The sequence below is a fragment of the Aplidium turbinatum genome, chromosome 8 (assembly GCF_918807975.1).
Source record: "Aplidium turbinatum chromosome 8, kaAplTurb1.1, whole genome shotgun sequence".
Classification (NCBI taxonomy): Eukaryota; Metazoa; Chordata; class Ascidiacea; order Aplousobranchia; family Polyclinidae; genus Aplidium; species Aplidium turbinatum.
In genome coordinates, this window is record NC_137479.1 from 19623736 (window position 1) to 19692949 (window position 69214).

Here is a 69214-nt window from a genome sequence, read left to right on the forward strand (position 1 = left end):
GGAATCGTCAATTTTACGTCAAAATGCAAAGACAATGGACAAACTTACTGAGTTGTTTTTCTCGACTGAAGCTAATTTTCCTGGCATCACGTGCTGACACGTTGCTCTCTTGTTTACAATCTGTTCTTGAGTTACGCGATTCTCCGGGCGATGTTTTGACATCATGAAACATCGAACCAACACAAGCGTACGCGCGATATTAGCCATCCTGTTTAACAATCGATAGCACGACCTATTGTTTTCTTTGGCTGCTGTATTTAAGCTGACGGAGGGTAAATAAGTTACTAAGGATAAGTCAATGCAATGCATCAAAGTGCTGGATCGTTTAACTTTTGTATTCATAACGTAAAATCAACGCAAGTTACGCAACTTACATCTGGCCATATTCCTTGTGACCACATCTTACCAGCAAACCTTATAAATTGCTGCAATGTCCCCAAACGTTTGAGCGATAACTGGTGTCTGCTAACTTATGCAGTGACCCATTTACCGCGATTGCGGCTGTTTTCCGATTCGTTCGGGAAAATCTTTTTAGAAATCTGCCTCAAAAGAAGTTTATTGAACACCACAGCTACAGCACTTATGACGCCATACCAATTATAACTTCAAACGAGCACAAGTTGCGGTTGAAATAGTAAACATTTTAACGCACGAGATAATATCAAACATATTGATTGAACAGCACACACAGCACATGCCATACAATGCTACAGTAACACCAATGGCCAGATATCAAATTTCATCGTTTATAAAAGTTTAGCGTATATCGACAAGTGTTGGGACATACCCAGTCTTCACATTGTTTCAGTCGCTGGCGTAGGGCGACGCGAAAACCATGCAGAAACGGAAACTTCTGTCAGAATGTGGAATATGGTTCATGAAAGCGACTTCCGAGTGAATCATGGCGAAAAAATGAGCCCCTTTCTACATTAATGTCGATTCAAAGCACCACAACATCACAAAAACAATGCAACACTAGCACTTTCAGAAAATAAAGCTCCTTCGTCAAACATGGTGGAGAGCAATTAAATCAAAAAAATTGTAAGTCATCGTGAAATCTATTCAACAAGATATAATTGTCATTCGTTCATACTAGTAGCAATATCTCATGACAGGCCTTTCATACAGACAAAGGTAAATGCTTACATTCGGGGAAACACACAAGAAATCTTTCTGAAAAGTCTGCCACAACTCGAAGTTCTTTCACATACATGTTCTCTATTTTACTTGTGACATACCATCACAGGTATTTTGGAATGATGGAGAACATAATCGCTCACAGATCCGAGCACGGTGCGTCTCAAGACGCCGTGACCGCAGGTGCCCATCACTATCATGTCCACACCAAGATTTTCAGCTTGCTTGACGATGCCATGACCTGGCTTGTGTTCAGTAGCTTCAACTATCACCTTGAAGTTCAACTGCAATGAATGATAATATCAAATAAATGCTGTGGAGACTACATGAATCAATATATAATAATTGCATTAAATTTTATGACTTGTATATTATCTTAATGTCTGCAGACGTTGAATCATTGTAAAAAATGGTTGATTTGCTGTCTGAGTTCTGAATACTTCTGCAGTAATAAGTTTGTGAACCAAACATGAATATGTTCTTTGGTACATTTTTCTGTTCATTTATGATGAGCAAGCAGCCCAACAACTGTAAAATTGTGATACGCTACTATGCCACATGACACAATGGCTGATCAACAAACGGGGTATTGGGATAATGGGATTTATGGTAAAATGGGCTTTTCTAATGTTTGGGTAACTGAGGATAATTTCTCCGAATTCCAAATTTCCTAAAATTTCCATATCCAAATCCCTGTCATTGTAAAAAACTTTGAGAAACAGTACTAGACCTACAACTTTAAACCTAAAGATGGGTAGGCATTACCAATACAATGGCCATTGTTCAACTAGTCAATAGTCATATTCAAGACCACATTCAAAGGTTAAACTAATTTTTGTGGGCAGTTTAAGAAAAACAAGGTTAAATGTTTTTCTTTTAGGAATATTTCTGAAAAGCTGGCAATAATTTTTTAAGGAAAGCCCTTTCAATTTCCATTGTTTATGACTAGTGTTGCTGTTGCAACTAAAATTCAACAGATGAACATACATCTTTCAGTCCAGAGCATTTGTCAGTGAACTTGTGCTTGAGTTCATGACACTTCTTATGGTGCTCTGCCATGATTGCTTTTATTTCTTCAGCAGGAAAAAAAGAACCACCTAAAATTCCAAAAAAAGTGTATTCAGTTTAAGCAATAAACAAAAACTTTGTAATACCGTACTTGCATTAAAATGACATTAATACAAATCTAGATACAAACTGTTCAATCTTTGTGAAGACTATAAAGTTAAAAATTCCTGCTAATATAGAACATAAGATGGTTGATTAAGCAGACACAATGAAAGTTTACCAAAACAAAAATGTAAAAGAAAAAAGTTCAACTAACTATACTAACAAACCAGTGCTAGTGTTATTGTATCAGCTTCAACCTTACACCAAAAAATTATGACACTTTTAGTACAGTTTCATTTTCAAATGTTAGGTTTGTGAAGATGTTCGAACAAAAACTGCAGATGCTCTAAACAAGAAATATATACTGTATGGTACCAATAGGTATAAATCTGTCAACTCCTTCAAGCATAACATTATAATAGAATTGGTAAAATTTACTGTATATATATATATACATACAAAGCAAAGGCACCACCACCAAAACTTAATTTCAAATAAAATAGTCATGGGGATAATTTTTAGTTTTTAAACACAACTACTTTTGTTTTTTCTATCTTTATCCTGCATTGCGGGAAAGCGGACTTGAGCGCTATGCATAGGCGCCGGGTTTTGAAAATTGCCGGGGGGGCCAAACTTTCTAGCCGACCATTGCTTACATTCAAAATCCTGATGTTTGTTTGTCAGCATTGATGTTTGTTAGCGTCTATCTGCCATTGTATATCGCCAAGCTTTATAATGTAGGCTCAGGCCTCGAAATTCACGGCGGACATGTCCGCCGTCCCAGCATGTGATGTCCGCGGGAAGTAACATCTAGATCGGTCATATTTGTCCGCCGAGAAATAGCACAGGAACTAGCGATACAAATCGTCATTGCATAGCACGAACAATTGTTGCGATAATATATTTTCCAGCGCATTCTAGCGCGCATCTAGAAAATGTGAATACTGTATCCCTTAGCTTCCATTCAAGGAGGAAAACTTTGGATTCTTACGTTGCTTCAACGATTGATGACATTGAATCAGCGTAACAAAGGTAAATTCTTCGCTAAGAATCGATAGGAGTACAGGTACTTCTACACTAATCACGCGCAATTTAGTTCACGTTTTACGTCACAATGTCTGGCTTTGATCTCCAAGTAATAATGATACGGCAAGGTTGGTTGCTAAATTAGACTATACGAGTAGGCTATTACAGCAAGATGCAACAAAACTTATTAAGTTTTGGTATTACAGTAAAAAAGAAAAGACCCAAGGAAAATTCACTTTCGCTCACATGACACGCAAAAATAAACTTAAAGAAAAAAGCCTGTAAAACTTTGCACAGCAGAAAATAGTAGCGTTGGTGTAGTAGCGTAGAAATTTTCCGACTCCTGCCCAGAGCATTGTGACGCAATAAGCAACACGACCTCGTTCGGTGGAAGTTAATCAGTTACGTGACGTATTGACCAGCTACACGGCGCTTTGACTCTTCAAGCGCAAGTCGTTGGTTTGATGAAAGCCTTTCAGAGTGACTTTACTGATTTTTTAAAAAGCCTTCTAAAACCGTAGTTAGAGTTCTGAAATGGCGAAAAATTATTATCAAGATAAAGTGATTAAGCATGACGATCGACGGCTAAAACTGGTGTGTCCGCCATGAGACTGAATTTGTCCGCTGAGATAACTGCTCAGACCGGACACGTTTGTCCGCCGTCAACAAAAACGAATTTCGAGGCCTGTAGGCTACTTGTGTGGTGTGGAAACAGAGATCAATTGGTAAAAACACAAAATTAAGATTGCTGCGAACTCTCGTTTTCCCAATTGCCACATATGGATGTGAAATTTGGACATGCAAAAAACGTGACATTAAAAAGTTAAAAAGTTTTGAAATGTGGTGTCACAGGAGGCTATTACGTATCAGCTGGATGGAAAGAAAAACAAATGAATTTGTTTCCCAACAAATAAACGATAAATGGAGTCTGATAAACAACATTAACCTTAGAAAATTGAGATATTTCGGACACATTGCAAGAAGCAACTCGTTGGAAAATTCAATGTTAACTGGGATGGTGCAAGGCAAACGAACAAAAGGACGACAAAAAATGAAATATTTTGACAATATCAAGCAAATTACAGGAATAAAAAGCATGCCGGAAGCACTAATAAAAACAAAAGACAGAACAAAATGGAGGCAGTTCATAAGGGAGATCACAGCTGATCAAACATGATCAATCTGTTGAAGAAGAAGAGGCTACTTCGAATTATATGCTGGTCACTTTGAACTTTAGCTCTTAATACGGGTTGATACTAAACTGAGCAAACTGCACCTCGTTATTGACACTCCAAGACAAAAAAAAGCGGAAGAAATCAAGAAAAACGTTTTTCAATCATTGTTTGCTTCAACGGCACCATGCTGGCGTTTATCAGCTACCGTACTTCTGTTTCTTTTGTTATCTGAGGAGCAGCGCTCTTGTTGCAACAAGTAGATCTTTTAATTGAGATCGATCCGCAATGAAGGTCAAACTAACGCAAATCTGAACTTAGAAACATTTGATTTAGGATTATTTTTTAATAATTTACGGGGGGGCAGCCACCCCGAGCTAAATTCACGGAGGGGCGCCGCCCCTCCGCCTCCCCGGAGTCGGCGCCTATGGCGCTATGCATCGGTGTACGCCTTCCGACGTACACCTGACCGGATGCAACCTAGTTCGTACCCTGAACAGTTCGGACCCTCAGTTCGTACCCTGAAAAGATCGAGAAAAAAATAAAAAAAAGCGGAAGTCGCTGACCGCAGTTTCCGCAAACATTTTAAAATTTTCCCCCTGAAAAGATCGAGAGAAAGATAGCATAAAGCCGAAGCTGCGGATTGCAGTTTCCGTTAACCCTAACTCTAACCATAGACTAATCTATAGACTATGCTCTAACCCTAACCTTCGCTGATCGCAGATTCTGCACACATTCTTCCGCAGTTTCCGCTAACCTTTACCCTAACTCTAGTCTCTAACCATAGACTAATCTATGCTCTAACCCTAACTGATCGCAGTTTCCTTAAACATTCTTCCGCAGTTTCCGCTAACCTTTACCCTAACCATAGAGTAATCGATGCTCTAACCCTCGCTGATCGCAGTTTCCTTTTAAAACATTTTTCCGCAGTTTCCGCTAACCTTTATCCTAACCCTAACTATAGAACAATCTATGCTCTAACCCTAACCCTCGCTGATTGCAGTTTACGCAAACATTTTTCCGCAGTTTTTGCTAATCGCAGTTCCGGCTTACCCTAACTCTAACCATCGAGTAATCTATGCTCTCTAACCCTAACCTGCGCTGATCGCAGTTTCCGCAAATATTTTTTCGCAGTTTCCGCTAACCCTAACCCTCGAGTTTGTTTGCAGAAACTCCGATCAGCGACTTCGGCTTTGTGCTATTAAACTGCGATCAGCGACTTCGGCTTTTTTTAATTTTTTCTCTCGATCTTTTCAGGGTATGAACTGAGAGTCCGAACTGTTCAAGGTACGAACTAGGTTGCATCCCACCTGACCCACGTTGCAGTCGATGACAATGTCTGTTTCCAGTTGTCTACTTTACTTATGACTTAAATTTGGTACTACCTATTACTTGAAATCGACCACTGGGTAGAGGCAATTATCGTAAAGTTTCTTGGCCAGAGAAACAACAGCAAGTGCCGGTGGCTGGAGTCGAACATGCAGGCTCTCGACTGCGAGCCCAACGCATTAACCACTCAGCCACTGCTGCCGATAACCACTACTGGTAGTGGTATGCCGCTACTGGTAGTGGTATGCCGCTACTGGTAGTGGTATGCCGCTACTGGTAGTGGTATGCTAAAAAACACTTTAAAATGATATTTTTTTGCCTGGCAGAATAGATAAACTTTTATTAAACTATCACAGAAATCTGTTTTATAGTAGTACCTACCCATTGTGTAGCTAGATGTTGGCATTTTTGGTTGCTCCACTTCATGAACAACAAAAACCTCATTGTCACTTTTATGGCAATTAGAGAAATACCCTGAAATTAAGTTGCTAAATTATTATGTGATGGCAAATTATAGGCAAAATGCTCTCCCACCTAGCCTAATGTTCTGTAGGTTTTTAAGAATATTTCAATAAGTTCTTGTGGGCTTAAAAACATTGAGTTAATAACACTATTACACTCAAATTAAGAAATCACTTTCATCACATGAAAGACAAAACATCACAGTCTTAAGTTAAGATACTTTACAAGATAAAATCTAAATATTGCAGACAGTAGGCTTAGTTTTTAAGCTTTGCTTTAAGAAATAGCAGTATGCTTCAATGCAACTTGTTGACATTGTCACTCACTTTTGTCAGTTCAGTTTAAAGTGTCAAGCATGCATAATTGGTAATGCATATGATATAGCCTAGACTCTTCTAGAAAGAAAAGCATTTTCTTCAGGATTACATGTTGGTATATTAAACTACAATTGCTGTAATATTAGTCTAATTTAGTTGACTTATTGTTGCTTTAGGCTACTGTTGTTGATAACTATTTTTTTTTTCCTTTTTTGTTGTTGTAGTTTTTCTTTGTGTTTGTTTGTTTTTTCTGTACTATTAATCCAATTATATATTGTATCCAGTAAAACATACCATGTGGGGGCACCTTGACTTAGATAACCGCATGGTTTTTTCGGTGCCTCCATGGTGTAGTTTCCATATAAAAAAAGCTATTTGTTATATCTCCTGATGTGTACATTGAAAATGAATGTGGAGCTATGCCGAAATAAACTTGATTGATTGATTGAATAATTGGCACAGCATACGGTAACACTCAAACTTACAGTTAAACGCTTTTTCGGCACACTCGCTTGTATCGACGGCAATCAAAACCTTCATCGTAACGGCTTTCAAGCAAAAAAATAAGAATTCAACTGTTAAAAAGTAACTGCGGATCCACACAAAATAAGCTTGTACTAATAATGCAATGCAGCACTTAACACGTTGCACGTATTTATACTGGAGCAGGTCCAATCAGTTGAAGATATCCGCCAAGCGATGAAGTGGAACGATAAAATCAAAGTTGCCAAGTTGTTCATATTTTTGAAAGCACAATTTCCCCATCGGAACAAGCCAAATATGTCAACAATCAACCAAGCGTGGTTGGTTCATATCTAAATAATGCTGAAAATCCCAAGCTTAAAAATTAATCATTCAGATGATGTACAGGCCTACCGGTAATCATCTATGAATTATGATCATCAGTAGGGCACAAAGAAAAAAAATTACGCATAGCCTACTGAGAAAATGCTGTTGAAACTACCTTATCATCAGGTTGGGAGGCTCTAGCAAGCAGTATAAACATGTGAGCACGATTTTTGTATGAAAATTATAATTTTCAAAAGTTTTGGATTTTAGAATTTTTTAGATGTCGACTGAATTTTTTCTTACTAGCCAGCCTAAGAAAGGTTATTATTTAGTGAGTGCAGCACTAGGGTAGTGATTAAGGCTCACTTTGAAGGTGAAACCGTTGTTAGAAGCTCGATAGTTTGACATAAATTTCAGTTTTAAAATATGGTTGCTATGCAGGGAGATTGGCCCATTTCGTAGGTGGGTACGTTGGTCACCATGGCCAACTTGCCTTCATGGGGTATTATGATAATAATTGACTAATTAATACGATGATTTATTTTTGCAAGATTGAAGTATCATCAAGTATCCAAAGTACGGTAAGTAAATCGCGGCTTTACATCAGCAGCGATCAATAACAATAAATCAATAATACACTTCTTAACAATGTTTTTATGCCACAGATTGCGATAACTTTGGTAAGTATTTATAGGCTACCAAGAAAACCAATCGCTTAATTGTGTCTCAGCAGGAGAATGAAGGGGGTTAATGATGTTGAGGAATGGTGTGAGTCAAAGAAAAATATGCAACCACTTCTCAAGCGACTGTCTAAAACGTACCTCGTTTAGGAGATACATCAAAAAATGTTCCGATATTGGTAGGCTACCCATGCAAAAATGGGGTTTGTAGGCCTACTGCAAACAAGGTCCTATACCTATCAGCAGGGGCTCCGAGAAGGGGGGAGTAGGGAAAATTTTCCTCCTAGTATAGCATTGTAAGGAAAAACGAGTCGTTTTTCGTTTTTTCACGTTTGAGGGAGCCCATTTTTTGCTACTAAAATAATAGTGTTCTACCAACTTCACAAATAAACAATTTTTTGAACGAAATAGGCAGTTTGAAGCATTTTTTGATCATGGTAGATGCTATAACTTACCGTACCGTACTTCAAATGTTTCTCATCAAGAACAAATCATTCTCGTATTAAGGTAGGCGATGTTAAACTGTTTCAAGACGTAAAATTTGATGCTGTTAAGCCTACTGATTTCTGCATCATTAAAGGGTTTCTATTTGTTAAACTTGAAAACTGGTGCTGCTGCGTTTGGCTAAGCGTGTAGCTACTATTTTTGCTTGACCAACTGAACCTTGACTTCAAGAACTTGGCCAGGCATATTGATCCAACATTTCTGGAAAGATTAAAAATGTTCAAGCAAGATTCACTTTAAGGGAAGTAGGCTAGGCCTAGGCCTAAACCCTTTTTGCCTATTGTCTGCTTATGGATATGGATATCATTGCTTAGGCTAAATCTGTTTGGGGTTCGTAGTGTTGTCCAGATGTAGCCTAATAAGTTAGCATTTCTGGAGATTGATCGACTGTAGGCTAAGCTGCTTGTGGCATTTTCAATTGTAACCCGGCCAGATAGGAAATTCTAAAGAAAGCTGTATCATTCAAACAGCCTATACTTGCACAGTTTCAAATCTTTGCTTCTTTGCATTTTGTGGATTATTGTTTTAAACAATATTCACTCGACTAACCTATTCATACAGCGATAAAGAACTGTTTAATGGATAGCAAGATATTCAGTGGATAGATGTCCGCCCTGATAGCTCAGTTGGTTAGCGCATGTGACTTCGTGAACGAAGAAGTTTTAAGATCAAGCGGCGCTAGTCCGACTCTCTTGAATGTGCGCTTGAGCAACGCATTTTGAGGACTGCTCTCAATTCAGTGGCACCCAATGGATGGAATAATTCCCCTGTAGGCCTAACAGCATTTCAATAAATGGGAAACTTCACTCTGTCAACATCTAAAATCGGCTCTGCGTCAAATGCCTCTACAAGTGTTTTGAAACTACAAGGAATAACCTATTCAAGGCTTTGTCAGCCCAAGGATAAAGATTTAAAACCTAATTTTAGGGCACAGAAATTTGTAAAGAATTGTTTACGATTCACCATATAAACCGTGGCCACGCTCAAAACCGATTGAACGGCATATGCCTGATGTGCAGTTAAATCAGATGTTGCAAAATCTTTATTAGCTTACTTGACGCTGTGACCCGCAATTTTGCATTGCAAAAGGTCCGGAATGGATTGAATGCTTTGTTGAGCTATTTTCATTGCCTGTATTGTGTGCTTATAAATTTTTCTCCACTTATAGGCCTACTAAAATTACCAGCTACAATATAAGTTCGATTTGCATCATGATTGGAATAAAAGGCTACTGGTACGCAGACTTGTCAAGAAGAGGAGACGTCATCACCGACCCAACAACGGCTCTTCCAAGATTCCACTCAACAAACAGACAAAAGTGGATAACAGGATCGTCAGCAAACACGCCTGCACTGCCTAAAGACAACATAGCCTATAAGAAGGGTACATTCAGCAGTCTTGGATGCCCACACTGCGAATTCATCATTCAGGACGTCGATCACCTGGTCAAGGATTGGCCAGTCACCAAAATCAGTGACGGCTATGGAGCAGTAGCCTATGCGTAGATGTTAATGCATGACAGTATATGTGACGACCAGGGTATGAAATGCGTATGAAAGCTGCAAACTACAATATTTTCTAGACAAAATAGTGAACAACCTTAGCAATTTTGCTGCAAGTGTAGTCGAGTGATTTTTGTTGATTTTCATATTAAAAGATTTTTTTTTTGTATTAATATATTGTTAAAATCTAAACTTCAAAGACATTCAATTTCACGCTGAGGAAAGTAGACCAAGTTCAGCTTACCATGCCACGCATGATAGCCTACAAATTGGTTGCTTTTATTTTTGCTAAAAAAAATTGGGCTCATTTTAGGTAGGTAGGCTATTGATAGGCAAAGCTGTAAAACGCTGTAAAACTCTAAACTTCAAAAAAAAATCAGGTTCACACTGAAGAAAGTAGGCCAAGTTCAGCAGAAAAAATATGATGCAACGCATATGATGCAAATTTGTTGCTTTTATCTTTGTTGGAAATTGTTTTTTAGGGGCCCATTTTTCGTATTGTTTTTCGACCAATTCTGATTTCACTCTGTGGCCTTGCTTGCCCCCCAGAAAATTTTGACAAATCTAATCTTCTTTTGGTCACTTTTTATTCATTTTTTAGAAGCAATATTTTTTTTTTATCATGATGCACACTTTGTAGCCTATGTAACCAAATTCATCAACATTAAAACTGAATTGGGGTAGAAGTCAGGGATATCTATAACTACGGGATTGGAAACTCTATGGAACTGAAAACCATTTTATACACCAGTAGGGTCACTTTTCTATGTGCGCTGCTGTGATAAATAATCACATAAATTGACCTCAAAGGGCAGCAAGTAATAGGCTAAACGAACAATCAAAAGTGTAACAATCAATTCACCTGCTGTAAATTGTAAGGTCTACGCTTGCCTGGTTTGTTTATTTGTTTGTATTCCATTAGTGTAGTCATGTTGTATTTTGTTTGCTGCTTAAAAAATTTCCAGAATGACTATTGGTTTGAGTTCTGATGACATCATAAACGGGTTGGTTTCGTACTGGGTTGGTCTGTGAACAAGTTGATGATATAACAGCATATTTCACTGATTGCTGAACACTCCTCATTTACTTCTGATCCTATTTGCAGTACGCAAAATGCTAAAGAACAACAGTAGGCGGTTTTTGGACTCGTTGCATTCATTCATTTTTTGGATTCATTGTTTTTTTTCTAGCAGCGTAAATGTACTTTTATAATCAATTAAGTTTTAATATGAGTGTACATTTTGTATTATTATTGTAAAATCGAATTTTGTATATCTCTTAGTCTGCATTTTATTTTGTTAATCTTTTTGTAGTCGTAGTAATGTGATGACCCTACTGATGTATAGCACTGAATAGAGTTTCCAATCCCGTAGTTATAGATATCCCTGGTAGAAGTTTTGTTTAAAATTTAAGTTAGCCTACCATTTCAAATTTTGATCTTCACAACCACAGAAAGATTTCAATTATTTATTTCTTGTAAGTTTGTATAGCTTAATGTGTTGTAGCCTTTCGACAAGTTAGAACTTCGACAATTTTACCTGAGGTGTGCCCACCTTTACATACAACATTTACACTTTATAACCTGACCTTGTAGCCCTGAACATTTATACTTCATAACCTGACCTTGTAGACCTGAACATGGACTCTGCTAACCCAATAAATCGCGAGGTGTGGAGGGAAAGACTTTGTTTTCGACAGAGAGACAGGCCACACCCTCGACATGAGGATTAATTCGTGGCCTGTATAATGAAAATTGGTTGATGATGATGATGAACTTATCTCGATTCAAATTGACATTTATCAATTTAATTATTATTAATTAACTAGGCTATTTGAGTGAGCAGTGTTTACTTCGAAATATTGCATCATTTTGTTAGTTTTTTAACACAAACATAGTTTCACTCCTTTAACTCCCAGCTACGCTTGCCCAAAGCCGTCGAGATGAACGAAATGTGGTTTGAGCGAGCGAAACAAACGAAAAATATTTGCAAAAGTGAAAAAAAAGCGTAAAATTACAAGCCGAAAAACGCTGCACAAACTAAATATGAGTGGGTCGAACCCTACTTCAATGTAGGCCTCAGTCGGGGGTTGGAAAGCAGTATAGGCTAAATACGGTCTTGCATGATTTAATTAGCTATTGATTATGGATCTTCTGTAGTATTTTTTAATGTTTTAAACAGCCAAAGAAACACTAAACATACTAAAATCAATGGGGCCCCTAACAGGCGTGGGCCCCTCTCCGGCCGGGGGTACGGGGGGCAGTTAACACGGCCCTGTTGATGACGACCAATGGGAAGGCTATTTTGGGCAATTGTACTAAATCAAAAATTAACGCTTCCGTCGAGTTTGTTGTTTGTTGTCGTTCTGTGTCAGAGACACACGTCACCCGAACTACAATATGACATCACTCTGAATAAAATATTTTTAAAAAGAATTAATAAATATTAGTTTTAATGAAAGCATGCGTTTTCTAACTGGAATATAGTCACACAGAAACATCAGAGCGCCTTATCGCATGATCAACATGCTGAAGCTGGTATTCTAATCTGCAGCCAAGCTCTCTTAATCATAAGCAGCATTCTCCAGTTGCTGTAGACTGAGACAAGTTGCTTTGTTAATGCCAGGTTGACTGTTATAGCTTAATTAAACCACATTGAAGTTTACAGTCAATTTCAGTGGAAAAGAAAGCTCCTGCAGTTGGTGCATGTAGACAAATTGAAGATCTGTCTGCAGAAAAGTGTGTGGTTAATATGGTTTTTATATACACAATATTAACTGCCGTAGTTTACAAAACTGCTGTTACTACCCATAGTTTTTACTTGTTTTAACCCCTTTGGACCGTTGTGCTGACTGACGTAATGCCAAAACTAAAGCTGGTTATCGCTTTTGACATCTTGTGGTATCTTAGCCTGCGGTCACCAGAAGAACGCAAGAAAATATTTTATAATTAAATGCTTGGTAAACAGTCTCATTCTGTATGAAGTCTACAATGTTAATAGTGCAAACGACTGAGGGTGAAAGATAGCCTACTATTGTGTGAGCAATAAATATCCCAGAAGCAAACAATTGGTGCGTGAATGTCAAAACTATTTTGGATGGTTGCTGATCCTTTTTGTTAGTAGGCTATTGCTAAGAACTTTTCTTCCAACTGGAGATGTGCTGTTGCTTCTATGTTAAGCATAATCATTAAACCTTTCGGTATAAGAGCATCTAATTTGAAGAAAGTTCTGTCATCAGATATATCATGAAGAAGATGAGACTACTTTATTTTCATAACTCTGACAAGCATAAAACTTGAAAGTTGTAGCTTGATTATGGTGCGATTTTGCCAAACAACAAAGGCGAATCGTTTACAGGAACACAAAATAGAAAATCAGTTACCAGTGAAGCAAGCTGGTGAAGAAAGATGAACAAAATAAGTAGTTACGTAGCTTACGCTACAGACTTGATTTAGAGTACCGTATAATGAAAAAAATGAATCAGTACAGATAGATCAGTCTTAAAAACGCTATAACAGCAACGTAAAAGTAAAGCAACCGGATTTGACGTCATCGAATTCATTCAATCGTATTCGTACATCATATTCGTCAAGGGCAACACATTTACAGCAAGCGTGTAACAACTAAAAGTGATTTTTAAAGTCTACAAAGTGGTACGAGAAAGTCAAATTGAATAGGCAACTACAATTCTACTCATGATGTGATGTGAACCGGTGTAAGAAAGTAAGTCCGTCGACTAGGTAGTTTTAAATGGGAAAATTTACAGAAATTGATAGGTCTACACTCTATCTACAGGTTCGGAGTTACCGGGGTTTCTTGGCTGTTGACTTTCACGCCTTTAATTTCTTTTGAATTAAATGTTTTTAGTTTTTCATTCTTCCATGTTGAAGTTAAGTAGACGACGGTAGGACTTTTATGTGGCTCTTCTCTTTCCAGCTAACATTTGTATGTGTAGCCTATACGGTATGGTATGTTCGTGATGATGTTGATGTACTGTATGCATTCAGCTGCAATGATTTTCTAGTAAAAGTGTAAACTAGTGTTTGTTTGAAGGAGCCCCCTCAGTAAGCGTTATATTTTCCGAACTGGTCTTTGTGTTTAATAGGTTGTCTACCCCTGTTCTAGACATTTGTGATATTGTAGATAGAAAATTTAAGCAAAATGAGCTTACTTACAAAATAGGGATGAACGTGGTCTATGTGTTGACAGTGAGCTGTTTTTGTGTCTCTCAGGATTTGACTTACAAAGTACTTAAAGCTATACCTTTTCAATCATCACTTTGCTGGTCAGAGTGGACTTGTTTCTGTAAATAGGTAATCAGGAGGTAAACCTACAGTAGTCGTTCTACACATGTTCTACACGATCCCAATTGTGACATATTATCCATGTGACATACTCACAGTAGTCTATAACAATTTCCGTTGAAAACCTACAACAATTTTGTATTAGGCTACACACATAGAAAGCTATAAGACCATTCTCAAAACAAACAACCTTAGAAGTACTTAAATTTTCAGAGTCGCAAAGACAATTGATTGCTGTCGTTGACATCCTTTATCACGTTTGATTACAATTAGCCAAATACATTTTCCGGAGCTCACACACAAAGAGACGTTTATCTTTCTCTAGGACTATATAAGGTGTTGCAACGGTGCCAAATCTTTGAATATTGTAAGCAAATTATTTTGGTCTCGAACACGCTTTAACTTTCGAATTTTCTCGCATCTATCTTATTCCACGCACCTTCACTATGTTCTATCAAATGGCCTGATATATAGATATATTTTTAATTGATTGGTCTGAAATAAAACCTGAAACTGATATTTCTGGAGATCATCTCCCAAAAAAAAACAAAAAAACCACAGTTTACACTGTAGGTTACAGCACTTCTGCCAGTACCGTACTGAATCTAGAATAAAAATTGGGGATATTACACTAAGAGAGCACTGCAGCATTCAGTAGAGGATACGTGGGGCACGTGCACCCCCAAATTTGAGAAAAACATTTAACAACACGATATCATGTAGCCTAAATTGTAAACCTTCACAAAGTAAGTTGTTGAAATATTTCTGTGGTCCTGAAAAGCAAAAACATCAAAACATAGCTTAAATTCTAAACAAAAACTTTACCAAAACTTCTAGAGAAATTCATTTTTGATTTAAAAAATTTGAACAAATACAAGTATGGCGAGTTTAACTTGAAAGTTCGCAAACGACGTTTAGGCTATGAGGTTTGTGAAGGATCAATGGAAACATTAAAATCTTGTTCTATACCCATTACCCGTAGGCCTATCCTCAAAAAAGGAAAGATTTTTTCCATAAACAGATTAAATTAAAACAGTTATCTTTCTATATTAAGACATAGCATCTTTTCACATATAAACTAGGTAGGCAATTGCCCACCTAGTCCCTTTGCTTGCCCCCTAGCCATTTCTTTGCCCCCCTAGTTTGAAACTAGTTGTACTTTTCCGGATGATATCTTTCCGTAAACTTTCAAGCCATAAAAAATGGCAATGCAGTTCGACCGTGTTTGCAGCAATGGACAACACAGTTCACATTGACACAACTCTGATTGACACTGATACTGATCCAAAGCAACCTGTCATTGTATCGGAGCGCGATATTCTGTGTTTATAACCAAACTACCGTAGTTTCAGAGTTTGAATTTCATTTGTTGGCATTCAAATAGCTTGAAATAAGTGGGCAGGCAAAAGAATATAAATATTAATCATAGTCTATAGCCGGTAGCTAAATGTTGTGTAACGTTGAGATATTCAGAAAAACAATGAATAGTGTTCTACAAAAGGCTGAATCATCCAATTAGGTTTCACTTTAGTACATTCAAATACAATACAATTTAGTAGATGGTCGCATAACAAAATACACAAATTAGTCTGCAGACTCCCAAATTTTAGTTTCTTTTGGCAAACCTTTTCCCAGTACAATAGATTAGAATGATAAAAGCGAATATTTTCTTGCAACAATGGCCTAAGTTTTTATGACGTAGCTCACGTATCCACAAAGCCAGAAAAACAGTTTTGACCAGCATGCCCGTCGCTATACCACCTGGTCACAGCGCACAGAATCAAGGTGACAGAAAAGGATTGAAAAAAAAAGCTTAATATCATAAAGTGAAGAAACCAGTGGAAGTGAAGTTAAGGAAGTTTGCAGTAACAGTGAAGGTTTTCTTTTTCATTCCACTAGCAGGGCTGTAGCCAGCTAAACATATCGGGGAGATGGGCCCAATGAGTAGGCTATAATAGCACGTGTTACCCATTGGTACAAAAATAATATTTTTCGTGCATTGATATAATTAATTGAAAAGGCTACATTGATGGCTACATTACGGCTCTGACGATGCGGCTTACTTCAATTGTGAACAAGTGGGCATACTAGCCCGGATGCTAGCTTACAAATTTGATCTGCGTTTCTTACAGAAAGCAATTACGTTTCCCAATCTTTAAATACACTGGATTAAAATGAATCAAGCAACTGAAGTATTTGATATTGGAACATTGCCAACAGTGTCAACGTCAACGAGTTTAAATTCTCTCTCCACAACACAATTTGGAAGCAATGACACCAATCTGTGTGAATTTTATAAAGTGAGTTCGATGAGATTTATGTGTATTGTGTAGTGTAGGCTAATATTCCAACATTAGCTTTTTAAAACAAATTTTAATCTTTTCAGTATGCTGTTTTTAACAAGAATACATGAAAACATCACATTTTTGGGTCACAAATAGATTCTCTGGTAAATCTGTCCAAAACAAAATTTTTGAAACATTTAATTTAGTGTCCACGCAAAATTCTTTGTCTCAGTTTTATTTGGTTTGCTTTAGCAATTTCGTTACCATTCGTTATAGCACATGACTAGGAAACTGGGTTCCGAAAGCTAGTGCAAACTGTTGCTACGACAGCGAATTCGCAGCATCATGCGAAAACATGTCGTTTGTATCTTCATTTGTGATTGCAGTTCTTGTTCTTCAAGAAATTTCAGATTTGATACACTGCTTTCATTGATAAGGCTTTTTGTTAGTAGCATTTTTGCTGATTTTGTCGATTTTTTTATTTGATTTTACGTTTTTACAGAAAATGTTGACGTTTGATGCGATCCAACTTGTTCGAGTTGTTTTTATGTGGTGCCTCTTTGTTGTCAGCACATGCGGCAATGGCTTCATTTTGTATTGCCTGTGGAAAATGCAAAGACGATCACACATTCACTTTATCACCTTACATCTCACTTTGGCTGATCTCGCTTTTACGTTTTTCTCTATCCCGACCGGCAAGTGACCTTTTTCATTATATCCTTGTTTCGTTGGATAACTTTAGTTTAAGAGATTTTCTTTAGTATTTTAGTACTGTACAAGTTTAAACAATACCTTTTAACATGATCCCCATTGAACTTTCTATTCTATAAAACGCTGACAGATGGTCAACATATTTTTGTGACTTATTTATTTATTTGCATCAGACTCATGATGGTCCATATTACAATCAAACATAAAACGTAGAAACAAAGCAGATACTGAACTCCGAAGAGCTGAGTCGAATTGTGCCAAATACAAAGCTTGATAGTAACAGTCTGTTCGCATTACAGTAGTTCATTAATCCATTGATTGGAAGACAAGTTACATTAGATTACAAACTGATATAACTGTTTACGATTGAGAGCTTGAAAAGTTGTGATAGTGTTATAAACGAATGCAGAGGTGATGCTGCATCGTCTCTGCAGATTAAACAACAGTCTGTAACTTATTGCTACGAATTTATTCTTGTGGTTTGAAAAAGAAAGTCTGTTTTGAAAACATTTGTGTTTCATTAACGTTATTGTGATCTATTGATTTGTTTTATATATTGCTATGCAAATCTTTGTTAAATTTTATTGATTTTCAGATGCTACTTGGAACGTGACAATGGCCTGGCTCGGTGGGAGCGAGTTATGCAAGATATCACAAATGCTTAAGCAGTTTGGAATGTATATCAGTTCTTTTATGGTTGTGGTATGAAGCTTTCGATTGTGTAGATTCAGTAATTCTCAACGTGGTCCAGGTGGACCACTGGTGGTCCACCTGGAATTTCCATTGGTCCACAGAGAGTTCTACAAATCCTTGATAAAACGTTCTTCAAAATTGTATCATTTACTACAGTAAATTATGTAAGGACTGCATAGTAGGGTGGAGTGAATTTCACTTAATGTTTTGGATTTTGATTTAAGGTGTTCTAATGTTGTCTTTGGACCTAAAAAATAACCCCGAACATAATTTTGGTTCTTCTACTCCTAAATTGACCCTCCTACCTGAGGTCAAAGGTCACGCGAGGTCAAAATTGCTCTATCTCCACTTCTACTGGTACTAGAAATCTGTTTAATGGCTTAAAAGATTCAGAAGACCCATATTTCTATCTGTTCTAAGAGAACTTTTTCTTCTATTGCTAGTAGAATTTGACTAAACAGCAAAAATATAGTTTTTGTGGTATTTTTGCTTATAGGCCTACAACATTTCAGCAATTAGTTGGATTGTTATTTGAGAATCACAAAGCTATCCACAAATCACTGGAAAATACCGACCTGCAGAACAATTTGCCAATTATAGGTTCAGATGGAACCGCAATTATGACACTATGACTGGTAAACACCATTGCAGCATTGCCACATCAGAAGAGTTGCTGCAAAGATCTTCACAATAGGTCATCTATCTCCTGCATACCAACGAACTACCTCTCAGGCATGTCTTTGAGCACTTGGATGGAGTCTCTTTAAACTCCGGCTCGTTTTCAGGCCTAATTGACAAAGAGCTAAATGGCTTAGTGTCTGATTGGCATGTGGTTTAGTTTAAGCCATTATCTTCTATTGAATTTCCTCAATTGCCAAAAGAAGTTATGGAAAGTTTGAGTTCCGATCAATTTTATGTATACCAAATTTGTTTAGTTGTCATTTCTGGAGAACTTGAGAATGACTTAGCACAGTTTGAAGTAGGTGGCTTGTCACAAGCAAGATGGTTGACACTTGGATGTTGCATTTTGAAATAGTCTACTACACTTCCCAAACAAATCCGAGCGAAAATTTGAGAATTTTGGTAGAATTTTGTTTAAAAGTCTACTTCCTAAGTTGGTTTGATGTCAAGCTTAACTCTAAAATAAGTAAAGTAGCTGTCAACTATTTTCGCATGCTCAAACGAATCAACCAATTTCTCTAGAAGCAAGCAAGAGACATTGCATCAAAAACTTTGATGCGTAGGCCTAATGGCTTCTCAGCTCACCCGAAAACATTCTTCTTTCGATAATGCGGCTGACGATGATGATACAATTCGATCGCAAGCTGTCAATATTGTGCTATCGCTACGCAGAAGCAAAGATGTTGAAATGACCCCAGATGATGAAAGTACAAAGGCGAAATCTGTTGCAGAGAGGAGAGCAACTGTTCGAAAATTTATCATACCAGAGATCAATATCAACGAGTTCTCCGACCACAAGATGGTCAATTTTGATGAAATTCATGTCACAGAACCTCCCGCAACCAAAGACATGAATGATGATGCAATACAAAATTTCAAAACAAACAAGCTTGAACTTGATCACCCATGCCACAATCAACGTGTAGAAGCTCGTAATAGAAGCTTCCATGCGTGTGGCTAGGTTCGAAAGATGGGATGGTGTGATCCGGAAAAAGATCAAATGGCGGAAGTTGATGCCCTCTTTCAACACCAAAAAGCAATTTTACTGCTGAATACGATTGCATAAAAAACACTTGTTTTTTCGTTATAGTTACAAGGGGCATAACCGGGACCTAAATATGAGGGAGGCAATACGTTTTGTGACATTTTTGAGTGTTTAAAAGTGCAGTTGGATTTTCATTTTCAAGCAATGGGATTTTCATTAGGTGCTGCTTGACTTGAAGACCTGTCGGTGGTCTCTTCGCAGCCTTCTCGTTGTTGCTGGTTAGTTCATGCTCAATTTAAACTTTGATTGTTTGTGTAATAATATTATTGTGCGTAGTATGACTTGTTGGCAAAAACTGTATCATATTGTATCTCTCTCTCAATAATTTCATGCCTTTCAACCATTGAAATGTCATCTTACATGCATCAAAACATTAATTTCATACTTGTTCAAACTTCAGTTCCTCATCAATGCTACAGATAAGAATATTTCGATGTTCAATACACTTATTCTCGAACAACAATCCAACCAATTGCTGAAATTTACCATTTTGGCTGTTGAAGTTCGTTAACTGTAATGTTGTATAAGCAAAAATACCACAAAAACTATATTTCTGCTGTTTAGTCAAATTCTACTAGCAATATAAGAAAAAGTTCTCTTAGAACAGATAGAAATATGGGTCTTCTGAATCTTTTAAGCCATTAAACAAATTTCTAGCACCAGTAGAAGTGGAGATAGAGCAATTTTGACCTCGCGTGACCTTTGACCTCAGGTAGGAGGGTCAATTTAGGGGTAGAAGAACCAAAATTATGTTCGGGGTTATTTTTTAGGTCCAAAGACAACATTAGAACACCTTAAATCAAAATCTAAAACATTAAGTGAAATTCACTCCACCCTACTGCATAGTGCATACAGGTGTAAGAAAATTATATAGCATGTATGATTGGATGTCAGCGTGACCTAATAATCATGTTTACTTCGTGATTTTTAATCGATTTTTCTGAAAGTGCTAGGTAAGCATAAGCTCAGCAGTTTTTGAACTTATTTGACTAGTTGACAAGTAGGCTATTGTACTGTTCAAGGCATAAGTGAAGTGCTGGCAGGCCTAATCAATAAATCATATGTTGCTGTTTATTGCTGTGGTGTTGTGGGTGTACGAAGATTGAGCTTCTTCATGGTACATAGTTTCTTTAAGGAGAGCAGAGCTATTCGCTGTTTCACTGAATGTTAATTAAGCTATTTTATGAATGTCTCATGTTATATTTTTTCAGACGCTAAATTAAGTAGGCTACTGTATTCTGCAGTGCTTTCAAATTAGCAGAATGTTAGAAGCTCTTGTTGCTAAGAAGGCAAAACTGAGACATATCATACATTACCATTCTATTGAAACAATATGTGCGTGATGTTTTGTTGGAATAAAACTTGAAATTAAAATTATGTGTATTCAAGTAGTTAAGGTTGAGTGTGCAAATTAAGAGGGTTTTCTTAATTAGTTAATTACGTATTATTTTATTAAGGACTAAGATTGAACACGCTCTTGAGTTTTCTGACCTAGGCTATGTGCAATACAGTTTCGACTAGTGGCGTTCATGAGGCGTCAACATAGCAAAGTGGTCCATCGGATTGTTTTTTAAAATATGGTCCATGGACCAAAAAAGATTGAGGATCATTGGTAAAGATTAATTTATATTTTTTTAAATAAACGAACCCAGCATAACCTATCTTAATTTGTGTTTTTGTTATATTGTAAATTGTCGTAAACGAAAGATTTAACTTCTTGCAAATAAGCGCTGCTTTCACAACCACAGGTAGGCCTACGTTTTTTATAACCACCCATACCGGCTCTAGTGACTTCTTATGTTTGCTCACAAGAAATGGTACTACGACAGTTTATCGAACGACAGTTTATCAAACGACTATTGATCGAACGACAGTTAATCGAAACGACTGTTTATCGAAACGACTGTTCATCGAACCAAAATTAATCGAACGACTAATCCTAACCCTACATAAAATTTGTTTCGGGAGATTCGTCGTCCGATAAACTGTCGTTTCGATAAAAGTAGGTCGATGAACTGTCGTTTCGATAAACAGTCGGTTCGATTAACTGTCGTTTTGATGAACTGTCGTTAGATAAACTTTCTTCGATAAATTGTCTTTCGATGAATTGTCGCGTCACATAAGAAATAATAATCGTTCAAGGGCATTGTCAAATAAATTTCACAAATAGGCTATACGCTCACAATTTTTTTGTTTGTTTTTAAGATTATTAACGACAAGAAAAAAAAATCATTGTTTTACAAAACGAAAATATACGAAAGACTTTTTTGGTTTACTTTAAACTGCTTTCATTAAAATTAATTTATATGAATGAAAATGATGATAATTTCATAGTTTTTGATATGAATGATTATGACAATAAAAGTAGGCATGTGCTGTAATAATATTCCTCCTTAGAGTAAGGTGAATTATTGATGTTTTTTCTGCAATCTCACTCGCTTCAAATGTACTGTAGATTATTAGATGTGGTCTGCTGCAGAAAGTTGTAATCTATTATTTGGCTTCTCATGAATCTTTACCAAAATTGTATCATGAAATATACTTTAATACACTTCTTCTGTTAACATGTAATTGTACGTTTTGTTCTTTTTAAGTATAGATTTTCACATTGATTTCTTATTAAAAGGAAGTTAAAGTTTTTTCTGCATATCCTACCGATAATGGAAATTTGATGTAAATTAAGTTAAGGCAATCTATCAAAAAGTAAATAGCTTTCTCGACCTTTTTAATGTGATGGATTTGTCAAAAGATAATAAATTAGCACGGTACTAACAACTTTCTGCGATTTAATTTTGACATAAAACACAAGAGCTTCCTTTTGATACATTAAATTAAAAAGCTTGGAGAGTGTAGTTTGTCGCTTTGCTTAATATTTTGTACATAGAGATTACAGATCTAGAGGAGAAAAATGTAGTTAGGTGCCCCTCAAAACCGAGAACAAAATGCATTTTTTTTATTTTTGCAAAATTTTGTCGCTTGCTCAAACGACCTTACTTTAATAATAAACCTGACCAACGACCAAAAAGGAGCACGTGTTATAATTCAATAGCAGATTTAAATAGAGGGAAAGAACGTTTGTTCACAATCCCTCAAAAGGCTGATGTAAAACTATCCTCAACTAGCTGCACAAAGTTAGTGCGAGCTGGGAAAATTGTCCGAAATCTTTCCTCCAGATTATTTCCATTTTCTTCTTCCTTTGAGTTTCTGTGGCTGAAGTTTATCCTTTTAATACCCATCACCTCAGGTTCACGGTGTCTCTCTTCTAATAACAATGAGTGCTCAAAAAATTGTTAAAAGGAAATCATTGAAATATACTTAGCAATAACTTACTTCAATTGTCAAGAAATGGGTTTGAGCTGAGAATTTATTTCCAATGCTTAAATCAAATGTCTACAAAACACCTAGTTTTGATTAAAGACATTTGTTGATTAAAAATCCCTGTCTTTAACCTGAAGCATTTTTGGAGCCAAAAATACTCAAACAGCGACTAAAAAAGCAAACGTTTTGAAAATTTTCTGGGGGCAAACCCCCTGATCTTGACACATTTTTCACTTTTATTTATGCTATACAAAGTGCAATATATTATATTGTCTACTGTACGTCAAACCTTTTTGCTTTCATTCAACTTTGGTGCCCACCAACATTTTTTTCTTTCTGGATTCGCAACTGTGTACACGCACACAAGCCACACATGCACATTACTGTATAATGTAAAATATATTATATACGTTTCAGGTAATTGGTGTAAATCGTGCGTGTGGTATTGTGTTTCCAATGTCAACGATCTCCCAGCAGAAAAAAACGAACCAAGATATTGTTGTCTGTCGCTTGGACAATCAGCCTTGTCAGCTCTATTCCACCGGTACAACGTAATGTCGATGTATTATCGGCATAAATAATATTTATTAAATTATGTGTATTAAAGTTCTTACAGCATTGATTGTAACACGATCCTTCGCTTATTAGTGTTGATCGAATCAAGGAATTGGTGAAGTATTTTTACTTGTTTTCCTTTTACAGTTAATAGTGTTGCCAAATGAGAGCTGACGGCGAAATAGAGCCTGTAGCATAGGGTTACCATATCTGAAAAAGCAAAATTCCGGACAGTGCATTACTATTTTCATGAGACCATATATATTCGCTACCGAAATGCTAAAGCTGCAAACGTTGTACGATACTCATGCTAAAGCGCCAGCTACCGAAGTGAAAAGTATTGTCTTCTGTCACGAGCAGAATTTCAAACCAGGCAGGGTAAGCACTCTCTAAATATAGCTACGGACCGTCACTGAAAAAATCTCAACTTCAGAGTGAAAAATAATAATGAGAATTAGGTTGTGCCGAAAATAGAAGAAAAGCAATTGCATGCTTAAAACAAATTAAAGACACGCTTGTAAGTCAAGTCACTACAAATTTATTCTTCTGACCATGCATATTTTTCTGAAGATCTAATTCTCTTCAATAGGGCCTTGTGTGATTTCAAAAATGAGAAAAATTCACTACAGCACATATCTTTGAAATTATATTGAAGAGTCAATATGCCTTTCATAATCGCGACGCTCAACTTGATGACGCTTAGATGAAGCTAAAAAAAAGACCAGAATAAACCAAATTGAAGCAGAAATACACTAAAAAAATAGACCGCAACATACAATACTGATAAATCGCATTACGACACATGAAGCTAAACAAAAAAGACCAGAATAAGCCAAATTGAAGCAGAAATAAACTAAAAAATTTGTTGGAGTGAAATAATCACTGCAACGAACCGATAAAGTATGTTAAAAAAACAAATTATAAACCAAAAAAAAAAATAAATAAATAAACCAAATCGAAAAATAATAAACCAAACGGTTGCAAAATAAACCAGATTTGGTTTTAAAAAGACTAAAATGGTAACACTGACTTCTAAGTGGTAAACATCATTGATAAGGAAAACGCTCTGTTACATCATAATTCCGTACAACCTCGTAGTAAAAAAAATGCACAAGGTACGAAATAACAATGTTCTGGATTGGCAGTGTGCACAGTACGATTGCAGATGCAGTAAAATGAGCTGGCTGAGCGAATTTTCTAGGACACCCTTAATTTACAGGATTATTCCCGCAATTTTAATTCCCCCAAAACACCCATCATAAAATTCCGGACATTTCAGCATTTTTTAAAATTCCTCCCGGACGCAAAATTTCACCCTAAATTCCGGACATGTCCGGAATTTTCCGGACGGTATGGCAACCCTACTGTAGCATTGTAGGTAAGGTAACATCTTCAATCTACCATCAACAACCAAGCAGTCAAAATGTTGCCAGCAGGATTAATGAAACAACCTACGAAATCAGAGATTCTGTAGGCGATTTTAACAAGGCGTTGCATGAACCAATCAACAAGCTGGTCCAAATAAAAATAGAAATACACATCAGTAGCTTGCTTTACGAAAATAATTGCAACTGGTTTTAATATCATCAATCAGCAGATCTTGAGTTATGTAACATTGTTATTTAGGCCATTCTTTTTTCGTTGAGCTCAAGGGTGTTTTGCAACAACAAATTGCCTTTCATCCAGTGTGTTGACTTCAAAGTGTACGGAAAAGAAATATTGCATCCTTATTATTTCTTTACCATGTTCATGAGTTTCATCCTTCCACTCGTAATATCCATTGTCTCATATTCTTTGGTGCTGTGCGAGATTAAGAACATGCAGCAACGAGATAGAGGTAACCCACGAGGCTTCATGGTATAGCTGTCTTGTTTTTTATTGTCTGTTTCTGTAGCATATATCAACTTGTTTTGTTGCCAGGGCCGGATTTATCTGATGGGGACCCGGGGCACTTTTAAATCGGGGGCCCCCGTGCAAAAAAAAATACCTCTACATCTACAGTAGCATTATTCCAGCACTGCACTGCACAGCATTTTGCAGAAACTTCAAAAGCTGAAAGAAAAAAAACAAACAAAATCAACACTTTGTTTTACATCGAGGGCCCTTCAAAAAGGGTGCCCGGGCGCGAAATTTTTTTTCCCACGAGATTTCTGTCTCATTGATTCTAGTCACTCTAAAAGTAAGATTTTCTGAAAGTGTTTTGAGGGATTGGTTGATTCAGATTGCGAAATAACTACTTGCCAATGAAATTTTGCAATGACAATAAAATATAAGCTTTCCCTAACCCTACTTTTTTTGAAAAGCTCTTGTGCACCGCAAAAATTAATTTAAAGAAAAAAAAAATTTGACTTCGACGGGCGTCGAACCCGCGTTTTCACGATCACTAGGCAGAGGATGAAACCACTGAAACAACCGTGCCAACGAGAAAATGCTGCATTCACATGGTTTTAATACAACTTTTACCAAAATATGTAAATGCGACAGAAACCTCGCGGGAAAAAAAATTTCGCGCTCCGGGCACCTGCACCCTTTGCCCTTCTAAATCCGGGCATGTGTGTTGCAGCTTAGGTAGAGAGGTTAATTTTTTTAATCAAAAGCAAACGAAAACAACCAATAATACGGCATTTAGTATGATAAAAATATTTTGAATTTTTAAACTATTTTTATTTCAAGTAGCTTTAAAATCATCTGCATTGTTAAAGTGTGAGATTAAAAGTTCAATTGATTAAGCCTAATCGTCATAGGAGCTACGTATATGTTTCGATAAAATCCTAAAATGCTTGATGGCATATTTTAAAAATTTTTACTAACTGTTTAATAAGATATTGATTTCTATATTTCAGCTATTTTGGGCCGGCAACATGCGCACAACAGTTCAGGCATGTCAAAAGCTCGAAAGAAGACGTTTATTTTAACTTCAATGGTAACAGCGTCTTTCATCTTGCTGTGGGGTCCGTACTACGCTATTGGAATATACACTTGGTTTGAGGAAGAAAAGGCCACAAGTATACCAATACAGGTAGAAAATTTTCTAATTTAATGTTTCCCCATGTTTTGGTTCAAAATTCATCGCTTTCGTTGTAGATCAAGATCAAACAGGGGTAAAATATACGCACCGCTTCTGTAGAGAGAATTGTAGGCACAATGTACAACTAATAAAGAATACTAAATAAAAATATGTGCAAGATGTTAGTCTTAACGGTATGCACATTATCTTTTTAATTTTTTTAACTTTATTAGATTTCTGCATGGCTCTTCTCCCTGATGTACGTGAATCCGGCGGTTCATCCTTTAATTTTTGGAGTTTTTATGAAAGATGCCAGAAACAAAGTTAAAACTACCTTGAAGGAAATATGTTCATACTTTTTTTGTTGCAAGACATCTGTGTAAGTGCTGATTGTAGATACCAAGAAGGACTAAGTTGTTATGATCAATTTTCAACTATTTGCACTTCTCAGCACTTTTAAGAAAACAACTATCAAATAGCCACATACAACTTACGTCATTCATGAAAAGATTTTTTGTAACAGTTAGAGTCTAGACCAGTGGTTCTCAACCTTTTTGTCTTTGCCGATCTCTTTTAATGTCCTCGAAGCGGCTGCGGTCCTTTCAATTTTTTTTTTATCTGAAATAAGAAACCCACCAAGGCATCGCGACGCAGAGTTTTGGAATTACTGTAAAGCTGCAAATAAACTGGAAAGCACAATCAATTTTTAAATGCCGTAATTCATGCTGCAAATTTGTAATCATGCTGCAAATTCGGAGACTTCCATGGATTTTTTGAAAACGCTTCGTGGACTTTTTGGGAGTCCGCAGATCTCCAGTTTAGAACCACTTATCCAGACTCAGTTTATTTATGCAAAATTTCCAAAAATGTTGCTTTCAAAATCTTTGTTTCAAGTTCAAGAAAAAACATTTCCTTGTAACAATGGCATGAGCAAGAAGAACCATTGAGCCATTCCTTACTCTTTTAATATTTTTCTTTAGCAATTGGTGTGATTTTAGAATCTTCATCCTCGAACTAAGGTAACCTCTTTGGAAGATAATTCGTGAAAGTTTTGTACACTTATGCATAAGTGTTCAATCACTGACGCAAGCCCAGTCACAGAGATTGAAAGAATGACGTTTTTCTGCTTGTTTAAGTACCGTTTATGTGGATTATTTTATTCACTGGGTGCCGCTGAATGAAGAGTTGAAATTGCGTTTCTCAAATGCATTCACAAAGCTGAATCAGCATTGCAGATGTTGCAGTTTTTCGTTTTTCGCTTACAAAATAATTGATGTTTATCGAACTGAGCTATCGAACTGAGCTATCGAAGCGGACAAAATACATTTATGATTTTATACAAACGATTTACATGGTTTTCGATAGCAGCAATCGAAAAAATTCAACTGATTCAAGACAGACGTAACAAACGCTGAAACCATGACCCAGTGCTGCTAACGTCACTATACATGGCATACGTTGGTGTACAAGTTTTCTTAGTTATGGTCTAATTAAAGACGTAACCTACGTTAAACGCTGTCTTTGCTATGTTAATTGGTATTATCATATTTTGACGTTTAAACATAAATTTGCTTTTGTTTATAGGTGTGCCAGAGAATTTCAACCACAATTTCGTGTCAAACAGACTAAGAAAACAACTTCCAGTAATAATCCCGGCATACGTGCAAAACAGAACCAGGCCGCTTCCCAAAAGATACCAACCGCTCCCCTGTTGCAAACGAACACTGCTCTCAATAATCATACGAGAACAAATGATACTTGGATTGAATTGAATGTTAAGTCATAAGATGAGCTTGGTCGGAATTAGACATTATGGTTTGAAATTATCAACATGCAAAATGAAACTTGAGAATGTAAGGTGGGCTAGAATATTTGACATCAAGCTAAAGCTACAAGCTCATAATTTATCAGGATAGCAACCTATTCAGAGTTTTGTATGTAAACTATAGCACTATAGCAGTGCTTTGTCAGTTTTATGACACGTCTCAACGTGGATGTTGTGAACCGTACCGAAGAAAACTACCTGTACCGAAAAGAGCCTTGCTTGCAATTTAAACCATGTAATAGCAAAAGCTTATCGTTCTGCAAACTACGTCTTCCAAATGATGGTTTCGTCATAAACATTCATCGAAACAAATTTGGAGCGAAGTTTTTCTCTCCACACCTTGTGATTTATTCGTTTATTGCTTTAAAATACATTTGAGAACTAAAGGGTTGACTATCCTGTGCCAACCATCATTTTGTGATGAACTGTTTGACTACGCCGCTTACCCACACAAATATTTTGCAGCATATTACATACGAAATTTGGAAGGTTGTTGTAATTTCTTTGAAAAGTGTGTACAGAGTAGCTTACATCACAATATTCTACTTTTTCAAGTTATAACAGAATCTTGGCTGTTAGCTCTTGGTTTCAACATAATTTATGAACGTGTGTTAATCGGCGTACTACAATGGACGTCCATTTGTTCTTCATAGCGAATCCCGGCCCGATAGCATCTTGCTTCAATTTTCAACATTCACGTCATCCCTTTCAACACTGAATAAGTTCAACTCACTAGTGACCAGTTGATTCAAAATGTTTTTGTTACTATTTGAAATCAATCTTTGTTTTTTGCAGCTTAAGCATGTATGCTGATCACAATCATTACAATAAGCCTACTGCTTTGCTTTGCAAGTTACCCCACTGTTGCTAAAAGTTGCATATTCGTCTAGCGATTTTTGCCATTAAAGCATTGAGCAAAAAGTGACATTTTATGTCTACTGTATGGTAATTCTTTTTAGTGACCGGTGATTTTATGTAGTAGGCCTACTCAGCTTTTTCTGTTTTTTTTTTGTAGCTGCAAATTATGTATAAACTGTCCCAAGACCGTTAAGAGGATATTTTGCAATGAGGTCCTTGGGTCCCAAATAAAGACAATTATGAGAAAAACGCAATGCATCCAAAGAATACGCTGTGGTTTCTTCATGTTTCTAGGCCCCTTGAAAAGGTTTCAAGCTTTTAAAACTATCTCGGCCCCGGGTCTAAAAGTACCCTCTGTCTACGCTACTGACTTTTCCACCTCCACTAAAAATCCACTGGACTTATGAGTCATTTATGACCAACATTTCCTCCTTTCAATGTTTTTAACATCCCACACGTTTATCAACAGAAAGAAAATGTAACCACGGTCACTCGTAACGCCGATTGTACGTAAACTACTAACTGTACATACGCAATTAGGATGGTCCATATTTGGCAAGCAATATGTAAAAATTGGACTTTAAATTTTAACTTCGTTTTGCGTCAACAAACCTTTGTCACTGTCTCCCAAATTTGGCTAGTGAATCCTTAAAAACAAAGATAACCTACATAACTATTCTTCCAACAATAATCAGCTTCAGGTACTACTCAATATTCTTTTAAAAATTTTGTGCTTAAATTGCATAGGCTAGGCAGCACAATGTAGGCTATTTGAATGGCTGCGTTTATTTGTATACAAACTGACATAGAAAAAATAAACGAGAAAGAAATGAAACAAAAATGATCTGAATAAACATTTTTATGAAAATCTGCGACAAAATTAACTACTGTATACTGTTCGATTTTATTTTTGTGTTGGAAAATGTGGCGACTGAACTGAAGAACAAGCATGGAAACAACAAAGGTACTCAAGCAAGGGCTATTTAAGTACCATACGACGCCCTTACGAAAAAAAAAAGATCATCAGAACTGTAATATCGCATCCTATAATTTAATTGATTGATTAAATCTTTACCCTCGGACTGAGAAGCTTCTTTGGGAGCCTAATCCTTTCGTACATTTGCAGTTTCGTACATTTGTAGCGGCTTTGAACTGCTGACACAGGCCCGGTCACTGAGTTTTGACAAAGTGAAGTTTCCGATTGTTGAAGTCTTGTTGTCTATGAATTATTCCATTCACCAGGTGTCGCTGAATGGACAGCTGTTCTTGAAATGCGTTGCTCAAACGCATATACCGAGAGTCGAACAAGCGTCGTTTGCCGAGAAGCATCCCATTTAACTTTATATATGGAAGGAAAATAACGTGATGCGACAATTGGACTAACCCTTAATGTTTTCAAAAAGTTTCTTTTTGGATTTGGATGGATACTCAGGAATTTGATTAAACCACAAAAAACATACGATAAACATGTTGGAATGTAAATGACACATAGGCCTATCTCATAAAACACCTTTTCTGCTTTTGACAAGAAATGCTTAAAGAGGCAGACAATATAAACTTTAGTCGCAAAGTACAGTATAGAAACGTGTAAAGGAGGAAAAGCAAACACAATAAAATGAATGATTGAAATAGAAAAATGGCGATCCTCAGATTGTACCTCTATAATAGACGAAATGTTGAAGGAAAAAAAACAGCCTATTCAAGTGTTGAAATATTACAAAAGCGATGCGTTCTCCAGAATTGCTATCATCATCAATGATTTGAAGTAGCGGAAAGCGATTTTTCAATAAAATTATTTTTTCTTCAGAAAGGATGTATCAAAGGATAGTAGCCTAACCTGATCAGTAAAAAATAGATTAGGCTAAGTTTCTAGCAAATCTTCACGATAAAATTGTTCTGTGATAAAATCCTCCCACAGCACCTTCAGGTAAATGAACGATCTTGCTTCGTGTATGTTGCTTTCTACTACTGTACTCCTTTCAAAAAGTTAGAAAATCTAAATATGCCCTTGAAAGATTTCAAATTGAGTGATCTTGCTTAATCAAGTTTTTCCTGAGCGGACTTGATCCCATTTTGACGCTGATGTTATACGACATCCGGGAGTTGAATTGGATGCTCGTTGCTCCAGTAGCCGTAGTGCTGAAAGAATTTCTCGGAGTGAAGCTTATTCTTGGCTTGCTGTAAAAAAGAAGCAATTTAAGAGCATTTTATTTTTTGAAGGTTGATTAAGTTGAATGTGTTTGAACTTGATCACGCACCCTCCCTTACAACGTTAGATAAAATATGCGTGTTTCCTAGTGTTTGCAACGTTTTCTTGTTTTGAGCTTTTTTCAGTGCGTTTGTAAGGCTACTTTGACTTTGGCTTTTTGATATACTTTTGGCGTTTTTGCAATTTTTTTTCAGCATTGTTAGTAGTTTAAAAAGTCTGTTTTATCAATGCGCATTAGCCTATTTACAAAAAATCAGGTTTAAAAAGGCAATCTTTTCCGAATCTTGATGATGCTTTGCATCAAATTACATTTTGGGCTGATTTCGTCAAGTTGCGACAGTGCCATATTTTATCTGAAATTGTATTAAAAAAAACGTCAATTTTCTAAAATTTGGCGTTAAAACCACCAATATTGCAATCCTGTTTGCCGTGCAAGATGAGGCCTAGCGTTTGGCTTCCAGTCCAGATGCTATCATAAAGCGACGTCCACGACTTAACCAGCGCGTAGAAATCGTGTTGTCAGCACGAGATAAAAGAGGTGTGAGTTTTTGCGTTTCTTACAAACTGAGAAAAGAACGCAATATTTTAAATAATGTATTCCAGTGTTAGTAGAAGTATGAGGTGAAATGTTCATTGTGTAGGCCTACCCAGGGCCGTTGAGAAAATAATTTGGCCCAATACCAATGAGATGCTCGGACCCCAATTAGGACACTACTAAGAAAATATAATCAACGAATAAGAGGTGACTTCTTTAAATTCCTAGGCCCCTTGGAAAAGTTACGGGGGCTTAAAATCATCCCGGGTTCGGGTTCAAAAGTACCTCCTGGACCCCCTGTCAACCCTACTGCGGGGCCTACCTATTTTTTTCCCGACGAGACCGTCAACATTTTTTTTCTAGCTCTGCTGCTGATATCACAACCATCTTTTAGGTTTTATGAAAACCGTTGTGTATTTCCAAGAAGTATTCTTGGAAAACCCGTCTTTTGTTTACAACAAACGTGAAGCGAAAGAAACAAGTTGTAGCTTACTGGTGAAGAAAGTGACTTACAAAATTTTTGCCAAACGTTATCTGGGCCAGGTAAGGAAGAAGGTTGAGAGCATGATTTTAAAGTTTATGAGAGTAAAAGTGAGTTCATCGATAAAAGCGACAAATAATAATTTATATTAAAACTGATCTGTCTTTTGTAAGGGTAAGACTATGAAAAATACTTTATAGAAATGTATTTAAGTTGCATTGAATAAACAATTGTTGTAGCTTAAATGTCCCCATACAACTAAATGAACAAACTCAAAGTTTTTCAGATAATATTACCTTTTTATAATGGCGTTTCGAAATAAATTGCTGAACGCATAAAGTTTGGTTCGTAATTCCTTCATGAAGACTCCAAACACAAATGGATGCAAAACAGGATTCAAGTACATCATTATGTACATCGCCATTTCGGCCTAAAAGATAAAAATAAAATAAAATTTGGCCTATTTTACAAGCTTGCGTCAATACAGGTAGAAGCATGGCCACCTAAAGATATGGCCTGATTTGTCACATTTTGCAGAAATTTCCAGGTTTTTCTAACTTTGGGCGAACGTTTAAATAAATTTTTCTAAAATTTATATTTTTATGCTGTCTTTATTCTTTTCCCCAGATGACACAATAGGTTTTAACATCCTCACATGTTGAAAAACAAAGAAATTTTGATTTTGTAAATTTTAGTCAGACTGTTAATTTTCAATAACAGTCTGATTTTGCGTTTTTCAACTTACTTTTTCTCATTTGCTACTGCTTCCCTAAGACAACAAAAAAGTTTTATGTCATTAGGACACCGCAAAAAGTAAAAACATCTCAAAAAATGTCAGACAAGCACTAGCAATAGCTGTAATCAAAATCTGCAAAATGTGACAAATCAGGCCGCATTTCCAGGTGGCCATGGTAGAAGAGATAGAAAGTCTTGTGGTGGTTTCTGTAAGCATTACCAATAAAACATTTATTGAATTTACTACAAGAAGCACAGAATGTTCATGTTTCTAAGTTTTTTTTTGGCAGAAGACGAGTGCGCGATGATAAAAGCTTTAACGTTTTTTTCAAATATGTAATTCTGTAAATAAAGCTTGCTTTCAGCCACAAATATTTCTCATTAGTTTTTTTAAAAACAAGTTCTTTTATATTGCGTAAGGTTTACGTATTCGGTTAGTTCTCAAACTAAAGCTTTTGAGTCAAGATCGCTATCAAAGCCACGATGAGCAGAGTGGATCAACAGTTTTTCTTCTATTTTTTTGACATATTAACTCGCAGGTTAAGTTGCTTGTTGTACGCCTCAATTTTCTGCTACTCCAGTAAGCTAATGAAGGAGTAATCAATTGTGCAAACAAATTATCAACGCTATTTTCCCATGATGATCTTACATAAGGTGATGAACACCCCAAAACACGAGTTGGTTGAGTTTTAAATACAACAAACAAACAGTTGTCAGATCACACGAGATGCGAGCAGCACGATTTTCAAGTGATAGGTTCTATTTACAGTATCAGTTTGGGCTGTCCTACTGGTACTGAGTTCATCAAAATTTAAAGATAAAATCTCGATGAAATAAAAAGTCCACAAAGTAAATTGCATAGAAAATACTCAAGGCTATGACTTATACCGACATTATTTGCCATTGCTTCAACAAAGTAAAATAAATATTTTCCTGAGTCGTTTAGTAACTGTCACGCTGAACTGTCTGAATCATTTTGGCATAATTGAGTAAGAGTATAATTTATAAACACAGAAGGTTTTGATAAGCATTTAGGGAAACTATGACAATATGCTTCAAAATAAAGTTTTCGGGGTGGAGTTTTTTTTTCGATATGATTGACTAAAAATGTCTAAAAACATTTTTAACAAGTTGTGACAGTACTTTTTTTACAATTATTGATTAACTAATTATGAAAATCTTAATTGTCGAAATGAGAAACGTTTACGAAGCATTAGTTCTGGCAGTTTCAGAGGCTTAGAGCAATGGAGACAGATTTCTTCAAACATCGATTTTGTGAAGTTTCCGGTTTCTGACATTTGTTGAATGTAAATTATTTCATATACAACCAAGCAACCACACGGCATTTAACATAATCGATTAAAAATTGAACAAACTATAAGCTACAAACGTTTTCGGCCATACACACGTTAGCCCTTATCAAGTAACAAAAAACAACTACTTAGGCCTATCATATCTACAATGAAAATGAATAACTGATCTAAACACTGAATTGAAAAACGAAATGCAAAATGAAGTTTGTAGCTTATAGTTTGTTCAATTTTTAATCGATTATGTTAAATGCCGTGTGGTTGCTTGGTTGTATATGTCTGTGGTTGAAGAAAGTGACCTCTTTACCAAAATTGTAAATTATTTCATTCACTAGGTGATGCTAAATGGAAGGCTCACATTCAAGTGAGTTACAAACGCCAAAACTTGAACCATTTTGACTTGATTTTCTTGTTCCCTTTTTTCCAGAGCCCAATATTTCTTTAGGTTACTTCAAATTACTTGAAAACATAACAAATTCAAAAGAGAGGAAAATGCAAAATGTTAGCCACTGCAGCCATTTCGATAACAAAGCATTGTAACGGCGTTGAAATTTGTGCTTTTAAAATATTATGACGTTACATTTTTTGAGATTTTTTTGAACTTGGCTTTTATTTTTGAATTGGTTCGTTTCCACAATTTGTTTGCCTATAGTATAGAACTGTATACGTATAGGACTATACCTGTACCTGTATGTATACCTATAGGTGTATACCTATACCTGTATAGTATAGGACTATCCAGGACTGTATAGGCCCTATACAGTCCTGGATAGAATAAAACTTGGTTTGATCTAAACCATTTTCAATTCTATTTTATGTTGGTTTTTCTGGCGTAAGGCTAACTTGTATTTAGGTATAAGATATCTCTGTAACCTAAGCTGAAACCAAGAATCAACATGATATTCGACTAGTGAAAGTTTAACATACCGCCCGTGGTGGTTGATTAATACTTGGCTGAAACCAATCGTATATTCCTTTTCCGTAATATGGTCCCCAACAAATGAGAAAACTGAACATAATACAGCATTTCATAATAACAGTTTTTCTTTTAGCCTTCTGCATACATGCTGAGTTGACACTATTCTTCCTTCCCATCAACTCTGCAAAGATACAAAAATAGTTTTTTTGTTATTTGGAAATATTACTTACAAGAGTATTATCATGTGAAAGAAAACAATGTGAAGATGTCAAATTATGTTATATCCGCATTTTGTAATCGCTCCAATAGCTCAGCTGGATGCACGTGCCCCACTTTGTATCACGAAGAAACGGTTAATCCAATCATTGCTGGTTCAATTCTCACTTGAGCAACGCATTTCCAAAGACAACTCATTCCCCATTTCCCATTTAAAGGCACCTAGTGGATATTCAGCAGGCAACAACATTTCAAGAGCAACTAGAAACCCGCTCTATCATTCTCGGGGCCTGTGTCAATAGTTCAAAGCTTCTACACGCATCCACAGTTATGTCAGGATTAAGCTTACAAAATGGATTTCTCATTGCGAGAGTAAAGATTCCGAAAAACAGTCAACGTTTCTGTTTACTAACCTCTGTCGCGTTCCTTCATGTTTGAAATTTCATAAACGATCAAAGAATAAGAAACAACTGTGACCAAAAGAGGCAAAATGAAACTGATAAACATTGTGAAGAAATAGTAAGGTGCTCTGTCATGTATACCAGTCACGATAAGGAAGTCAACACATTGATATAACACTTTTCCTTCGCACGTTTGAATAGGAGCCTGACTGAAAAGGATTCCCTGAAATAAAATCATAAAGTTCAAAATTAATTTCATGATGATACTGGTGCAGATTTAAATAAATTAAATCGATGACTATGTGGTGTTTTAGATTATTTCTAGTGAAGCATCAACTCACCGCAGGCACACAACAGAGCAAACTGGCACACCACGCAGTTATCACCATCACAACACCTCTTCTTCTCTGACCTTCGCATGATATGGTGCAAAGAATCGCGGTCACTCTGTCAAGAGCAATAACCTGAAAACACAAAAACATAGGGAAATGTAAGTACATAGGGAAATTGAAGCCAACTTACGTACATCTAACTGAATGGAGATTGGGGAAATGATTCGAGGTTTTATGGCTTATTAATGCATTGCACGTAGGGGATGAGTTGGAACACTTTTGTTGAATTTTCTGTTACTGAAGATATAGACTATTATCTTGTATATCTTTAGTAATATAGAAAAGTATTAAATCTGAAATTTGTGGGGACGTTATGCAATAAAGAAAACCACTTTTTATTCAAACTCTGGTCAGCAAATCCACCAAAATACAAATCCTGTTATATTATTCTAAAATACAGGCCTAATGTTGTTTAGTGAGCCCAACTAGCGCTTATAATAAATATATATATTGTTTTACTGAGAAAAAATATATAAGCAATAAATAATGCATAGAAAAAGCAGATGCATAAATTTATTTAAAAATAATTGCTTGGCGAAACAAATTTTAAAGAAGTAACGTAAAGGTTAATAAAATTAATAAAATCAATAAATTTGCATAATAAGATATACTGCAGTGTCAGTTAAAATATAAAAATAAGCTTTGAATTTAACATGCAAAGCATTACCATGGACCGGTTAAAATGGACTTCAGTTCTATTTTGAGGATAAGCTCAAAACTACCTTCTTTTTTTGTCATGTTACAGCAATTATAACTCACTGATTTCAGATCCCAAAAATGTTCATTGATTAATCAAAATCCGAATGAAAACTAACAGATCAATAGCAATGCAATGATTGTCAGGGCATATCAATAAAAAAGTAGTCTTGACAAAGAACTATGACAAAGAGCTATGACAAAGAAAAAAACAAAACCACGCTTTACATTTGAACAACGCAGTTGTCTGATTACAACCTTAGTTTAACGCGCTTTAACAGAAACCTCCAGGGTCGAACTTACAAAAAAGAAACTCCCTAGGTTAATGTCAATTTTAGGCTCCTAACCTCCACCCTAACAACCATAGAGATGAATCTTTCAAACAACCGCTGATTTTCATAGCGAATTATTAGTGATGGAGAAATATGCACGCATGCAGGGACGTCACCATTCGCCAGCACGTGGTTTCGAGGGGGGAAGGCAAAGGAGTAGGCCATTGTTGCACATGTTAGTAAGCTCGACAGCGTGGGGGTTCTGAGGTACCTCCCCCAGAAAAGTTTGAAGAAAATGTTATAAAATTGCGCATTCTGAGAGCACTTTCAGCCCAAATTAATAGTAAATCTCGGTCAAATGATGCTGCAACAGAGGGCGAAAATTTCTTTCAAGTTACATAAAACTAAAACAAATGTTTTGTTCTGTTTATTTGTATCATTGCGAGACCTGACAATCAATCAATGAATTATTTGTCAGGAACAGTTAATGTTCGAAATCTGCAAGTTTTGCATACACTGCAAAAGTGGCACAAGTTCCTACATTGACAGGGAGACAACGAAATGACCATACGGTCTACTACTCAATTGCCACCCCACAGAAACGATAATTTTGTCATTTCAGTCACAAAAAAAATCTAACTGACACTGACAGTATATCAATATCTATTGGCCAATAGCTTAGCTTAAAAGTCTGTTAGTCGGAACATATATAAACATATTTTGAGGGAGTAATTGCTTCCCTTGATTTCGCCCCTGCACGCAAGTGTTGAAATTAACCATTTGAAGATAACCAAATTTTGTAATTTGACTGTAAACATTTTGTGAAATATTAGGCTACTGTAAAATAGGAAATGTTAGTCAAAGAAAATAATTTTAACTGACATTGTTCGCTAAAAATTAGCAGATAATTTTCTCAATGATTATTAACAATCAAGCCATTTTTAAAGTAACACTTAAAAATGTAACCTTTAACATGTGTCATATTTCTTTCTGTAAGAAACACACCAGAAATTTAATTGGTATTACGACCTGTTGATAAATACTTACTTTATTTTATTGGAACTGATTGTCAAAAAAATTTACGTTGTTATCAGGTGAAAGCTTCTCCAAATATATAGGCCATGTTTAGACGTTTTTAAGTATACGTGGTAGGCCTACTTCTTAAATTTTGAGCCCTATAGGCTTCAGCCTTTTTAGTGTACCGGTAATGGTAAATTCGGCACTGGAAACACTCAACTGCTTTTTCGCAACAAATGTCATGCTTCAGACTAAATGAGATTGAAGGCAACATTTGTAGTCAAACATTAAATAAGCAGAGTGTATGATCGCTTATATCGCAAAAGTGATACTGTTTTGTAATACCACATTGTATACATACGAAATACGAATACGTACTGTACACTGACAAAGCTACCGTATACTCACAATAACCATGAAGGAACTCGCATACATTCCAAATTGCTTCATCATTTGACAAATACGACAGCCTGCATCCCCAGCAAGCCAGTGCATTGTTGTATTCCAAATAGCATCTATTAACACGACATATTGTTTCGTTAATGCTGGTGTCAGGGCTGGTCTAAATTCACGTCTTTCATACTGCCTTTGCATATTGCAATGTAACCTAATTATTTTAAAAATAGTCCCAGGTACAACTTGAAATTCCTCTCGTGTTTCTCTCCTTTATGATTTCCTCATTGTTTTTTTTTACGCCAGTAAACGTTGCTGTCAGGAGTTCAGCGATATTCAAATCATTTTCTAAATATACGAATTCACAACAAGAAAATAAAATTATGTTTAATCGTTCGGTTGCATTCTGAATGAAAGATCGTTGTGTAACTGTTTATTCTCAACAACGAGGACTCGGGACAGAGGCTAACATACATCAGTATTTAGTATCATATTTCAACACTCATAAGAATACGTATTTATAAATGTCAGTCGATGCGCTCTCGAATTCTCTTTACAATACTTTCTTTGTTTTATGTGCTGTTTGGAGCATTTTTAAAATAGAAAAATAGACAAAAATTCAATGCAAATTGTTTTTGTTTATGTTGTTTTCTCAAAAATAACGAAGATAAGTTTGGTGTAGTGTGCTTGGGCTATTTAACGATTCATAATGCTCGAAAAGAATTACAGCATTATGCTATGTCTTCATTTATAGGCCAGTTGAAGGAAAAATAGTCTACCAATTTATCTAAATTTGAAAACATGGAATCATTCATTATCTAAATGTAAAATTAGTGAATTTTGGTCCTAGATATAGATTTTTTGATCATCAGATCTTGCTGTGAGTTTTCGATGGTGTTCTTTAGTTTGTTAAAAAGCTATTTCTGTTAAACATGGTTTTCCTGTGTTGCTTTATAGGGCCTACAAGTCTACAATAATCTAATGTATTTCTTGTTTAACAAAAATTGCGGAATCAAAACACAGTAGCACTTCTGCTACGAAACTGAAGTGAAGCCTATTTGAAGTCGAAAGTTTTCATAGTACATTTAAAAATTCGAAACAATAAAAATCTAAAATGATTTAGAATATCAATAAAAGTTTATTAACTTTTTTGTAGCTTTAAGCAACATTTTTCTAGTAAAGTTGTATGTTGTAGGCAGGGCGCCATGGTTGTAGGCCTACACCACAAACCAAAAATAAAAACTAAATATGACAAACTGAACAATCTTTTCATATGGTTTCCTTTCGATACAAGCCACTTATTACTAAACATTACAAAAAGTTGTCTATATTTGATATTTTCTCACCTATGGGCATGACAAACGTTGTGTAGACAAGATTGCTGAGGGCAAGATGAAACATGACAAAATGGCGTTTTTTGCTTTTACTGAGAGCCCATATAACAAAGGAATTCCCAACCAAACTGAAGACAAATAACACCCATGTGATGATGACCCGGATCAAATTCAAAGTTCCAAATTCAAACCAAGTCTAAAAAATGACAAAGTTATTTTCTCCACATGAATTAACTACTTTACTAAATACTGAATAACACTGGACAGTGACCATAAAGATTCTCTGTCAATCAATTCCAACACGAAGAACAGTAACTACATACAGATCCTCTGTAGCGACGTTCAGGGAATCGTTAGTGCAGTGACGAGTAGGCATCGAACATACAGTACTCTAGCTCTGCTGTATTGTATGGGTGTTCGAATATCCCCAGAAAAACAATGACAGAAAATGGTTTGCTATCAGACTTTGACAAATAATTATTTTTCTATCAGACCACGTTTAGAAAATTTAAACGTATAAACAACTTAATTCAACGAAATAAACAAAAAACTAAGAAGCCAACTTTAACCGAATGTTTTGGATTGCAATTTTTCGAACAAAAAAAGTAAGCCAGACGAAATTTTAATTGCAAAAGTTATTGTTCCCAGCCGATAAATCAGTTCTTTTTACTTTGATTTAACGTATGTAAACGTTAAACACTGTAAATGTAAAGACACGGACGGAATTGCTGGCTATGTTTATGATTACCTTCATTATGACGTCATAGTGAACGCATTGCTCATTAGTGACACTGTTTGAGGTCATCTGGTAACTGGAGGTGTAGGCATCGATGCTGACGCTGTTGATAGTCATGGTAGTCGTAAACCTAACTTAATGCAACAAAACTTTTGATCAAATCTGCAAAAATGTGTGAAATTTTGTAGATTTTGATAGTTTGAGTCTACAGTATTTGACTATATTTTGCATTTCAAAAGTTACTATTCTAAAATTACATTTTTTCTGTGATACAAACTGGCTATTTGAATATAAATGCAGAAATTCATGATTCGGATTAAGCGTTTTGAATAATCTTTACAAGCAATCATAGTTTTGCGTCTCATCGTATTTAAAGATTGTTTACAAATCCACTATTAAATAAATGTTTTGACGATTTACAGTAGCTTAGCCGGAGATAACATATGCATTTCGTAATCACATCACATCAGAAGGCGAGTAGGCTACATAAAGAAACACAGAATCAAATTTTTGGTGGCTACAATTTCAGACAAAATTTGGCTACCTGAGCATAGTAGCTGCACAACGCACGCATCTCAGTGCATGCCAATGATCTTATAACATCTTATAACGGCAAGAGAAGTTACCGTACTACGTTTTCACGTAACACAATACTAAAAACAATCTTGCAAATGTTATGGAATTGTTACTCATAAAACGTTTCCAATGGGTTACTAAAAACCTTTTTGAAGACCCCTGAATCTTTCTTTTATCTCCAGACAGTTTCCGCACCACAGAAGTTCTTTTTAAGCATTGTTTATCACGTGACAATCGTTTTGCTGAGGTGGAATTAACTGAAGATAAAGGAAGAAATTTATGCAATATTTGATTGAGTTGATTCTTGAAACCTCTCAACATGTGCAAACAAACACAACGAAAAGTTACAAGCATTGCCATGCAGCTAACTTATATCTCGTGTTCTATCTGCAATTGCTTGCCCCACAAGATGATTATCGGTCACCTTATCTAAGTACCGTGTAGTTACGGAAAATGTGCTTATTGACAAAGAAATGCAACGTTTTACTTTTAGCTATGTGAGATTCTGAAGATAATTGATGGTGGCATTTCGCCAATCTATCCTCGTTCCTTGGAATTGCCTAAGTTTTTTTTATACATTTTAGTAAAAATTAGTAAAACTTTATCAGCTAGTAATCGCACTGATTTCGCAACAAGCTGTTATATTGAGGATGATGGATCAAGATAAAGCCTATTTTCACTTCTTTGAAGAATGCAACATCTTGAAAGCTTCTACCATCTTGAAAGCCAAGCAGTCATTCCTTCGTAGCTGTGCTATTACAACTGTATGAAATATCGATTTCCCAAACTCACTCCCCGCAATGCATATTAGTAAAAAATTTAAACTGCAGATAAAAATCCGGCATGTTCCACATTTCAAAGTTTGTACTTGCATTAAAGTAATTTTTCTAACTAATCTATTTATTTTGAGGATCTCAAAAAAAAGATGCGTTGCTCAATTGTAACGGGAAATAACTTTTCAACATTGCTTTGTTTTTGGAATCTGGTGTATATTCAATGAACTGTTGGGCTGACCATTTTCATAAAGTGTCTGTGAGAACTGTCATCTCTTGTCTTGGTTTTGTTTTCACATAGCCTACTGCTGAACGATTTGCTCAATGAAGGGTTTTCCATTTGACTTAAATTTGTAAACTTGTTGCTGTCAGCTCAATACACAGCCGAAACCGAATGAAAAGATACGATATTTGCTTTGCAGTTATAAAACATGCTTTCCTGATTTGTTTATCATAGAATGGCGATAAGCAACGGAAGGAAAGAAGCACAGTGATCAGAAAACTTTGAACCAATACACAACACAACAGACAGCATAGCTCTTTTCAAGTTAGTGTATTTACTTAATACGATACTTCGTATTTAGGACCAAGTACAGGAATCTGATTTTTGTGGTGGTACATAGTAGTTAAAAGCATACACCCATTGTAATTCTGGCTTAATGTAACCTCCGTTCTATAATTTCCCATAGTCGCATTTCAACTGATTTTTTGAGGTAGACAATCTGTCACAACAAGAATGTAAGGAACAGGTCTTTCTTTCCACTCTACGAAGACAACGTCATACGATGGAGAATATTAACTGAATGAAATATAACCATGCTAAAGAATAAAAACAAGAGGCCAACTTACGGTAGTACTCACTACTCTAAATGCTAATGTCTAAATGCTATCTGCGGGTCAAAGTAGCAAACAAGTATGACTAATTTATGGGAAAATTGCTATTTTTTAACAAAATCATTCGATGTCACAAAACATCGTCTGTGAAGACAGCGCACCGCATATTTTACAAAATCATGATGTTTTTAAAAATAGCCACGAGCGTGCTGTATGACTGCGCACACCCTACATGGTCAACTTGACCAACTTCTCAGATAGCAGTTTAACTATTTTACGTATATTCAACATCTTGAAACGTTGAGCAACATAAAGAGATAGGGGGCAGGTAGACCCACGCTTGTTTTATGCTTAAACAATCTTGTTACAACCTTCCATCCAGTTCGGAAGACAATCAAGCTATTGCTTTTTCGAAGACAAAATGCGTAACTAATTGTTAGCAAAGCTGTTCTTGTTTCCTGTCGTCAGACATTAGCCTTATTTGGTATACGAGTTATGATAACCAAACACATGCTGTTTGTTTTTGATAAAACAATTTTAATCAAACACTCATGACAAATCTGCAAAGCCTGTCAAGCTCCTTAAAAAATTGCCATTATGGTGTCTACTGTCTATGATAAATTTTCTTACACGCAGGAAGAAACTGTAAGCTATTATGCTTTTTATGGCTAAATAAAAGAAATGCCTGATAAATAGCTTCAAAATTCCAAAGTATTCAAGCCTACTTTTAATTTATAGCTAAACAGTTTTTTTCCTGTTATAACTTACATCCAAAATTTAGATTGTTTATCATCTGCATGCGGTACAGCAAAATTACTTTGTTTGAACTTATAACGTTTAGATTTATGATGAAAGCTTAACGAGTGTTGAAAATGTTTGATTCAAATTTTTGAGTCTAGGCTAATTCAAACTAGGCTACATAAAATACTAATCAAGGCATATTTCGTCACCTCCAGTCAGTCACTTTGTCTAACTAAATCTCTGCGGCTTAAGTTGAACGACATGATTACATCACTCAACTGATAAACAAAACGAATGGAATGCAAGCAGTTTTCTTCACTGTGAGAAGATTTTTTTGTTCTTGCATTTGTAATCTAACAGCTATAAATAATACAAGCCTCATATATGCAGACAAAAGCCTTGTCAATTAGTTTCTTTCTGGCTCATTACCCTTGAGTTTGAAATCAAGTTTAAAAAACTCCATCGTTCGTTTCTCAAAACTTGCTCTTTCACGTTGACTATGTTTTTAGTGATGTTACATCAATGCGAGATAATACGTAATTGCTGCTTTTAGTTAATACTATGCATGATTCGATTTCAAAAATGTCTAGTCTCAAAGGCAAGCTTTTTCTAATCAATATTAATTTGCATGACTTTCGGAAAGAACTAATTTTGCTCCATCTTCAGCAGAACATCCACAACAAAGTAGCCTAAAACTGGGTTCAATGACATCAATCAAAATGCAACGCAAACAATGAAAACGAAGGTAGCAGCTATCAATAAACACAGTGTTATTGAAGACCGCACACAACTGCTGCAACTGCAGGGCCTGTTGCAAAGTCTGTTTAGTATTTAAATAGATGCACTTGAAAACGTTTGTAATGGTCGCAGGGCGAATCAAGATTTAAAAAACTTTGCCAAACTGGAAACGCTACCTTCGCCTCAATAAGCAGCTGCGCGCGAAAAAAGGCTTCTTTGTTTGTTTACGTTATGTTCGAGTTTATGGTTTTGTTTGTTTCTTGTTTTGCAACGTAATTTTTAACAATTTTGCGTTGTTCTTGTCGCTTTTGTCTTATATTTCTATCGCTTCCTTTGTTCTGCCACCAACAACAACATTCTGGCAAACAGAACATTTCTGGAAGTTGCCCTGCACTCCCTGCTACTCAACTTGCCAAGCGCATAATTTGAACGAACGCCAACAACTCTTTTTTTTGCATTTTGTGTTAGCAATGCTTTTCTTCCGATGAAGGTGATTAGGATATTTCGTAACGATAAACAGCGTTCGGCAGAAAAAGTTTAATTTGTTTCGTTGAAACTCAACGATTTATCTGAAGGAATGAAAAGTTACATATCGAAGAGCACAAAAGTATCTGCTGAACTTACAGTAGCTGTATCTGTTTCTTAGCGCAAAACTTTTCGATAAACACAGAATGTTATTTTAATTCAAAGATGTTGCGGGCAAAAAAATCTGCAACGATTCAAGCCTAAGCTGCCCAACATCTTGATCAAAAACACCGTTTGAAAACGTGATCAGTTTGAAAACTTTTACTGGCAAAAGTGAGCAGCCAAACATCTTCATTCACATCTCACTTCATTGCGAGATGTACCTGGCAACAACACCTAGCATATTCCTAATAAAATACGAGTTTTTGTTTGTGTACGAGTTGACAATGTTGTAAGTTTCCGCGTATTGGATTAAAATGACGTCTGCGGACACCTAAGATTTTCACTCACACATCGGGATAATTTAAACAGTTTTGAAATAAATAAATTGCTTTTTCTGCTTGTGTTATTTATCGAGATAAGTGTCGGAGATGTTGAGTCAGTTTAAATGATTACAAAAATCAGGATCAAGGAGGTATCGCACGCTTCTTAGTTTATTGAATTTGTTTCGTGGTATCCCAGCAATGTTGTTTTCAAACAGAGAATTTATGCCGACAAGGGCAGTTTATATGATTCTGTCTGTTCTTGTGTTTTGTTTCAGTGACGCAGCTTGTGATGTATATATTATAAAGTAGTGACGTTTAAAAACCTTCGGCACGCAAACCATAAATTAAACAAACAAGTAGATTAGCTCTGAAATTATTAACGTCGTTATGACACCAAACTCAATGTATTGTAGGCTGTTGACTGCAAGTACGGCGCAAAGGTTTAACTTGAAGTGCGATTACAGCTGATCGATTTTAGTCGGTTTGATTATTTTTTTTTACAATTATATCAGTTCAATTATTTATTATTAGCATCCGGTTGGAACAATAAATGAAACGATACTATATTTACGTTATTATAATACTAAAGACTATGGTCTTTATTTATTTTTCTGAATAAAGTTTTATTAAGTTCTAACCAATAAGTATTTAATTCTCATCGTTAGCGATGAATAAAATAAAAACATTTTTGTTTTATATTTGCACTTCAAGCCAAATTTGTCAAGAAAAGAGCAAAACAAACATGTCCGATGAGAAACGATATCTGAGCGATTTACATTACTTATGCAGTTTGTAGCAGTGCTACAGTATGTAGGCAACGGTAGCCTAAGTCATGATTTTTCTACCTTTCTTTCACAATAGGCAATAGGCTTGTAGAGTTTTGGCTTTTATCTTTCTACAATCTTCATATAACACAATGCTTCCCAACTATAGACCTACCAGGCTACCACGACTTTTGCTTTTGTACTTATAAAACTTTCTGCATTTTCTCTGTGCTACAGCTATCGTCGTAAATATTGCTAGACAATGATTCTCTGCTACCTGTCCGCCCATGACATTTAGGTCGCATATGGAGTTGGCGAAAAAAGTCTATAAAAAACTTCATTATCAGCAACAAAAAAGTGTAGATACGGGAAAAAGTTTGAGGCGATGACAAGGTTGTTGTTTGGTAAAGCGTGCTCAATGTTTTTAAATCGTTACCAATTGGTTTTGACGAGCAGTTATATATAACGCTTTCCTCTTCAAATAAACAGATTTTAATTTAGCTTAAAATTTCTGATATATTGGCACGCAAAAGCTAAAAATTGCCTTGTCTGCAAAACAAGCGACATCTTACAAGTAGGCTATGTGCCACACACGTATAGGAGTACTGTAGGCCTACCTACGTTAAATAAAATCATATTTGGTGCCACATCGGTTAGGCTACCACAGATCTGTAATTGGGCATAGCCTACACTCTGCTACAAAGTTTTTCTGCAGTGAAAATTAAACTGGAAATTGAAAGACTTTTAACACAACAAGTGAACTTTGTAACTACAATACAACAGTTTGTTAAAGTAGCCTGAACGACTTAAAAATAAAAAAAATGTGGTGACTGTGCATGTGTTTACCATAAAAGTAACAGATCCTAGTAACCGTGCAAAAGTCAATAAATATTACAATTAAAGAAGCCAAATTTTACTTCAGTTTAGTTGAAAACTTATCACGAGAAGAAATAAAGTTTTGAATGAAAACACAAACGGTTTATTTTTAAAATAAAAAAGTTTATTATCTTAACTACTTTGGAATTTACTGTCTCAACTTTGTTATTTATGCAGGTGTATGATTTCATTGCAATAAATCCCACTAAAGCCGAAATCTGCTAAGGGCTACTTTTTTGGTAAAGATCCTAAAAACTGAAGCTATAAAATTAAACGCTTAAAAAACCAAGAACAAGGACTTATTATTATTATTTATTTGCGTCAGACAAAGCTGTTCATATCCAAAACAAAACAACGAAATAATGCACACACTGCAAATGCACAAATGAAGCCAAAACAGTAAACATTGCTGAATATTCTAGTTTTGAAACCGTACAAGAAACAACGGTGATTGCTTCCAGCTTCAATTTGTAGCTTGTTCCAAAATTTATTTGCGCAAGTTTGACTACGTACGAAAACATACCTGCGCTTATTTTATTGATGTCACTGTCTCAATGATATGGTGAGTAAGTCAACAATATGATTCCACACCAAGTGGAAAAGTGGTAGCCTACTGTGCAAAAACATGAATTGGACTGGTCAAGCACGCTTTCAGATAAACAGGCTAAAGTGCTAAACAATATTCTGGTAGTTAGCATCTTATATTGTTTATTGCAACTATTGGCGTTGATTAAAAAATTTATATATGGACAGCACTGCATGTTTGAAATAATGGGGAGAGGCTTACGCAGAGAAAGTTTTATGGTGCCTTTCTTATTGCGGGAGATTTAAGATTAAGGTTGCTGCTTTAGTTTCAATTGCAATACTATTGGCTTGCATTTACTTTTCAGTATAAAAGAAAATCAACTAAACATGAGACAAAAACAGCGGCCTACTACACTTCTTGTAATAGCCTGCTCACGCCATAGTGGATACACCGCTTTTATGTCACAATAATCAGCATTATAAAAACTTTTTTGAAATAAAGTATTTTTTTCTTAACTGCGCCCTGACTGGGCTAAACGTTTTGTTGTGAGCAGACTTGGACAACTAGATAATTCTAGTTGTCTAATTCGATAAATTAGAGCGAAGTGTAGGTAATTTCAATTCTAATCTGATTTCGTAAAAACTTGTTTGCTCTAATTGTAGTTCCTATCCAATCTCCGGTTTTGCTAAAAATTTTAGTTTGTCTATCAGTATTTTTTGGAAAATGGAAGGATACTGCGCTCTTATCAACGTTATACAAAAAAATGCGATAAAACGATCAAGATCAAAGGGTCGTTCCATCCCTTAAGCAGCAAAGTCATGAAAAATTCGATCAATTCACTGACGTTACAATGTATATTATGACGTAAGCGGTTTTGGCGCTGTGATGGTTGAATGACACTTCGATCCCAAGTTGCCACATTGGCGTTTTTATCCAACTAAAAAAGATATGTGACAACTGCGTCCAACTAATTTTAATCTAGTTTAAACTCTACTCTAATTTGTGAAAACTTGGGTAGCTCTAATTCTAACCCTAGTCTAATTTGTCAAAGCTTAAATTCCTTTAATTATAATTCTAATCTAATTTGGAACGACTACAAAAATTCTAGTTGTCCAAGTCTGGTTGTGAGATTGCTTAAAAGAGGGAAAAATAGCCTAGGTTTTTCATCAACGCAAAGAAAGTTAGTTTCTATAACAAATCGATTTTTTCCACAACGTTTAGAATGAAACAAAATTTCGAAACATGTCGACGCAAAACCGATTGGTCTTGTCTCGAAATAATATTGGTGAGTAGCCCACATTTCGGTTTATTTCAACACCAGATGACGTTGAGCCGAGGAACGGGTGAGTTGTTCCGGCTAATATTCATGAAGTTGGGCGATACCGTTTACATTAACGTACCGGTAGGTTTCAAGATGGAAAATCCACGACCTATAGCCGTGGTAGCCTGCTGAGTAGTGATTTCAATGTAGCACAAGTTATTGCAGCCTAGAAGAAATCTTTTCAAAGGCAAAACGTGTATGTAGCTTCAATTGAACACTAAAGCAGTTCAAACATTACGACATCAGCTTCAAAGCTGAGAAGTTTTGTTTAGTTTTTGTCAAAATCCAAGGAATTTCATTCAGAACTTTTCTCATATTGGAAGGTAAAAAGACACCCCATAAGTAGCCTATACGCAACTGCTCAAACACGTTTACACATCAATATGCCTGAAATCAACGTTAAATTTAGGCAAATATGACAAGCAGTTAAAGACAATAAGACTGCCGTTATTATTCTAAAAAAGCTTTCTTTGATGATTTCATTAACATATTCAATGGTTGAAACGCCACCGTCCTGCTTACAAGTTACATGATTCTGTTGCATTGACGTATACCAGCAATGTCTCTACATGTGTAGGTTCTCATAGAGTAGATAATGCTAAACGAGTTATCTTATTCCGTTCAATGCATTGTTATTTGTAAGTTATTTGGCTAGAAAATTTGGGAAACAAATCTACAAAAAAACTGAAACTAGCATGAAAGTATTGCATAGCCTACAATTAACCCACCCAGTGTAAGCTTCTGTAAGCAGGGTATTGTGGGAGGAAATTTACACAAGCCTTTTTTATATGAAGGAATATCGTGACATTCCGAAAAATTGAAATAAACAAAAAAACAACGTCACGCAAACAAATATTATCGCAAATGCTTGCTAAGTTGAATCTGTCACGCAAGGTCAAAAGTCACAACATTCCGATCACCTGATAACTTTAAACAGCAGATGATTAAATGAGTTGATTAGCACGGCCGCAAAATGAATTATTGAGCTGATGAAAAGACCTAAATATGGTCATATGCGTAAGGTTCATTTTTTTCTTCAAGCTTTTAACGTTGAACAGACACAATGCTCGTCACAAGAAAGATTTAACCGTGACTAAGCCAATTAGTGATGTTCTACGCCCCCCCTGAGGCCAACTGCTTTCATAACAATGAGAGTTCTCTTTTCTTTTCTTTTTTAATTTTGTTGAAACTTATGTAACTCATTTCTTTGTTAATTGTCATTCACTGTCAAGTGCATGAAATTGCAGAGCACACCATTCATAATATTTTCAAAAAATCGTCATATAAAATTATAAATAACCATTTTTAGCTTGTATGTTTACAAAAGTATCTCAAGTAAACTACAGTTAATGGCTAAGCTATATTACTAAGACCCATTGAAGAAAATTTTCAGTAACATTGGTACATCATTAAAGGTAGAAGTCTACTAAAGTGTTTGTTTTAGTTGCTCAGGCTTCTTTTAAGCAGATTTAGTATGTAAAAATAAATCAAAAGTTTGACACATCAAAATTTTTCTCAAATGGTTCTCATTTCTTGTTTATTTATGTGATTTGTTGAACCAACATAAACAAAGTGAATATTTTGTTGTATGCGCTATGCGGTGATGTTTCTTCCTATTTGAAATTCTGTGTAAGTAAAAAGAAGTGCATCATTACGTCGCAATAAAATGAGCTGCTGTGCTGAACTGAATATATATCTACTTTGTATGTTTTTGTCACAAACATGATGTTTCATGTCTTCTTCAGAATTTGTGACCGTATTTGAAACGGTTTGACGCAAAGTTGTGTATAACAACTTTAACGTTTAAAGTAAATCATGGAGAAAATTCGTTACGTCAAAGAATTATACATAGATCACGTCAAAATATAATCGCAATTTAGCAAAATCCAAGTCAGAAACTTTTTTTCTGTCAAAAAAAAGTCGATCGTGTTGATTGTGCATTCAGTCAAAGCCATTCATTATTCATACAATGTCGCAGTAAGGCTATAACAATTGATTTGCACTAGGCTTTGCCAGGCTATTATAGCTTGACTTCAATAGGCTACTTTGAAAAGAACGATCTTTATGCCTAAAACAAAAGATGCTCCCAGATTCCCGTGGGTTTGTCGCCTTTGGCAACAGACCTCCAGGCTCACTGACATGTGCTATCATATCCATTTACAACCCTTCCAAAAAACGTTGTGCTGGCTACGCTCCTGTCAATTGTCATCTACACCAGACGTTTTAAAATATCTTGGTGTTTAGGCTATCCAAAAATTAGGGTGTAGGCTAAGTTGAATTTAAAAAAATTATCAAAAAGTTTAAGCCTCTCCCTTTACCTAAACTTATCTTATAAAACAACAAAATATGAAAGATACATTCGATCAGGGATATCTATAACTACATTCGATATACACAATATGCAGGGCCGTGTTAACTGCCCCCGTACCCCGGCGGGGAGGGGGAGGCACGATTGATAAGGGCCCCATTCATTTTAGTCTGTCTAATGTTTTTTGACTGTTTGAAAAATTAAAAAATACTGCAAAAGATCGATCATCAATAGCCAGGGGCGGCGCCAGCCAAAAATAAGTGGGGTGGAAAAAATATTTCGAGGTAATATACTAGTACCGTAAAGTATGGTCACTAATATTACCGATTACGATGTGATTTATTGCAGCTCGGTTGTGAAATTTATTGAAAAATAAACAAAAGATATTGCAAGGGGGCAAAAGCTCATTTTCCATTGAAAGCACTCTGAATTATGAACAATAGAATAGATAAAACGGAAGTGATCAGTTTCATAAAGTACGAAGGTATCAAAAATTACCAAAATCTTGGTGACATATCAAAATTCAGTTTTCGCTGGTTATAACCAGTGTTTTAAGGCGTTTTATGGTGCCAAACGCTCCCATACATTTCCTCTGCGGTCCATAGAATTGCCGACTATACGATCTTGATGTTAGCAAGCATGTCGTTATTTCATGTGATAGAGCTGCTGCAATGATAGGCGGCCTTATAAAAAATTATTGGGTGGCCCCTTAAACAGAACTTCAAAAAGCCTCGCTATTACCCAATAATACCTATAGCCATAGGTTAAGAATCACTTCATTAGAGTTTTATTTTGGGCTCGCAGGTCAGCTTAAAAGCTTCCACCAATTTTTGAAGATCAGTGTTATCGGCAATGTCTCGCTCACTGCTGATCTGCACCAGATGTTCAAGTCTTTGTGATGACATGGAAGCTCGCAGATAATTGTTTATTATCTTAACTTTGCTGTGGATACGTTCACAAGATGCCACAGTCACGGGCAAAGTAGCAACAATAGCAATAATTTGAAACAAATCGCTGTACAAATGATTGAGATCGTTTTGTTTAAACAATTTCAAAAGTGAAGGCAAACACAACCACGGGGTCTTGGTCAATCCATTTTGGTGCTTTTCAAATTCTAGTTTCCACTTTTGACAATTAGCTGACCTCAAAAAGAGAAGATATTGCTGTCCAACTTGATTTTCATCGAAATTATAGAATTTGGCTAAATATTCAACTTTAGGCGAATTTGATGGAGACATGTGCGTGGGATAAAATGCAGCTGCATTTGACATTAATTCACAGGCTTGATCTGAGTAACGCTTTTTAAGTTCAGTTTGCATTCTGTCAAGAAAGGGATAAAAAAAATCTCTTCTTTACTTTTCTGTAATGGATTCAGATTCACTCCATGGAAGACTGTTGCAACCTGTCAATAATGTTTGACCATCTCGGAAATGGCTTGGTAGGTAGCGGCATCGCTTAGCCGGCGTGGTGGTTTCACTGGTAATTTGATTTTTATCCGCAAACAGCGATGAGTTGAAAACCAACTTGTTAAATACTTCCTTTGAACGTAGTGAGTCAAATGGTCTTGTCAAGTCGTTGATAGCAGCGACTCCAGTGGTGAGATCCATTTCTTCACTTTGTAAATAATCTGAAGCATGTTTACTTAACGAAAAGCATTTATGAAGAATAAGACTAGCAGTAACAAATTCAATCTGCTTAATGCGGAACAACAAACCAGTAGCTACACCATTACCTTCGTTTGACATTTGTTGGAACATTGACAGCAGTGCTGGATATACATTAATAATAACATCCAGATTATCTGAACGTGCAGACCATCTAGTATCAGATAGCGAGTGCAATGCAATTTTTCCAGACGTTATTCCCTCCTTTTTCAAATGCTCTTTATACAAAAAATGTCTCTTGGGAGAACAGTCCATAAAGCGGTAGATGTCACCAATTGTTTCAAAAATTGTTTTGACTGTCGCCAAGTTTTCAACACTGTGCTCAAGCACAAGATTTAATCGGTGTGCAAAACAATGAAAATATACCGACAGTGTGGCACCCGCTGCAACTAGGTGTTGCTGTACACCTTCATCCTTGCCTGACATGTTGGCAGCCCCATCAAAACCTTTGCTTATTAGGTCTTTTAAAGGAAGTTTAACATCACTCAAACTTTTACAATGACATCCGCTAAAGATTTTCCAGTCAAACTGGATATCTGTACAAGCTTCAAACATCGTTCTTGTATTTGAAAATCTGCCACATAACGTATTATGATAGACATGTAGGCATTTTTATGTGATGTCACCTCATCGCATTCAATTGAGAAGTACTTGGCAGCACGCACTTGATTGCAGATAACATCAGTTACAATATTGCTACAAATACTGAGCATCTCATTTTGGCTGACATGAGAAAAGTATGACACATTTTGAGGGTGCTTTTCTATCCATTCTTTAAGAGGCATGTGGTATTTCGACAGAAACTGAAGTTCTTCAAGAAAGTTTCCCTTGTTTTTAGATGAGTTTGATTCGTCATGTCCACGAAAGGCGACATTCTGCTTCGCTAGATGGCGTATAACGTCGAATATTACCTCCACGATATGACGATTTTCGTACCTTTCTCGTTCTTGTCTCCCCCTCAATTCGCGAGCTGCTTCATTTAACTGGATATCAACAGGCGTCACTGACTTAAAGTTTTGCATTCGTTCCAAAGATAGCAAATGCATTCGTGATTTCGCATGTTTTGCAAATTTTCCAGTTCCACCGGAGGCATTTTTCCAGTTTTTGAAACCCGTCTTTGTAAACGTGTCTTCTGAGCAGCCAACTGCCAACACAAGAGTGTTAGCTTTGCTTAACTGATGGCAATCCAGGATTTTATGCTTAACTAATGGCAAATTGTTTTTAACTTCTTGTTTTTTTACTTGGGAATTCGCACATATAGGTCTACTAATACTTTATATGTGAATAATAACAGCAATATTAAACCATTTAAATTAGGCTAACATGTGCATTGTGCAAGGTTTAAATTTCTTCGACGATTAAAATAAAACTTTTCAGCTTCGCTTTCATGACTTTTAAAATGTTAAATGCATTTATACGCTATTCCGATATTATAATGCTTTACAGTTTCCTATCATTAGTTTGTTCTATTAAATTTCAGGTAAGGAGGTTGACCTACCGATAAATTGAAACTCAAGCAAAAGAATGCTGCTACATAAACTGTAACATTACTGTAAGTGTAGCCTATAACTGGGATAACTCAATGCCATAGCGATCAGAAAGCGATAAACTTACCAAGCGTGCCAAAACATCGGCAAATAAAACAGAATGCAGCATCTTTCGAAGTCGAGTACTCCATGCACCCACCCAAACTCTGAATACCATTTCTTTTGAAATCGCTAATTCTTTTTGCACTGCTCCGACTGCGGAAAAACTATCAGTGGCTGAACCGGGCCAGATTTAACAACAAATTTGCGATTATCGCTGTGTATCACTTCAGACGCTGGATCCCTTTCAGACATTTCGATAAATAGCAAGACAGCGATATCCCAATTAGGCTACCTCTTCGAGCCAAATAAAATCGACCTTCACTTAAACTTAACTCATGAATGATTACTGATTTAAGATTTTGACTTCTGAGGGTGGCCATCGACTCTTTCCATTAATTCTATATTTTGATTGTTACGTCACAATTACGGAACAAACAAAAACGTGGTGAACTAGCAAACACCACAAAAGCTTGTGTCTCAGCTGTGACGTGACAAAAGCCATCACCTCAAAATGGTAAAATTAAACTACAATCAGGGTTACCAGATTGGCCTTTTTAAGGCCAAATTTCTCGAATTTGGCTTTTTTTAAAGCCGTTTGGCCTTAGAAATTATACGTTTGGCCTTTTTCTAGATTTGGCCTTAAATTTGGCCTTTTTTAAATTTAATCTTTAAAATGCATAATAATCAATATTTCTCATATATCGTAACTTTACCAGATGAAACCGTATTCACCATTGTTCAATACATGTTCTATATTTGTTAAATACTTGTAATGTGACGCCGAGTCAGACTGCGCTCCCCTCTAAGCCAGCCAGTGGTGCCAGATGTCACCACTGTAGCGGATTAAAACTCATCTGCTACAGTCCTTCTATTATATACATATACTTGCTACTTTCAGAATTATTTTTGCTATAATTTATTAAAATCCGCTACAAGTCATAAGATATCGATAAATATGAATGTTATAGACATTATTTTGGAATTATAATGTTAACGCTCAAAAGTAGGTGGCCTACACAGAAATGTAACGACTAACGTGTTCACTTTTCAGTTCAATTTATTTTTGTTTTGTTGGCAAAAAAGAAAGAAAAAAACAAAAATATACAAAAACACAATAAACACAAATAATTCGCACAAGGATGGCAGCGAAAGACCAAAAGGTCACTAAAGTCAGCTGCATTTTCGATCGATCGGTAGTCCAACACAACCGCTGGCTTGCCAGTAGAGCATGCTTTCAGAAATTCAGTTGTTGAGCAATACAAGTGATTCGTGGTTGTGTAATTGAGTGCGTTTCAAATTACCATTATTGTGATGTTATAAATAAATTTGTGATGAGCAAATATATTATTGATCATAGACTTGTTACAAAAGAATCTTTTTTTAATAATTACTGTAGTAATGTTCACTTAAATGATACATACATCATTCATTCATTTATTTTTAGTCATTAACGCGTCCGGGACGAAAAAGATACTAACTAAGTATAGTAACTACAATAGTCGATATAGGCCTACCAGGACGTTAATGAACGGGAAATGGTGGCAAAACCTTGAAAGGTTTAAAACGTGCCTGAATAGTAAATCATGTAGTAGCCTGTATGTCTGTAGTTAGCACGGCCACAAAACCCAAAAAAACAAACAGAAGCACACATGTAGCAATAAATGATAGCCTAATGAAAAGTGTTGTGGTTCGCATTTGCCAGTTCCAATATTAATGTGGATGAGCAGTCATCATAATAAAAATAGGATGGAGAAAGAAAACCAGGCATAAAAGAAACCCATCCTTAGGCAAAAGCCCGTTTCGATGCGGCCCAGGAGAGCAAAGTGTTGAGCTCTTCCCATGGTCAGACTGCACATCACGCAGTAGCCTACGACGATTGAGGAATTTAGACGACATGAACATAGATTATTCAATTATGACGATATGAATTTAGTTTTATTCACTGACGACATTTTAATATTGATTGCCTTCATATTTGACCTTCTTATGAAAAGTGTTCAGGTCTGTTCGACACTACAGTAAGACTCTTTCCTGTTGGACCATTCCTTTCATACCTTGCTAAGGTATTGCCTTTGTAGCGGACGTCGAGTGGTCTGAACATCCTCCCATACCTAGCTGTAGCTGCTACAGCAACATCCCGGGTACTAGCGTGTAGTGGGGATGATCTTGAGAACAATACCTTGCTTCTTTTGTGAGTAGGAGATTATTACAAAGAAATGAATGAACTTCCACGTCGGAATGTTGTAGCCAAATAATGCCTTGAAATCAAATAGAACGAGCTAAACTAATTCAGAACATGAAAAACTATACTACAACCATAATTAAACTAATACCGTGACTTCCAAGAAAGGCATCCGTGACAAACTGACTGAGAAATTAAGGCACCACACAACTGGCCGACAGAAACCACACTGGAAACTCACAAACTGACTGTGTTTATTTAACGCTGAACGATTGGTTTAAAGGGGCTTATTGCTTCAAGCAATGCAGCATGCAGGGCCGTAGCCAGACCGCAGAGCAAGGAGGTCCAACTGTTTTTAGGGAGGGCCGAAAATTTTTAAATGTGCAGAATCATTATAATTGTGGCTGTTGCTCGAAAATGTTGGGATTTTTCCAGGGGGGCGAATTTTTTTCAGGGGGGCGAGGTCCCCCTGGCCCCCGGCTGGCTACGGGCCTGGCAGCATGTGTCAAATGCGCAACACCTATAACAACGTAAAACTGCGTATGTAAAATCAAACCCTGATAAGTGGTGAAAATTCCGAGGAAACGCCCTAATTTTCAGCCAGCGTTTCAAATTCCTACCAAGCACAAATTTCACAACGGCAATTAGACTGTCTAAAGCAAACATGAAAAAGGACCGCAGGCGCTAGGCCTACACCTCCTAAGAAAATTTTCCATGGATTTTTCTTGTATTATTTTGGCATTAAGACCTTTTCACAGTCTGACAACCCTGATTACAGTGATTATTTTATCTTGTTTGAGTTTGGCTTATTTTTGGCCTTTTTTCTACCTATTTGGCCTCAATTTGGCCTTTTTTCTTGTTGAGTTTGGCCTTTTTTTCAAATTTCAGTCTGGCAACCTTGACTACAATCATCAATCAATACAACAGAGCGATAACAATAAAGATTCTTCATTTCTTTGTATAAGTCAATGCTGCAAAACTAATAGTAATTCATACGTAAGAAGTTGAAATTGATTTATGACGCTGTCACTAGGCTCCCCTAACCCCCCGCATACACCACCCCATGTTTTCTCATCGGATCTCGACGAATTACAAAATCGACTCTAAATAGGAGTGGGGTGGACATGTCCACCCCAGTCCACCCCGTGGCGCCGCTACTGTCAATAGCTAATTAAATCATGCAAAACAGTAGGGGAGTGTGGGGATAATTGGGACGCGTTACAACTGGGACACCTGCAATATTTCCCGCGTTTTACATCCAGTCATGCTAACGATCACGTGTTCACGTAAACATCAGTTTCCTTTCACTTGTGTGCAGTTGAGACCATTGTTGTATTAGCTATATTCAACTTCAGTCGCTGTAAGTAGTTTTTGAGTGAAAAAATTAATTTTTTAGGCTTAGCATTATTTTGTAATAGTGCTCGAATTATAAAGGTATATTAGTTTTAGTGAATGGACTGTGTTGCTTCAGGTATCAGCTTGCATTGATGGTAGTAAAGAAGTCATCTTTTTGCAAGACAAATGGTAGAACTACAAAATGGGCATGGCGTAAAAACATCTTGCAGGAGAACTGGGACAAGCTGTCCCAGTTCTCTCCAATAGTAGTGCTAGTTCTCATCGTAGGGTTAGATCTTGAGAAAAGACACCGGAAAAAGTCTAACTTTGCAGTGTCGCTTAGCCTAAACGTCTGCAAAAGAAGAAACACGTCGCTCGTGATGAAAGCTCAGATGATGACAACGTTGTGACGATCATGGCGGATAGCAAAGATGATGAACTTGAGAAAAGTGAAGATGAATCTTTAGATCCAATTAATTTAGGAGGTGTTGATCCGAATGCCTTGCAAATGGGGTGATATGTTCTTGTAGAATTTAAAATAGAGAAGGCTCCCAATCTTGTATTATCTGTGGCTCAAGTTGAGGAAACATCGACTGAAGATGAAGAGATGATGGTTAACTTTTTAAGGAAAACTAGTAAATTTAACAACAAATTTGTTCATCCGCAAGTCCCTGACTCCCACCCTATTTCTCCGCTTGATATTATTATATTTCTCCATTCTTCCAAAGTCATCTTCGAAAGGAACAACACTTTGTAGGCTACCAACGTCAGCATAATATTTGCAGTCAAGTTTGAAGATCTTGATATTCGCTAAAAGATCGAAGATATTTTTTCACAAACATGTTTGAAACTTTGCATTTCTATAGTGTGCTGCTGACTGTTAACATAATTTTTGTTATTTAAGTTTGTTATTATTGTAATAAAACCAAAAGACAACTTTTAACAGCAAAATTTGTGTGCATTCTTTGTACTGCCCATTTCACCCCAAGGTGTCCCACTTCTCCTGCACGTGTCCCATATATACCCATTTGACTCACTGCTTTCAAATTCAAACCATTCATTTTTCTTTAAACCTATGATTTCATGCAATCCAAGATTGATGAAGGGCATCAAACTACACAAAATACAAGCGCTAGTAATAAAATCTCGGGAAGCAAAAAATCATAATTTGCGTTTTTCTGAACCCTTAAAATTTTGTCCCACTGATTCCCAGTCTCCCCTATGTATTTACTGCTCTACAAACCCTTGACTGGGGGCCTACCTCTAACTAGGGGCCCACTTACTAGTTCGTGCAGCATTTTTCGGCTTGTAGTTTTACATTTTTTGTTTCGATTTTGTAAATTTTTTTTGCTTGCTTAACCACATTCCGTTCATTTCGGCGATAGCCTATTGGGCAAGTGTTATTAGGGATTTCAAGGGAGTGAAAAGATTTTTGTCTCAAACTAACAAAACGATGCAATATTTTGAAGTAACCACTGCTCACTCGAATAGCCTAGTTATTTAATAATAGTTAAATTGATAATTTCAGTGTGAATCGAAATAGGTTATGAAGTAAAAATTCTGTCTGTGAAGGTGGGGACACCTCAGGCAAAATTTCCGAAGTTTATCACAGAAATATCAGATCTTTTGTCTTATAATCAGCTGGCTTCACTTCTAAAACAATACAAAGAGTGAAAATAGCAACCCAAAGTCTAACCATTAGGCATTGAGAGTTTTTTCGTTTATCAGTATTGCACGAGTTGGTGTCCGACAAATTGTTGGTAAGCAATTGTTCGTAAAGCAATTGTTGGTAAGCAATTGTTCGTAAAGCAATTGTTGGTAAGCAATTGTTCGTAAAACAATTGTTCGTAAAATTAATTCTTCGTAAAACAATTCTTTCTAAAGCATTTTTTCGTGCATGCAGTTAAAATTTGATGTAGGCTATACGAAGAAATGCTTTACGAAAAATTGTTTTACGGATTTCATTTTACGAAAAACAGTTTACGAACAATCGTTTTACGAACAATTTGCCTATAACCGCACGAGTTAGGGATGTTTGCACCTAACCTTACTTTTTTGCATCCAACCCTATAAGTTGCTGCAGACATTTCACAGAAAATTCGAGCATTCTTGAGGATGTCAGTGGGAAAAGTTACAACATATAACAACGCCATAACCATAATAAACTTATTTCAATTTTACACTCAGTGCTTGGTGCAATTTTATCATATTTTGCTGAAACTCAACTCTTGTGCATGAACTACGCTTGAGTTTTCTCGTTTGTTGTCATAACATAGCTGTTCGCTAGCACATATGAGCAACAAAAATCCAGGCAGGCTGGTTATGCAGTTACGTGTACAAACAAGCTTTTTTTCTCATGTTTACCTTTTTTTTAAAAACTTGGATATTCATGATTACAAACCAATTTCAAACTTGAAACGATGTGGGCCGAGACTGCATTAAGTTGACCATTGTCAATTTTTTGAAAATCACTTAATGCTTCAAAACATTATCGCAACATTGACCAAATCTTTGATGTTTTAGGACAATTTTTTTTTTTATTACACAAACAAGTTGAAAATCAGACCAAACACTACAACACACCAATTCTGTGTTGACGTTACCACAGTATAAATAACCTACAGTTTAAGCAGCGGTGTAGCAACATTGTCTGAGGCCCTTGGATGTTTGTAGAAAATGCTGTCCAACTTTTATGTTACCTCTTATATTCGTAGTCAGGCGCCTAACCAACTAAACTATCGGAGCAGATGAGTATAAATTTGTGAGTTTTCCCAATATTAGTATTACAAAATACAATAGAAAAAAACAACACCATCACTGTACGCCGAATAAGCAGAGTAAACTGCAAAACTGTGGCTGATAAAGTTATTGGCAATGCGGAATAGTTTTAAGATTCTTCAGACATGATTTTTTCTGCAGACGACTTAAAAATTTAAATGAGATACTGTTTGCTGTATGTTTTCATACCTGGTCGATGTGTGTATCTTGTCTTAGTTTGATACATAATACTTCACCCGGACACACTGAAGCTTACTGTATGTAATATATGGAGGGCTTGGAGGCTGTAGGCAAAAAAACAACTGTTTCTCTGCACTTTATTGTACGACTTTCAAGCGTAGCAAAAAACAAATCACACAAATTTAAGAGATGCATGCTCGGCCCGCGCAAAATTTGTACCCTCATCATTGCACAGTTTACTTTTCTTTTGCAAGCACGAGTGAACAGAAATTTTAGAGTATAACACAAAGAGGCCACCTTGCGGTCACGATTTTGAAGAAATGGTTGTGCTGTAGTTTGTTGGTTTGCTTCCGTCATCACGCATTTTATAAAAGCGGACAAAAAATGGTCAACTTTGAGACAGACTTACGATTAAAGCAAAACGCACAACGACAAAGATAATACGTAGATCTATTGAGCAGCAATTCAGGCAGTTAATGATTGCAAAGTAATATTTGACAACTATTGTCTCTACTCATCCACGAAAAAAAATCCAACACAAGCTGTGAATATCTTATATCAAAACACGATCGAATGCCTCGTTGAGAAGATGCTAAACGTTTCGACAAAAGTCAAAAGATATTGCATTGGGAGGACGGAATGCAAAAAAAAATTTAAAATGCACAAACGAACAGCTTTGCAATGCATCTACATTCTACAACACTGAACCGAGAAAGGAGAAAAAAAATCAGCGGTTATAATTATGTGATGTTCAGGAATTTTTCAAACAACAGAAAGTGAAAGTTAAACTGCATGAAATGATCAACTGACAGCGATAAATGTACTGACACAAAAGTTCAGAGAATATCCAGAAAACTCTACGACGGCCTTTACACATGGCAGACGACAACAGGCACTTTTGAATGATGCACGACATAATCACTGACAGAACCAAGTATGGTTCGACGGATTGCTCCCAGACCACGAGTGCCCACAACTATTAGATTGGCCTCAACACCTTCTGCACGTTTGATGATACCTGCTCCTGCGCTACCATCAATGGTGTCCACAATCACTTTGTACCGAATCTATAAAGATTAAAGAATGTAGGACAAGTAGGGTACAATGAAGTCGAGGAAATGTTTTTGAGTAATAAATCGATTATCAAGTCTGTTATTCCTGTTACACTAAAAATCTGCCGAGCAAAAAACGTTCTAAAAGTTGAAGTCAATTTGTTTGTGATTTAATATATAGGCATTGTTGTTTAGGCTTGTGGCTGATAATACAAACTTGGTCAATTTTTGCTGTACGCGTAGAATAGGAAGCAAAATTAATGGAACAGCCTACATACCTTTCAACAATGGGGCTAGTACTCAGAAAAAAATCTTGCATAAAAATAAAGATGATATGCAACTGAAAAAGCTCTCCGACAAATCTTAATGAAAACATTGCACAATAGTTAGGCCACTATTGGTGCGACAAAAGGAATATTGCAATAATAGCACTCACTTGTTTTGCTTTGCATTTCTCTGCATATTTTGCGGCTAAATCTTCCAATCGTTTTCTATGCAACGCCACGATGCGGTTAATCTCTTCTTGTGGATACGCTGCACCGCCTAACCAAAAATAAGTGTGAGAATCATAGCTTTAGATCCTTTCTGTACAAACAATTTTGATGCTCCTTACAATTGTTGATGTTGCTGATAACTACGACCAGCTAAAGTCAATAGGCCTACCAACGATTTACAGAAGTTTGTTAGGTTAACAAATGTAATATACATCAAACGTACGGTACGTCCAGAAGATTTACACATGAGGAAAACTAATTTGCGGAAATTTGAATTTAAAAGCGATCAAAGAAAATCGTAGAATGATCGAAAATGAATGAGAGAATTTGTAACAGAAATATGTAGCAACAAATTTTCTATTCTAGAAATACAGAAATGCTGAGGTCGAAACAAAAAAACTTCATTTTTTTAAATGATCTACAGCTAGAATGAAACTTAAATGAAGAATTTGACCGATTGGCCATTTGAAGCCTATTAATTCGCTGTGAAACTATTTTTTCGCTTGGATGGCTTGAAGTTTTGGCTTATAAATGAATAATATTATTGTGCAGAGAGAGGTGGAAACCAACCAAACAGTATAAATTTAAGTTATGCGAATTAGGAACTTCATTTTACCCGGCCATAAGTTCATCTTTTTTGGCTAATGAAACTAAAAATATATACTTAAAATTCACATTTAAACAAAAAAAAAATACTATTATTACCGGTACTACAAAAAGTGCTCAATGCCAAACAAAGAGCCAAGCAGAGCAAATAACATCAAATATAATTACTACTCTCTGAAACCTCTACACTACAGCCTGTTTCACCCTAAAAGGGGATTATCAGAAGGTCCTTATTTAAATAGATTTATTCTATTCCATTTATTCTATTCTATTAGAATTATTTTTATTCTATTCGAATAAAGACCTTCTGATGATCCCCATTTTAGGGTGAAACAGGCTGTAGAGATTAGTAACTATATTTGATGTACATTTCACAGTTATGTAGTTTTTTTTCGCTTTTGAAGTACAGTCAAATAAATAGAAAAAAACTTTTATGTTACTTGATTAAAAAAGATTCCTTAATTGGTTTACTGTTCGAATTAGACTTTTTTATTGTATCCAGGCTTTATGCCATGTAGCTGAATATTTAAATCAGGCAAAGAAGATAATAATCTTTAACATAATATATTAAACTGAACATAAACTATCTACGAACGTTTTCGGCCATACACATGCTAGCCCTTTTCAAGTAACGAAAAAATAACTGATCTTCACACTAAATTGAAAACGAAATGCCTAAGAATAAAACGGCAAAGCAGAGGAGAAAGGCACATCACATGGCGGTTAATTCCGCGAGGCAAACACGCATCATATGATAAATTAAGAAAAAACGTTAAGCACATAAGAAGCACCTGCGGCAAACAACTGCGTATTCAGGCTAGGATTGCATGATTTTATTAGCAAAGCAATCCTAGCAATAAAATCATGCAATAGTCTTGCCACTATCTTGCCACAAGACACAGCTGCATAGTGCATATTCTTGAGCTGTGGCAAACAGGCACCCTTTGAGCGCCATACGAGTGCTCAGTGCTCACACCACTCAGCTATGCAGCCAACATCACTGAGTTCTTAGCTAGACGTGGTTAAACTCCAAACCTAGTTTAAATCTTAGCTACTAGTACCTCCACAGTGTAAGCAAAATAACTCCACTAAGCAAAAATTTAACAAAAACGTTGTTCTGTCTCAGTCTAACAGCACAAATCATATAAATGGCTTCAGGTCATTGGATGAGAACAAAATTACCATGTGCACCTGCAAACATGCCCATTGTTGGGAACGCAGGTTGTTCAGCTTCATGACACACAACCACTTCCATCCCTTCTTTATATATATTAGAAATGAACCCTGAAATCATTTAAAGTTTATGTAGCAATAATAATAGTGGCATGCATATAGTTTCACATTTATAGTAAAAACCATGCTCCAAGGCATGGTGTGCAACAACAGAAAAAAAACATGATTTGACACAAGCATAAATACAATAGAGAGGACAAAACTCCACACAAACTTGCTTGTAGGGTAATGTACATTAAAACAAATGGATTATTCAAGTAGACATTCTAAGTGGCTGCTTCACGCAAAGCATGCCAAAATATGAAGTTTTAAAGTCATTCATAGGAACATTATACATTCAAAAATCATAAAAACATTTATATTTTAAACTCAACTCTCATCATTTTAGCAAAAAATGCATCATGCAGCGATTGCAGCATAAGTTAAAAATCTCATATAAGATCACCAATGAGTTAAGAGGTATAGTGCATGTGCGTATTTGCTATTATTTTTTTTCAAGGACCTCTGAAAATCATAATATTTGTTAACAGTTATCATGTAGTCTTTTTTTATTAGAAAGATACTTTCATCCTCTTTACCTCTTTAAGTATGTAATAATTTGGTGGTATTATTGTGTGAATTAAAACTACAATACTGGTAACGCATTTTGTGATTGCTATTTTAATTCCAAAATGCATCCAAACACCACTGTTATTCTGGCAAAATAATTCTGAGCGATGCAGATCCGCCTACTAAAACAATTTGTAAAAAATGCATGGTAAATAATGTGATAATAACAACAACACTTGGACCCTGATAAAAGCACTGTTTGTTGACATATTTATTTTTATGCTGCTTGAAAGTTAGGATGCCATTTTTTTTATAAAAAACAAAGTTTTTCTAAAAACATATTCTGAAAGTCAAAAAACAAGTCACATAGTCAGCGCAAAAAGATAAAACTTGCACAAGCCGTGATGACGTTTGATAACATTATTGATAAATATATATACTTTAAATTATTTTTAATTGCAAAATATTTGCAAATTTGTGAAGTGGACGCAATTACGCTGATGGTTACAAATACGCACATAGAGTAGACCCTATAGAAAGTTCAACTTTAGTCAATTATGCAATAATGAACCTTTTGCCTTATTCCTAGCTATGTTATTATAGATACTTCCCTATTTCAATTTATAACATTAACAAATGCAATATAAACATAACATGTCGATCTTTGCTTTTATTTCGTTTATGTATGGTACCCTCACTTTTGTCACTGATGAAACATAAGTATTATCAAATAGTAATGATACACATACTTACAGTCAAATGCCTTTTCTGAAAAGTCACTTCCATCAATAGCTACAAGAGCCTTCATTTTTCAAAATATTGTGAATTAAACCCTTAAATTTTAAAATGGTAAACAAAATCCTTAAAAATGTAATAAAAAAGCAATTAAATCCTTATCTCTGTTACAGCAAAGGAAGTGGTATTGTCACAGCAGAACCCCCATACTAATTAATGCAACATTTTTGTAATGGGGTTCAGGCTTGCATCATTGTTCTATATTTCTTTCATGGAAACTAAGCCTATATCTATCTCTACAATTCAACAGTTCTTAGTCCCCAAATTGTGAGAGTTGAATGCCAATAAATGTCTACTTTGCCTACCTAATGTAAAACAAATTTCTTAAAATAGAGGCAACATTTTAAACTAAAAGTTTGAAGTTGATTGAAATTACTTAAGTACAAACTTGAACAAAATCAAGCATGATAAGCTTAAAACTAAAATTTTAAAAACAAAAGAAATCAAACTGAAAACACTTTGCAAACTTTGATAGAAATTGATTGAGATTGCACTTCCAGTTGAGACACATTTTTTTGTACTTTTACCAAGTTTTGTATTTTTACCGAAGTTAATCTTAGGTCTTAAATTGAAGATTAACTTAAATTGAAGATCAACTATTTCTAGATAGACTTGGTAAAAATACAAAAAATGTGTCTCAACTTGCAGTGCGATCTATGCAAAGTTAATTTTAATTCGTAAATTGAAGAGTACCGTAACTTTGTAAAACCAAAAAGAAGGAAATAACAAGGCTAGCCAAGTTTAAATCCAGGTTGTTCGAAAATATTACAACTTACGGTACCGGTACTGAGCTGTGAGTTGTTTTCTAATGTACTGCGTGCACGGTAATTCTATTTAAATTGTTGCAACAAGCCAACGATTGGATCCAAACAAATAGTTCATTCTTGTTGACCAGTTCTTCTGAATGATTTATCATTATTTAACCCATATAAAACTGTTTACAGCTCTCAAATCAAAAACGTCAACAGAGAGCTACAGATTGTTGTCACGTAGGCATAGCACGATGTTGCCAGAGTTCTCTCACAGTAAAATAACTTGAGAATGGCCATTTTGTCTCCTTGGCAGAGTTTGCAAAATGCCATATAACTGTTATATTTTATCACTGTATGCTGCACTGAAAACCTCTTTTATTGTAGTTATGTATTTTATATGTATTGAAAAATTGAATTGCTGTGAAAACGTGGGCTACCAAAACTTTCAAAGCAACAATGTATATATTATAAAATCTGGATGCAAAATTATTAATTTGCATTTTTAATCACTGCATTTATTGGTACAAAATCAAGATTATGTTTATAATTTCTTAAAATTGTTTGTGAAAAGTAAAATGGCTGGGTCTATGATGTTTATAATAAAATTCTGATTTTCACTGCTAATTTGATTAGAAATGGCTGATCTGGCAACTTTAGCTTAGTGGCTTCCGCACTTTGCCCACATGATTGCAAAAATGCAATGCAGAAGCTACTGATCCATGCAAACTACAGTTGCCACGTAGGGCATGAGATTTGTATTTGAAATTGATTTTCGAAAATACTCAGTTTCAGTTTGTTTTTTATTTCTGACCATCACAACAAAAAAACAATACATGGCAAACACAAAAGAGGTCTAGAAAAAGGTAGAAGCGACAAAACACGTGGCCGTGCTAACTACTGACATATAGCCTACTACATGATTTTCCATTCAGGCACGTTTCAAACCTTTCATGGTTTTGCCGCCTTTTCCCGTTCATTAACGTGCTGGAAGGTCTAAGGTCTATTTCGATTTTTGTAGTTAATCTCTTTTTCGTCCCGGACGCGTTAAGGACAAAAAATAAAACAATTGATGATCTGGACCAAATAAAAAAGGTGCTTGTTGTTTGGGATGTTTTATATTGAATTATACACAATTTGCCTAAGTACACAATTTGCACTATTTTCCTAAACACTATAGCGTACGTGAACATCAAGTCTTGTGCAACATCATAACATTTGATGCATTACTTCGTAAATATGTTTTTTCTTTTGTTGGAAGATGCGAAGTATCGTCTAACTCTATAGTTGCCTCCCTGGTGAGGTCTGATTGTCACCGTATATCAAATTACCGTAGGCTATTCATTATAATAATTCTATGTATGCTGTTATCTAGTTTTGATGGCTGCCATTTCATCTGATTGTTTTTATCGTTCTGATATACTTTTAGTTCTTCTAACTTGTAACACTACCGTACCATTGTCTGTAAACTTGTAACAGTAGATAGCCTATTTAGTGAGATTTTGTGCATTTGCAGTTTGTGTATTATTTCGTTGTTTTACATTGTTATTTCGTTGTTGTTGTTCGTTATTTGTGCATTTGCAGTTTGTGTAGTATTTCGTTGTTTTGGATATGGACAGCTTTGTCTGATGCAAATAAATATTATTATAACGCTTGTAGACGTTGCCGATTACCAACTTAAAAATTTGGCTCGTTTGTTACGTGAAACCTCCCGGCGTGAAACGTATGAATAAGAATGTCTAAAAGTACAATTTGCATTTATAACCTAACACCTAACTAACAGCAAAAATAAATTGTGGCATGGATACTTACGGCTTACAGTACCCTACAGCTTATGCTTATGTGAACACAAATACAGCGCATTGTATTGTATCCTTCATGCAGTCACAGTGGTGCAAGAAAAATAAACGACCTTTTAGCTAAGACGTCATTAACATCTTAACCGTTGTGTTGGCTACTATTTCAATCTTATTTCTTGCATGTAGGCTGATTTTACGATTTTGTTAAAGCTGCACATTCGTTACCCGGTAGCACTGAAAAAAGTTAACCGTATCTGTTACTGCTTCCTTTTGGCGGCAAGAGTTACTGGCCGATACCATCAGGTTTACGTCTCTCTTATTACTAATTACTCCGTCGGCTTATATCAAATAATAACGGGAAAAAGTATGCCGTTGGTCAAAAGCCTTGTCTATCACTTCAATCAATTTATTTCGCAAAATATATTCGTGATTGTGTATTTTAGGTAGAAAAGGTGACAAAGACTCGGTTTTTGACCTATTTTCCTCATTTCTTGGTCAAATTTCTCAGTTGACATTTTATCTTGAAAGTCTTCTTGCATTGCACACAGAATTTTATCAATTTTGTTTTTCCGTTTCTGTGCAAACAGTATTCCATGCACTTTTTGCACTACAAAGCAATTTGCGCAAATAACAAATTACCTTCCTAATTATTGTCTGCCAGCAAAGAATGACTCATATCGCGTCAAAAACCAACTCCCTACTCAGACAACAAAATCGACGTTGAATCAATGTAAAAATGACGGATTTTGCTGCCTGGGTACCGAATGGAATTTTAGCGCCGTCGCGTAATGAGTAACAAACACAAAATGAAACCGCACGCTAATAGTAAACAGTCAATCAAGCTATT

General features: G+C 35.9%; 3 protein-coding genes and 1 pseudogene across 5 annotated transcripts; 1 reads left to right on the forward strand and 3 right to left on the reverse strand.

Annotated features, from left to right (window-relative positions):
• Positions 1-538: 538 nt before the first annotated feature.
• On the reverse strand, positions 539-7241 carry LOC145775959 (universal stress protein YxiE-like). The gene is made up of 4 exons (XM_082587368.1): positions 7039-7241; positions 6156-6248; positions 2125-2234; positions 539-1421 (listed from the first exon to the last, which is right to left on the reverse strand). Exons 1-4 carry the CDS (start codon positions 7091-7093, stop codon positions 1224-1226), a joined length of 456 nt encoding a protein of 151 aa, XP_082443494.1. The 5' UTR covers positions 7094-7241; the 3' UTR covers positions 539-1223.
• Positions 7242-16505: 9264 nt separating this feature from the next.
• On the forward strand, positions 16506-28837 carry LOC145776123 (gonadotropin-releasing hormone receptor-like; annotated as a pseudogene). The gene is made up of 8 exons (XR_014290197.1): positions 16506-16631; positions 17119-17311; positions 17923-18029; positions 23482-23608; positions 25246-25456; positions 26463-26638; positions 26860-27005; positions 28211-28837. The product of XR_014290197.1 is annotated as a gonadotropin-releasing hormone receptor-like (transcript).
• A 1248-nt stretch (positions 28838-30085) lies between these two features.
• On the reverse strand, positions 30086-41103 carry LOC145775566 (gonadotropin-releasing hormone receptor-like). Its single transcript, XM_082586870.1, has 8 exons — positions 40968-41103; positions 40232-40415; positions 38901-39007; positions 36457-36579; positions 36128-36338; positions 35507-35679; positions 32831-32964; positions 30086-31487 (listed from the first exon to the last, which is right to left on the reverse strand). The coding sequence occupies exons 1-8, from the start codon at positions 41070-41072 to the stop codon at positions 31328-31330; spliced, it is 1197 nt and encodes a 398-aa protein (XP_082442996.1). The 5' UTR covers positions 41073-41103; the 3' UTR covers positions 30086-31327.
• A 20106-nt stretch (positions 41104-61209) lies between these two features.
• LOC145775357 (universal stress protein YxiE-like) lies at positions 61210-65937 on the reverse strand. Of its 2 annotated transcripts, none has more exons than XM_082586646.1 (4): positions 65778-65937; positions 64434-64526; positions 62579-62685; positions 61210-62157 (listed from the first exon to the last, which is right to left on the reverse strand). In XM_082586646.1, exons 1-4 carry the CDS (start codon positions 65830-65832, stop codon positions 61960-61962), a joined length of 453 nt encoding a protein of 150 aa, XP_082442772.1. In that variant the 5' UTR covers positions 65833-65937; the 3' UTR covers positions 61210-61959. The 2 variants fall into 2 exon arrangements, with proteins under 2 accessions (XP_082442772.1, XP_082442771.1); XM_082586645.1 differs by having other exon boundaries at positions 64425-64526.
• Between the last annotated feature and the right edge of the window lie 3277 nt (positions 65938-69214).

Bases quoted from the DNA above. Each gene is read 5' to 3' on its own strand.
- LOC145775566 (XM_082586870.1), bottom strand. From the start codon at position 41,072: ATGACTATCAACAGCGTCAGCATCGATGCCTACACCTCCAGTTACCAG. The intron at 39,008-40,231 runs GTGAGAAAATAT...TCGTGTTAATAG, and splicing joins AACGTTTGTCATGCCCATAG to ATGCTATTTGGAATACAACA. The intron at 36,339-36,456 runs GTGAGTTGATGC...ATTTTATTTCAG, and splicing joins TGCTCTGTTGTGTGCCTGCG to GGAATCCTTTTCAGTCAGGC.
- LOC145775357 (XM_082586645.1), bottom strand. From the start codon at position 65,832: ATGAAGGCTCTTGTAGCTATTGATGGAAGTGACTTTTCAGAAAAGGCA. The intron at 64,527-65,777 runs GTAAGTATGTGT...AAATGATTTCAG, and splicing joins TTCAGAAAAGGCATTTGACT to GGTTCATTTCTAATATATAT. The intron at 62,686-64,424 runs GTAATTTTGTTC...ATTTTTGGTTAG, and splicing joins CATGTTTGCAGGTGCACATG to GCGGTGCAGCGTATCCACAA.
- LOC145775959 (XM_082587368.1), bottom strand. From the start codon at position 7,093: ATGAAGGTTTTGATTGCCGTCGATACAAGCGAGTGTGCCGAAAAAGCG. The intron at 6,249-7,038 runs GTAAGTTTGAGT...ACTTAATTTCAG, and splicing joins TGCCGAAAAAGCGTTTAACT to GGTATTTCTCTAATTGCCAT. The intron at 2,235-6,155 runs GTAGGTACTACT...TTGGAATTTTAG, and splicing joins AACATCTAGCTACACAATGG to GTGGTTCTTTTTTTCCTGCT.